This window comes from Rhinatrema bivittatum, chromosome 19 (genome assembly GCF_901001135.1).
Source record: "Rhinatrema bivittatum chromosome 19, aRhiBiv1.1, whole genome shotgun sequence".
NCBI classification, from domain to species: domain Eukaryota; kingdom Metazoa; phylum Chordata; class Amphibia; order Gymnophiona; family Rhinatrematidae; genus Rhinatrema; species Rhinatrema bivittatum.
This window is the reverse complement of record NC_042633.1, coordinates 11,687,705-11,759,793: the sequence shown is the minus strand read 5'-3', so window position 1 is coordinate 11,759,793 and position 72,089 is coordinate 11,687,705. Positions and strand designations below refer to the sequence as shown.

The 72,089-nt window shown below is 46.4% G+C and overlaps 1 protein-coding gene across 1 annotated transcript; it reads right to left on the bottom strand.

Annotated features, from left to right (window-relative positions):
- Positions 1 to 37,587: 37,587 nt before the first annotated feature.
- Positions 37,588 to 64,603, bottom strand: LOC115081148 (extracellular calcium-sensing receptor-like). Its single transcript, XM_029585654.1, has 4 exons — positions 64,556 to 64,603; positions 63,376 to 64,215; positions 51,912 to 52,139; positions 37,588 to 38,561 (listed from the first exon to the last, which is right to left on the bottom strand). Exons 1-4 carry the CDS (start codon positions 64,601 to 64,603, stop codon positions 37,611 to 37,613), a joined length of 2,067 nt encoding a protein of 688 aa, XP_029441514.1. The 3' UTR covers positions 37,588 to 37,610.
- Between the last annotated feature and the right edge of the window lie 7,486 nt (positions 64,604 to 72,089).

Below are 72,089 nucleotides of genomic sequence, written 5' to 3'. Positions count from 1 at the left end.
GTACGATAGGGCGAGTTTCCCTTTCACACGGGGATCACAGACTGTGGCGAGCATGTATGTGCGGTAGGGATGTGAATCGTTTTTTGACGATTTAAAATATCGTCCGATATTTTTTAAATCGTCAAAAATCGTTAGGGCCACGTTAAAAAATCGTAAATCGGGGGAAGGGGGTGGGCAGGAACTTACTTACTTGCCCTAAACCAATGGCAGGAAAACCGGCACACTAAAACCCCCTAAAACCCACTCCCGACCCTTTAAATTAAATCCCCCACCCTCCCGAACCCCCCCCCCCCAAATGCCTTAAATTACCTGGGGGTCTAGCGGCGGTCTGGAACGGGCTCCTGCAATTGAATTGTGTTGTCTTCAGCCGGCGCCATTTTGCAAAATGGCAGCCGCAAAATTGCGGCGGCCATAGACCAACACGATTCGACTGCAGGAGGTCGTTCCGGACCCCGCTGGACTTTTGGCAAGTCTTGTGGGGGTCAGGAGGCTCCCCCAAGCTGGCCAAAAGTCCCTGGGGGTCCAGCGGGGGTCCGGGAGCGATCTCCCGCCGCGAATCGTTTTCCGTACGGAAAATGGCGCCGGCAGGAGATCGACTGCAGAAGGTCGTTCAGCGGGGGTTCCGGACCGCCGCTGAACGACCTCCTGCAGTCGATTTCCTGCCGGCGCCATTTTCCGTACGGAAACATTTTGCAAAATGGCGCCGGCTGAAGACAACACAATTCAATTGCAGGAGCCCTTTCCGGACCGCCGCTGGACCCCCAGGTAATTTAAGGCATTTGGGGTGGGGGATTTAATTTAAAGGGTCGGGGTGGGTTTTAGGGTGCCGGTTTTCCTGCCATTGGTTTAGGGCAAGTAAGTACTTCCCTCCCAAAGTTGATGAAGTATTAAGGCATTTGGGGTGGGGGATTTAATTTAAAGGGTCGAGGGTGGGTTTTAGGGGGTTTTAGTGTGCCGGCTCACGATTTTAACGATTTTCACGATATTTTAAACACCCAAACGGCAACAATACGATTCCCTCCCCCTCCCAGCCGAAATCGATCGTTAAGATGATCGAGGATACGATTCACATCGCTAATGTGCGGTCTTCTGTTAAAGGCCTTAATCTCTCTTTCACCTGCTTCTGCAAAACGTCCAGACAACGCAGCACCTCAACTGTCATTCCCTCTTCCTGTTTAAAGGCATCCAAATGTTTATCCAGGAGATTAATTATAGGGATGATGTCAGCCAAGGTGGCACTTCTGGAACTCAGCTCCTCCGTAACATCCTTGAAGGGCAGGAGGATTTTTACCAGCTGACTCATGACTAACCAATCATGATGCCCTAGGGGATTCTGGACACCTATGTCCATTGTACCAGAAAGTTCATGAAGGGGTGTCACAGCTCCACTAACCTCTCCAGCATCATAAAGGTGGAATTCCACTGAGCGGCAATGTATTGAATGAGACGCTTGTGAGGCATCTCCAAATCAGTCTGCTTTTGTCAGAGAACCTGCTCCGCCTTCACACTTCTGTGGAAGTGTGCTGTTCTGTTCCTGCACTTCTGTATTAACCTATGCAGGTATTCATTCGCTTTGTCATTGGAATCCAACCCCAGAGCTGACCACTACCAGGTGCGGTGTGTTCAAAACATCGGATTTCTTAAAGCACCTGTCGTTTATTGCCTTAACATGTTTGCACCATTGTCTGTGACAAAGAACCCTGCCTGAGGATTCCTGTCTCGCTGGTGTAGTTGCCAGCCCTCCAGCATCTGTTTGATGCATGCTAGAATACTGGCTGTGGTATAGGCCTGGTCTGTCAGGTGGGTGTGCAGTAAAGCCCACCTCCACCCTGATACTTGTTCAGTAATAGAGCTGCTGGCTGCCCCTGCCTCAGCCAGGTCCCACCAGTGTGTTGTCAGGGAGAGGTAAGAGTGTGCCAGCATTCATGGCGGTCTAGATATCGCAGGTGAAATGCACTCTCCCCTCTGCCTTAGCTAGCAGTGCTTGCATGCCACTGTGACACTGCTTGTACAGGCTGGGGATGACTTTTCTGCTAAATGTGATTCTGGAGGGGACTTTGTAATTTGGAACTACGACCTTCAGAAAATGCTTGAAACCCACATTCTCCACTAACTGCAAGGGCTGGTCATCAAGGGCAATCATTTTCCCAATGCTCCTGGTTACAACTTTTGAGGGAGCCTGCCTCCTACCCCGGAATAGCGTTACCACACTCCACCCCATTTCCTCCATGGTGGGTTGTCGATTCTGCCACATGTCAGGGGGTTGCTGGCCTGCCACCTGACTGCTAGAAGGGGAAGAGGGCATGGGCTGACTTTGCTGCTTTTGAACCACTTTATGCTGCTTGGAAGGGATCCCCTGACTGATTGACTGATACTGCCACCATCCCTAGATGGCAGTAATCTTGTTGGGTGTTACCTCTTCATATGATGCGTCATGCCAAAATTAGATACATGTCCCATTTGCTTGCCTCTGCTAATATCCCTGGCACAGTAATTACACCGAGCAAAACACGGGTCATCCATCACTTTAAAGTGGCTCCAGGTCGCAGATGTCTTTTGTGATCCTCCCTTCTCTAAAGCCTTGGGGGTGGATGTTGGCACTGGAGCTGAGGTAGTGGGTGCACCCTGAGAAGCAATGCCAGGGGCCTCAGTCACCTTGTGTGCCTGCGCTGACTGCTCTTCCTCCTCCTCATCAGTTTCATCTCTCCCCTGCTGCACTGAAGTGGAGCCTAAGACAGGACTAACTGATCCTCCCAAAGATTCGTCACCTATTACTTCTTCCGTTTCAGATGAGAATCCCACACAAGATGATTCTTCATCTGAATCAGAAGCAAACAGTGACTGCGCTACATTGTCAACGCTAAGGGGCAGATTTTAAAAGCCCTGCTCACGTAAATCCGCCCGGATTTACGCGAGCAGGGCCTTGTGTGCCGGCGTGCCTATTTTCCATAGGCCTGCCGGCGCGCACAGAGGCCCGGGACTCGCGTAAGTCCCGGGGTTTTTTGTCGGGGGCGTGTCGGGGGCGGGGCCGATCGACGTGGCGTTTTGGGGGCGGGACGCGGCGTTTCGGGGGCGGGCCTGGGGGCGTGGTTTCGGCCCGGGGTGGTCCGGGGGCGTGGCCGTGCCATCCGGAACCGCCCCCGGGTCGCATCTCGGCGCGCCAGCGGCCCGCTGGTGTGCGTGGATTTACGCCTCCCTCCGGGAGGCGTAAATCCGTGGACAAAGGTGGGGGGGGGGTTTAGATAGGGCCGGGGGGGTGGGTTAGGTAGAGGAAGGGAGGGGAAGATGAGGGGATGGCGAAAGAGAGTTCCCTCCGAGGCCGCTCCGATTTCAGAGCGGCCTCGGAGGGAACGGAGGCAGGCTGCGCGGGTTGGCGCGCGCCGGCTGCCCAAAATCGGCAGCCTTGCGCGCACCAATGCAGGATTTTATAAGCTACGCGCGGCTACGCGCGTAGCTTATAAAATCCTGCGTACTTTTGTTTGCGCCTGGTGCGCCAACAAAAGTACGCGAACGCGCATTTTTCAAAAATCTATCCCTAAATGTTAGTCGAGACTTCTGTCCCCCTGCTGCTTTTGGGTATCGACATTTTGTCTGGCATGACTCAGCCTCCCCTTCCCTCACCTCCAAAACTACAGGGCCAGAAACTGGTGGTGGCGATGGCAATGCATCATGCTCAGATTTCATTTTTTTCGGGATGGAACTGCCTGCCCCTACAAAGAGTTTATATTGCGACAGGTGCCTTTTTAACTTTAATGGGGGAGTGGCACTAGTGTCTTTTGTAGTACCTCCTCTGCCAGTCCCAATCACTCGACTATATCTAGCTTTCCCTGACATTATGGATTTAATGTCTCTGCCTAGTGCCTACCTACTGCCCACTGACACAGTGCTTTGCTGTGCACTAATGTAACGCGTGTGGTGTGCCCACACATGCAGCTTGCTTGTAAGCACAAAAGAGGCAGACTGGGGATTTCACTGCACAGACCATCCCAATAATAAAGTTCAGTCTGTTTAACTACCCACTGCCCACTAAAGCCCAGTGCACAGAGAGACTAAGTGAGTTAAATTAAACAAACTCAGTTTAAAAAAGTTGGAATTGTTGGCACAGCTCGAAAATCGATGAAATATATTTTCCAATTCAACATAAGAACATAAGAAAATGCCATACTGGGTCAGACCAAGGGTCCATCAAGCCCAGCATCCTGTTTCCAACAGTGGCCAATCCAGGCCATAAGAACCTGGCAAGTACCCAAAAACTAAGTCTATTCCATGTAACCATTGCTAATGGCAGTGGCTATTCTCTAAGTGAACTTAATAGCAGGTAATGGACTTCTCCTCCAAGAACTTATCCAATCCTTTTTTAAACACACCTATACTAACTGCACGAACCACATTCTCTGGCAACAAATTCCAGAGTTTAATTGTGCGTTGAGTAAAAAAGAACTTTCTCCGATTAGTTTTAAATGTGCCCCATGCTAACTTCATGGAGTGCCCCCTAGTCTTTCTACTATCCGAAAGAGTAAATAACCGATTCACATCTACCCGTTCTAGACCTCTCATGATTTTAAACACCTCTATCATATCCCCCCTCAGTCGTCTCTTTTCCAAGCTGAAAAGTCCTAACCTCTTTAGTCTTTCCTCATAGGGGAGTTGTTCCATTCCCCTTATCATTTTGGTAGCCCTTCTCTGTACCTTCTCCATCGCAATTATATCTTTTTTGAGATGTGGCGACCAGAATTGTACACAGTATTCAAGGTGCGGTCTCACCATGGAGTGATACAGAGGCATTATGACATTTTCCGTTTTATTCATCATTCCTTTTCTAATAATTCCCAACATTCTGTTTGCTTTTTTGACTGCCGCAGCACATTGCAGCACTGTGTGCAGCACACTGCAGCATTCTAGCAAAATTGAATATATCTCTCCCAGCCACAACACCCAACTCGTGCTTGCTTGCAGCCTACCCCAGAGGTTGAATGAAAAATAAAAATGGCACTGCTAGCAACTTCTCTCTCTGGCACATAGAGACCGTCTCAGATCACCTAAATAATAAACTGCTTACAACACAAACAGGGCTAGCTGGCACTGCAGGAAAATAAAGAATAAACAGCTTTTTTTTTTCTCTTTACTAACTAGCCTATCTCTCAGTGCAGCCTCATTCCACAAAGCCCACTTCCCCACACCACCCCTGCAAAGAAAGTACTTGGCATGCCTCGTGCTGAAGAATATATAGTGCTGGGTCATCAGTAAAATGGTCACCGAGCACTGAATGACAGTGTGATTGGCTGCATTCAGTGCATTTCACAGAATGTAAGTGCTGATATGCATTTCGGTATCCGTGCCAACCTGTCTGACCCTTTCCTGTGAGTCACTGATGACTCACAGGAAAGGGCTGGTTTTTGGCTCTGAATACTGCGAAATGGCATCCTTTGGGGTGGATTTTAAAAGGGTTATGCACATAGGTTACGTGCGTAACCCTTAAACCCCCCCCCCCATGTGCGCCGAGCCTATTTTGCATAGGCTCGGCGGCGAGCACAAGCCCCGGGATGCGCGTATGTCCTGGGGCTTGCAAAAATTGGCTGTCCGGGGGTGGGGCCATGGGCGGGGCCGTAGTCCGGGGGCAGTTGCCCCGGGACACGTGTATGTCCTGGGGCTTGCAAAGATTCGCGTCTGGGGGCGTGGCCGTTGGTGGGGCCGCGGTCCGGGTGAAGTAGCCCCAGGACGTGCGTATGTCCCGGTGCTACCGAATATTTGGTGGTCCAGGGGCGGGGCCATGGGCGGGGTTGCAGTCCAGGGGCGGTACCCCCAGGACATGCATATGTCCCGGGGCTTGCAAAAATTGGCGGTCCGGGGGCGGGGCCGTGGTCCAGGGGTGGTCCTGGGGTGTGGCCGAGTACCCCGACACAGCTGCCTGTGTCGGGCCTACAACAAAGGTATGGGGGAGGGGACAATTTAATTAGGGCTGGGGGGTGGGTTAGATAGGGGAAGGGAGAAGAAGGTGGTGGGGGGCAAAAAAAAAGTTCCTTCTGAGGCCGCTCTGATTTCGTAGTGGCCTTGGAGGGAATGGGGAAAGCCATAGGGGCTCCCCTCGGGCTCAGCGTGGGCAAGGGTGTGCACATGTGTGCACACCCTTCTGTGCGCCGACCGCGGATTTTATAGGAATAAAAATTTAAATCGGCCCCTTCAAAACGGTGGCCAACGAATGCAACGGTTGATAAGTTATATTCGTGGGGAGGCGCAATACGTTTCACCTCCCCACGAATATAACGAATAGGTACATATACATTGCGGATTGCCGATACGGCAAAAACGAATGCACGCCCCTATGGATTGGCCATTGATGGAAACAGGATACTGGGCTTGATGGACCCTTGGTCTGACCCAGTTCGGCATTTCTTATGTTCTAAGATAGGAAACAAACAGCAGGACTAATGGACAGTTTTCCCAATAAAAAAAGGAAACTAGTGGAGCGCCGCAGTGATCTGTACTGGGACCAGCATTATTTAACTTAATTCAGTAATGATCTGGAAAAGGGAACGATGAATGAGGTGATCAAATGAGACAAAAATAATCAGTGTAGTTAACAGAAGCAGACTGTTAGGATATACAGAAGGATCTTGCCAGACTCAAGAACTGGACATCTACATGGAGATAAAATTGAATGCAAAATGAAGCACTTAGGGGAAAAGAATTCTATCTACAGACACACAGTGCTGGGTTCTGTGTTAGGAATCACCACCAGGAAAAGGATCTTGCTCTGCCATTGTCAACATTATGTTCAAATTCTCAGCTTACTGCATGGTGGTATTCAAAAAAGAAAATCTAATGTTGGGAATTTATTGTAAAGGAATGAGGAATAAAATGAGAACATCATAATGCCACCACATAGATCTATGGTGCAACCACACCAGGATTTCAGCAGCTTTTGATACTATCAATAAGAACATAAGAACATAAGAAAATGCCATACTGGGTCAGACCAAGGGTCCATCAAGCCCAGCATCCTGTTTCCAACAGTGGCCAATCCAGGCCATAAGAACCTGGCAAGTACCCAAAAACTAAGTCTATTTCATGTAACCATTACTAATGGCAGTGGTTATTCTCTAATTGAACTTAATAGCAGGTAATGGACTTCTCCTCCAAGAACTTATCCAATCCTTTTTTAAACACAGCTATACTAACTGCACTAACCACATTCTCTGGCAACAAATTCCAGAGTTTAATTGTGCGTTGAGTAAAAAATAACTTTCTCCGATTAGTTTTAAATGTGCCCCATGCTAACTTCATGGAGTGCCCCCTAGTCTTTCTACTATCCGAAAGAGTAAATAACCGATTCACATCTACCCGTTCTAGACCTCTCATGATTTTAAACACCTCTATCATATCCCCCCTCAGTCGTCTCTTCTCCAAGCTGAAAAGTCCTAACCTCTTTAGTCTTTCCTCATAGGTGAGTTGTTCCATTCCCCTCCTCCTCACCCGTTTGTCAGAAATTGGCATTACTGGCCTAGCTCTACTTTGGTTCAAATCCTATTTATCCAACAGAAAGTTTTCTGTTAAAATCAGCAATGCAGAATCCATACTTTACTCATTGTCTAAAGGTGGCCCACAGGGCTCATCCCTCTCCTCCACCCTTTTTAACATTTATCTCACACCCCTCTGTCATCTTCTATCAGATCTTGGACTTAAATTCTTCCTCTACGCCGTCGACGTCCACATCATCATCCCTATCCAAGATTCACTATCTGTAGCTTTGAAACGCTGGGACTCCTGCCTTGAATCCATCAATCACTTGCTTACAAACCCTCACCCGGCCTTAAACCCCAACAAAACTGAACTGCTCCTTATCTCCCAACACCAAACACCTAAACCTGCGCTCACCACTGATCCCGCCATATCTTTCCAGCCTTTCGCGAGAGACCTCAGTGTCCTTCTCAACCAACAACTGAATCTAAAGAAGCAAATCAGTTCTATCCTCAAGGAGGACTTCTACAAGCTGAATGTCCTAAAAAAACTAAAACCCCTACTCCATTCTCATGACTTCCGCACTGTCCTTCAGGCCACCCTGTCCTCCAAATTGGATTATTGCAACTCCCTTTTGCTTGGGCTTCCCTACGCCACAACAAAACCCCTCCAAACGCTCCAGAACGCATTTGCCAGGGCCATCACAAACGCCAGGAAAGCCGCCCACATTACTCCTATCCTTAAAGACCTATATTGGCTCCCCATTCCATCACCTATCCTCTATAAATCTCTCTCCATCATTCATAAATCTATCTATTGTCACAATTCCAACCGACCCACCAGAGCAATCATTAAAGGCACCCTCCTGGTACCCTCTCTAAAGAAGGCACACCTCTCCTCAACAAGAGATCGTGCCATCTCCATTGCTGGTCCCTCGCGCTGGAATTCACTTCCCACCTTTCTTCGACTTGTGCCCTGTTCTACCAAATTCAAAAAGAAACTAAAGACTTGGCTCTTTAAGCAAGCATACCCTGATTAGTCCCCTTCCATCTCCCTTGTTTTCCCCCCCATTCGAACTGAGCCTGTATAAAGTTTTACTGCTCTTACCTGTTCCAATCTTGTTACACAATGTATTATTTATTCCATATTCCTTGTTGCTATTTCTCCGGCCCCCTTGGCCTCTTTTTCTGTTCCTCTCTCCCATCCCCTTACCTGTTTATGGTAATTTCCACTCGTTTAGTTCTTATGTAAACCGGTATGGTGTTCCACACTAATGTCGGTATATAAAAATTTTAAATAAAATAAATAAATAATACTTCCCCTGCACAATTAAGCTGTGGCAGTACTTGTGAGAGGACTGGTCTAGGCAGAGCATAGCTGATTTTAAAAAGGGGTTGGAAAAGTTCCTAGTATTAGCAATTATTAGCCAGGTAGACTTGAGAATAGTCAGTGGTTACCCCTGGGGGTGAGCAACAAGAAATGGTTCTATTCTATGGGATCTGCTGGGTACTTCCTAGAGGTCTGGCTTGGCCTTTGTTGGGGAACAGCCATTCTGGGCTCGATGCACCTTTGGTCTGAACTAGCTCGGCTGTTCTTATGTTCTAGAGGACTTTCCTCAAAATCAGCAAGTAGTAGATTTAAATTACATTTTAATAGGTATTTCTTGTTTCTTTCAATGAACAATTAGGCTGTGGAATTTCTTACCAAAAAATCAAGAGGACAGATCCTTAAAAAAAAACATTAGCCAGATAGACTTGGGGGTCTCCACTTTATTCTTCTGGGAATAAGCAACAATGGCGCTTCCTATTAGGATCTGTTGGGTTTTTCCAGGTGACCTGGACTGGCCACTGTTGAAGGCAGGATGCTGGGCTTGATGGACCATTGGTCTGCCTCTGCATGGCATGTCTTATATTCTTATGAATAAGGGAGTAGAAATATAGAGAGGTAACTTTGCAATGATGCTATAATGAAATTATATAGAACAGCATGGAAATGAGAAATAAAGAGCACAGGGGAAATAATCTGTCACTTACGTGTCGCAATGCTGGATGCTGGGGGCCTCAATGTAAGGAATCGGGGGGTAGGTTTTAGCACTGTGAACAGGGATGATCCCCCCTATAATGATGTCTCCCTGCTTTATGTATCCTGTCACATTCACACTGCTCAATCGACACTTGACTTTAGTAGATTTATTAACAGGGACTGACAGTATCAGGAAATAGATTAGTAACATCAGCATAATTTCCTGCATCGAGCTGTGCTGGTCTCAATCTGTCTTTCCTTCAGCTTTTACCTTGGGTGGAGTGAAAAATAAACCAGATTATCACATGTGAATGTAAAGGGCTATGGATAGAGGTTAAAGTTAGCATTAGTCTAGGGATAGGTTAGGATCATAATCAGGGTTAGGGTTAAAGTTAGATTTTAGGATAGGGCTAGGGAGAAGTTTAGGGTTAGAGTTACTGTTAGGATCCAGGTTAGGATTAAGATAAGGGTAAGCATAAGCGTTAGGGTTAGATTTTGGGATGTGGTTCGAGAAAAGTTTAGGATTAGGTTTAGGGTTAGAGTGAAGGTTAAAGTCAGGATTAGGATTAAGATATGGAACAGTGTGAGGGATAGGGTCAGGGTGTGGGACAGGGCTAGGATTAGGGTTAGGGTTTGTCACTGTTACTGTGAAGAATTCTTTTACTGAAGGGCCTGATTTATAAAGCTTTTCTCTGATTAAAAATCAGGAGTGAAATTTCTTAAAAGCTGCATGCAACATCTAATAAATGAACAAACTCCATTCCCACAGCTGCTTTTCAAAAACCATCCATCCAAAATTATAAACCCGGGAAGGTCAGGGTTCAAAGCAATTTATATGGGTAATTAGAGATTTTTCCAGGTAAACTGGCCCTCAGGAAACTGCCCTCCCTCAGTCCAGCTAAAAGTAAATCTGTTCATCTGCTGGCATTTACAGGAGAAGATCCTGGGGTTTGTCTCAGGCAGGATCAGAAAATAAGTCACAAAAAGCCAGTGCAAACGTCCCCAGGAGCAGTGACCCAGGGCAAGGTTCAGCATGAAAGCACAGACACATCCTTCCTCTTTGAGAGCCGGGGTAAAGTCCATGGGTGAACAGAATGCAAGGACTTTGTCCTAAGGTGGAGAGTTTTACATCTGCCCCTCACCAAGAGAGGAGGTTTCAAAGGGAAGTGCCCGGTAACAAAGGAGAGAGGAGCAGTGAGAGAAAAGACAGGGGCAATAACCAGAGATACAGGAACTACTGAGGGGGGAGAGGGGCAGGGAGAGGAAAAGCAGGGGCAATAACCAGAGATACAGGAACTACTGAGGGGAGAGAGAGGCAGGGAGAGGAAAAGCAGGGACAACAACCAGAGATACAGGAACTACTGAGGGGAGAGAGAGGGGCAGGGAGAGGAAAAGCAGGGGCAATAACCAGAGATACAGGAACTACTGAGGGGAGAGAGAGGCAGGGAGAGGAAAAGCAGGGGCAATAACCAGAGATACAGGAACTACTGAGGGTGGAGAGAGGAGCAGGGAGGGGAAAAGCAGGGGTAATATCCAGAGATACAGGAACTACTGAGGGGAGAGAGAGGGGCAGGGAGAGGAAAAGCAGGGCAATAACCAGAGAAACAGGAACTGCAGAGGGGTGAGAGAGGGGCAGGGAGAGGAAAAGCAGGGACAATAACCAGAGATACAGGAACAACTGAGGGGAGAGAGAGGGGCAGGGAGAGGGAAAGCAGGGGCAATAACCAGAGATACAGGAACTACTGAGGGGAGAGAGAGGGGCAGGGAGAGGAAAAGCAGGGGCAATAACCAGAGATACAGGGGCAGGAGAGGGAAAGCAGGGGCAATAACCAGAGATACAGGAACTACTGAGGGGAGAGTGGGGCAGGGAGAGGAAAAGCAGGGGCAATAACCAGAGATACAGGAACTGCTGAGGGGAGAGAGGGGCAGGGAGAGGAAAAGCAGGGGCAATAACCAGAGATACCGGAACTGGTGATATGAGAGAGAGGGGCAGGGAGAGGGAAAGCAGGGGCAATATCCAGAGATACAGGGACTACTGAGGGGAGAAAGAGAGAGAGGGGCAGGGAGAGGGAAAGCAGGGGCAATAACCAGAGATAAAGGAACTACTGAGGGGAGAGAGAGAGGGTCAGGGAGAGGGAAAGCAGGGGCAATATCCAGAGATACAGGAACAACTAAGGGGAGAAAGAGAGAGAGGGTCAGGGAGAGGGAAAGCAGGGGCAATATGCAGAGATACAGGAACAACTGAGGAGAGAGAGAGGGGTAGGGAGAGGAAAAGCAGGGGCAATAACCAGAGATACAGAAACTACTGATGGGAGAGAGAGAGAGGGGCAGGGAGAGGATAAGGAGGGGCAATAACCAGAGATACAGGAACTGCTGAGGGGAGAGAGAGGGGCAGGGAGAGGAAAAGCAGGGGCAATAACCAGAGATACAGGAACTACTGAGGGGGGAGAGAGGAGCAGGGAGGGGAAAAGCAGGGGTAATAGCCAGAGATACAGGAACTACTGAGGGGAGAGAGAGGGGCAGGGAGAGGAAAAGCAGGGGCAATAACCAGAGAAACAGGAACTGCAGAGGGGTGAGAGAGGGGCAGGGAGAGGAAAAGCAGGGACAATAACCAGAGATACAGGAACTACTGAGGGGAGAGAGAGTGGCAGGGAGAGTGAAAGCAGGGGCAATAACCAGAGATACAGGAACTACTGAGGGGAGAGAGAGGGGCAGGGAGAGGAAAAGCAGGGGCAATAACCAGAGATACAGGGGCAGGAGAGGGAAAGCAGGGGCAATAACCAGAGATACAGGAACTACTGAGGGGAGAGTGGGGCAGGGAGAGGAAAAGCAGGGGCAATAACCAGAGATACAGGAACTGCTGAGGGGAGAGAGGGGCAGGGAGAGGAAAAGCAGGGGCAATAACCAGAGATACAGGAACTGCTGATATGAGAGAGAGGGGCAGGGAGAGGGAAAGCAGGGGCAATATCCAGAGATACAGGGACTACTGAGGGGAGAAAGAGAGAGAGGGGCAGGGAGAGGGAAAGCAGGGGCAATAACCAGAGATACAGGAACTACTGAGGGGAGAGAGAGAGAGAGAGGGTCAGGGAGAGGGAAAGCAGGGGCAATATCCAGAGATACAGGAACTACTAAGGGGAGAAAGAGAGAGAGGGTCAGAGAGAGGGAAAGCAGGGGCAATATCCAGAGATACAGGAACTACTAAGGGGAGAAAGAGAGAAAGGGGTAGGGAGAGGAAAAGCAGGGGCAATAACCAGAGATACAGAAACTGCTGATGGGAGAGAGAGAGAGGGGCAGGGAGAGGATAAGCAGGGGCAATAACCAGAGATACAGGAACTACTGAGGGGAGAGAAAGAGGGGGGCAGGGAGAGGGAAAGCAGGGGGAATAACCAGAGGTACAGGAACTACTGTGGGGAGAGAGAGGGGCAGGGAGAGGAAAAGCAGGGGCAATAACCAGAGATACAGGAACTGCTGAGGGGGTGAGAGTGGGGCAGAGAGAGGGAAAGCAGCGGCAATAACCAGAGATACAGGAACTATTGAGGGGAGAGAGAGAGGGGGGCAGGGAGAGGAAAAGCAGGGGCATTAACCAGAGATACGGGAACTACTGAGGGGAGAGAGAGAGGGGGGCAGGGAGAGGGAAAGCAGGGGCAATAACCAGAGGTAACGGAACTACTGAGGGGCTGAGAGTGGGGCAGAGAGAGGGAAAGCAGCGGCAATAACCAGAGATACAGGAACTACTGTGGGGAGAGAGAGGGGCAGGGAGAGGAAAAGCAGGGGCAATAACCAGAGATACAGGAACTACTGAGGGGGTGAGAGTGGGGCATAGAGAGGGAAAGCAGGGGCAATAACCAGAGATATAGGAACTACTGAGGGGAAAGAGAGGGGCAGGAAGGATAAAAGCAGGGGCAATAACCAGAGATACAGGAACTATTGAGGGGAGAGAGAGGGGCAGGAAGAGGAAAAACAGGGGCAATATCTAGACATACAGGAACTACTGAGGGGTGAGGGAGGGGCAAGAAGGATATGAGCAGAGGCAAAATGGATCCATACAGGAAGAGGAAGGATAAAAGCAGGGGTAAAACGCAGCAATTCAGGGGCAGGAGGGGGAAAAGCAGGGGTAATAACCAGAGATACTGGAAGTACTGAGGAAAGAGAGAGTGGCAGCAGGGGAAAAGCAGGGGTAAAATACAGAGATATAGGAGCAGTGAGGGGAGAAAGGGGAAGTGATGGGAATAGCAGGGGTAATAATCAGAGATATAGGAGTAGGAGGGGAATAGCAGGGGCAATTATCAGATATATATGAGCAGAGAGGAGAGAGAGAGGCAGGAAGGTAAATAGCAGGGGCAATAACTAGAGAGAAAGGAGCAGCGAGGTGCATGGATGGGGCAGGAAGAGATAAGCAGAGGTAATACCTGGAGATACAGGAGCTGCTGCTGGGGGAAAGAGGGGCAGCAAGTAGAATAGACACTGAAATCTGATTTTCCAAGAAAACCTCTAATACAATTCAAATCTCTGGTAAAGAGGAATGTTCTTCCCATCCCCTGAAAGCCTATGGAGCAAATTTTAGTGCCAGGCAAAAAAAAAAAGCCAGGAAAATGTCAGTTTCCTTTGCTCTGCTCTTGACTGCAGCGTCTGTAAGGAAAACAAATCTACAAAATTAAGTTTGTAGAATCTTCTGGTGCTTCTGCCTGCAGTGGTTTCCTTTTACCGCCCGTGTTTTGCTGGTGCCTTTTGTTTGCAATCCCGATACTTAAATCCCATCCTGCAGTTTTCTGTTCTGTGCTATCTTTCAGCTTAGTGACAGAGTCTCATACTTTATCTTAAAACAATATTTTAAAATCTTACTCACTGCCTTCTGACGTCCTTCAGAACAAAGCTGGAGCTCTCACACTCCGGGTCTGATGCAGCTGCTGCTGACTACCCTCTTATAACTTTCATTTATTCCCCATCACAATGAACAATTTCCATGATGGGATAATAGCTAATTGCTTTATGATTGTCACAGGCCCTGGGGGGAGAAGATGTGATTGATAAACAAAGGAACAAAACTTTGAAAAGTAGATTGAAGGGACATTACTGTTTCATGAGTGTGCAGTGTTAAAAGGAGACCTGCCAGTGTCCATAGTCTGGGATCAGCATGAGTGGGGTGCAAAGGAGACCTGCACCTTCTCCTCAGGTTAAGGAATTAGGAGATAAGAAATGTCATGTTGGGACAGAACCAGGGTCCATCAAGCCCAGCATCCTGTTTCCAACAGTGGCCAATCCAGGCCATAAGAACCTAGCAAGTACCCAAAAACTAAGTCTATTCCATGTTACCATTGCTAATGGCAGTAGCTATTCTCTAAGTGAACTTAATAGCAGGTAATGGACTTCTCCTCCATTAGTGTATCCAATCCTTTTTTAAACACAGCTATACTAACTGCACTAACCACATCCTCTGGCAACAAATTCCAGAGTTTAATTGTGCGTTGAGTAAAAAAGAACTTTCTCAGATTAGTTGTAAATGTGCCCTATGCTAACTTCATGGAGTGCCCCCTAGTCTTTCTACTATCCGAAAGAGTAAATAACTGATTCACATCTACCCGTTCTAGACCTCTCATGATTTTAAAGACCTCTATCATATCCCCCCCCCAGCCGTCTCTTCTCCATGCTGAAAAGTCCTAATCTCTTTACTCTTTCCTCATAGGAGAGTTGTTCCATTCCCCTTATCATTTTGGTAGCCCTTCTCTGTACCTTCTCCATCGCAATTATATCTTTTTTGAGATGCGGCGACCAGAATTGTACACAGTATTCAAGGTGCGGTCTCACCATGGAGCGATACAGAGACATTATGACATTTTCCGTTTTATTCACCATTCCCTTTCTAATAATTGCCAACATTCTGTTTGCTTTTTTTGACTGCCGCAGCACATTGAACAGACGATTTCAATGTGTTATCCACTATGACACCTAGATCTCTTTCTTGGGTTGTAGCACCTAATATGGAACCCAACATTGTGTAATTATAGCATGGGTTATTTTTCCCTATATGCATCACCTTGCACATATCCACATTAAATTTCATCTGCCATTTGGATGCCCAATTTTCCAGTCTCACAAGGTCTTCCTGCAATTTATCACAATCTGCTTGTGATTTAACTACTCTGAACAATTTTGTGTCATCTGCAAATTTGATTATCTCACTCGTCCTATTTCTTTCCAGATCATTTATAAATATATTGAAAAGTAAGGGTCCCGATACAGATCCATGAGGCACTCCACTGTCCACTCCCTTCCACTGAGAAAATTGTCCATTTAATCCTACTCTCTGTTTCCTGTCTTTTAGCCAGTTTGCAATCCACGAAAGGACATCGCCACCTATCCCATGACTTTTTACTTTTCCTAGAAGCCTCTCATGAGGAACTTTGTCAAATGCCTTCTGAAAATCCAAGTATACTACATCTACCTGTTCACCTTTATCCACATGTTTATTAACTCCTTCAAAAAAGTGAAGCAGATTTGTGAGGCAAGACTTGCCCTGGGTAAAGCCATGCTGACTTTGTTACATTAAACCATGTCTTTCTATATGTTCTGTGATTTTGATGTTTAGAACACTTTCCACTATTTTTCCTGGCACTGAAGTCAGGCTAACTGGTCTGTAGTTTCCCGGTTGCCCTTGAGCCCTTTTTAAATACTGGGGTTACATTTGCTATCCTCCAGTCTTCAGGTACAATGGATGATTTTAATGATAGGTTACAAATTTTTACTAATAGGTCTGAAATTTCATTTTTTAGTTCCTTCAGACTCTAGGGTGTATACCATCTGGTCCAGGTGATTTACTACTCTTCAGTTTGTCAATCAGGCCTACCACATCTTCTAGGTTCACCGTGATTTGATTCAGTCCATCTGAATCATTACCCATGAAAACCTTCTCCATTACGGGTACCTCCCCAACATCCTCTTCAGTAAACACCGAAGCAAAGAAATCATTTAATCTTTCCACGATGGCCTTATCTTCTCTAAGTGCCCCTTTACCTTTCGATCATCTAACGGTCCAACTGACTCCCTCACAGACTTTGTGCTTCGGATACATTTAAAAAACTTTTTACTATGAGTTTTTGCCTCTACAGGCAACTTCTTTTCTAATTCTCTCTTAGCCTATCTTATCAATGTCTTACATTTAACTTGCCAACGTTTATGCTTTATCCTATTTTCTTCTGTTGGATCCTTCTTCCAATTTTTGAATGAAGATCTTTTGGCTAAAATAGCTTCTTTCACCTCCCCTTTTAACCATGCCGGTAATCGTTTTGCCTTCTTTCCACCTTTCTTAATGTGTGGAATACATCTGGACTGTGCTTCTAGAATGGTATTTTTTAACAATGACCCCGCCTCTTGGACGTTTTTTACTTTTGTAACTGCTGCTTTCAGTTTTTTTCTAACAATTTTTCTCATTTTATCAAAGTTTTCCTTTTGAAATTTTAGCACGAAAGCCTTGGATTTGCACACTGTTCCTCTTCCAGTCATTAAGTCAAATTTGATCATATTATGATCACTATTGCCAAGCGGCCCCACCACCGTTACTCTCTCACCAAGTCCTGTGCTGCACTGAGAATTAGATCTAAAATTGCTCCCTCTCTCATTGGTTCCTGAACCAATTGCTCCATAAAGTTATCATTTATTCCATCCAGGAACGTTATCTCTCTAGCATGTCCCATTGTTACATGTACCCATTCAATATTGGGGTAATTGAAGTCTCCTATTATTACTGCACTACCAATTTGGTTAGCTTCCCTAATTTCTCTTAGCATTTCACTGTCCATCTCACCATCTTGACCAGGTGGACGATAGTATACCCCTATCACTATAGTCTTCCCCGACACACAAGGGATTTCTACCCATATTCAATTTTGTATTTAGTCTCATGCAGGATGTTTATCCTGTTGGACTCTATGCTATCCCGGACATAAAGCGCCACACCTCCTCCCGGGTGCCCCTCTCTTTCATTGCAATATAATTTGTACCCTGGTATAGCACTGTCCCATTGGTTATCCACTTTCTACCATGTCTCTGAGATGCTAATTAAGGGGCGGATTTAAAGATCCCTGCTCGCGTAAATCCGCCCGGATTTACGCAAGCAGGCCCTTGCGCGCCGGTGCGCCTATGTTCCATAGGCCTGCCGGCACGCGCAGAGCCCCGGGACTCGCGTAAGTCCCGGGGTTTTTCGAGGGGGGCGTGTCGGGGGCATGTCGGGGGCGGGGCCGATCGGCGCAGCGTTTTGGGGGCGGGATGCGGCGTTTCAGGGGCGGGCCCGGGGGCGTGGTTTTGGCTTGGGGCGGCCCAGGGGCGTGGCCGCGCCCTCTGGAACCGCCCCCAGGTCGTGTCTCGCCGCGCTAGCGGCCCGCTGGCGCGCGGGGATTTACTTCTCCCTCCGGGAGGCGTAAATCCCCCGACAAAGGTTGGGGGGGGTTTAGATAGGGCCGGGGGGGTGGGTTAGATAGAGGAAGGGAGGGGAAGGTGAGGGGAGGGCGAAAACGAGTTGCTGGCTACACGAAATCGGCAGCCTTGCGCGCGCCGATCCTGAATTTTAGCAGATACGCGCGGCTACGCGCGTACCTACTAAAATCCAGCGTACTTTTGTTTGCGCCTGGTGCGCCAACAAAAGTACGCGAAGGCGCACTTTTTTAAAATCTACCCCCAAGTCTATGTCATCATTCACTGCTATATATTCTAATTCTCCCATCTTACTTAGACTTCTGGCATTAGCATACAAACATTTCAAAGTTTGTTTTTTGTTTGTATTTTCATTCTGCTTTTTAATTGATAGGGATAAGTTAGAATTTTTTAGCTCAGGTGAGTTTTTAGATACAGGCACTTGGACTATTTTTCTAATTATTGGAACCTCACTGTCGGGATGCCCTAATTCTAATGCATCATTAGTATCCTTTGAAGATACCTCTCTCCGAACCATACGCTGCTGAGCGACTGTTGGCTTTCTCCTTTGTTCTAGTTTAAAAGCTGCTCTATCTCCTTTTTAAAGGTTAGCACCAGCAGTCTGGTTCCACCCTGGTTAAGGTGGAGCCCATCCCTTCGGAAGAGACTCCCCCTTCCCCAAAAGGTTCCCCAAGTCCTAACAAAACTGAATCCCTCTTCCTTGCACCATTGTCTCATCCACGCATTGAGACTCCGGAGCTCTGCCTGCCTCTGGTGACCTGCGCGTGGAACAGGGAGCATTTCAGAGAATGCTACCCTGGAGGTTCTGGATTTAAGCTTTCTACCTAAGAGCCTAAATTTGGCTTCCAGAACCTCCCTCCCACATTTTCCTATGTCGTTGGTGCTCACATGTACCACGACAGCCGGCTCCTCCCCTGCACTGTCTAAAATCCTATCTAGGTGACGCGTGAGGTCCGCCACCTTCGCACCAGGTAGGCATGTTACCAGGCGATCCTCACGCCCACCAGCCACCCAGCTATCTACATTCCTAATAATCAAATCACCAACTATGACAGCCGACCTAACCCTTCCCTCCTGGGCAGTAGGCCTTGGGGAGATATCCTCAGTGTGAAAGGACAATGTATCACCTGGAGAGCAGGTCCTTGCTACAGGATCCTTTCCTGCTGCACCTGATTGGTGCTCTCCCATCATGAGATCTTCTTCCTCCAAGGCAGCAACAGGGCTATCAGTCTGAAGTTCGGACTTTACTATGTCCCTGAAGGTCTCATCTATATACCTCTCTGTCTGCCTCAGCTCCTCCAGGTCTGCCACTCTAGCCTCCAGAGATTGGACTCGTTTTCTGAGAGCCAGGAGCCCTTTGCATCACATGCACATGTACAACTTCTCACCGGTGGGTAAAAAATCATACATGTGACACTCTATGCAAAAGACTGGGAAGCCCCCCTCTTGCTGCTGGATTGCTGCCTTCATCTCAATTTTGATCAGTTCCTAGTTAAGTTTTAGGTTGCTATGGGAGTAGAAATGTGTCTAATGTCCTTTAAATGTATTAGTGAATTCACTATGTGTCTGGTAGTGGCCTATCGGGGTCTGATCGAATTCTCAATAAAGTTTTTGTTGATGTTTTTTTTTTTTAATGAAAGTGGCACCTGCCTATAAATTAAGGGATGAGCTAGGAGTGGGTGGGCGAGGGGTGGGAGGGTTGGGAAATACAGTCTAACTTCAGTTAGTCAGCCAGAGTAACTCACTGCTCTCTTAATTAACAAATGTTGGTCCCTATTCAAACCCAATCACACTACCTCAACAACACCTTTCCAAGGTGAGTAACTGAGCTGAACTATTCAACTTTTTTACTTAGGTATACACTGCTCCTAGCTTATTTCTAGCTTCTGGCTACTTTTTGGGTTTTGGGTTTTTTGTGGTTTTTTTCACTACAAACACTCAGTTTGTATTAAATACAAACACTCTGTTGGATTCGTGGACCCTTGGGCCAATCGGAGCCAGAAGAGGAGCTGCTGTAGATGTTTGTAGCAGCGACCCCGACCGGGAGGCGGAGCTGACAGACTAGTGGCTGGTCGAAGGTGGAATCCTGGGAGCTCTATGCGACCAAGAGCTCTGGCGAGGAAGGCGGTGATGAAGGCGCTGGCACTGTGCTGAGAGAACCTTCGCCCTGGAAGCCGATCCTCCCCCGAGAGGAGCTCGTAGGAGTTTGGCCGCTGGGACTTAGGAGATTCACCCTGGAAGCCGGAGTCCCCCCAGGAGGAGCCCGTAGGAACCCGGCCGCTGGGACTTAGGAGGGCCCACGGGGGCCTGGTCCGCTGCAGTCCAAGGTTGAGTGTCGAAGGGTCTTTGCTCGCCAATCCGGAGTCAGGAACCGATGGATCACCGTCAGCCAGTCCGAGGTCAGAAGCCAGAGAATCCACGTAAGCCGGTCTGGGGTCGGAAGCCAGGGGGTCAACGGAAGCCGGTCCGAGGTCAGAAGCCAGAAGAATCCAATTACCAGTCCGGGGTCAGAAGCCAAGAAGAAACGTATGCCAATCCGAGTCAGGAACCAAGTGGAAGCCGAGACAGCAGGAACGCAGCAACTGGAGACAGGAGCAAGCCTGGGAACCTCGTTGCAAGGCGACGATTAGGCCTGGCTGCAGGGTTTAAGTACCCTGGAGGCGTCTGACATCATCAGGGGCGTCCCCAAGGCTTTCCCGCGCTGGCCCCTTTAAATAATCAAAAGAGACGCGCGCGTGCGTCTAGGGGGCGGGGCTTAGCGCCGCGAGGCGCCGGCTGCTCCGGCGAGGCAGGGGAGCGGCAGCAGAAGCGGCTGTAGGCCCGGGCGAACTGGGGGAACGCCGGGCCTGCGGTCAGCGGCGTCCCCGGGGCCCTGGGGAGCGCGGGATCCGCGCCAACCCGCGAGCCGGTGAGTGGTGATTCCGGGGGTGGCCCGGAATCGCAACACACTCAGTTCTTTAAAAGTCTGCAGAACACTCAGTTCTGCAGACTTTTAAAAATAAACACACTACCTACTGCTTACTAGCTACCTTATTGACTGACTATTTAAAAATACAGTCTAACTTGTTTATTCACTGCCTTTCTGACTGTTAAAGGCACAAACACACGAACACACTAAATAATATTCCCAAATAGTTAACTTTGCCCCAATACTTTTAAAAAAGACAATGTCCTAAGCAAAAAAATTTACTTGGGACATTGATTCCTTTCAGCCACCAGCAAGGTGATCCTCTCCTCTCAGTGTTCCCACTGGAATAGTTGAATAAAGTGATGCCCTCCCCAGAGGTTCTCTTTCTCTCTCTCTCTGTCTCACCCTCTGTCTCTCTCTCTCTCTCAAGCCCTGAATGTTGCATTGGAAGTAGACCCTTGGCCTGGCGCAGAATTGGTATGGCCCCCTGAGGGTTCACAGAGGGCATCTGCCACCAGGAGGCGGAGCACATGAGGAGACATAGGCTAGCTGGATCTTCACCAATAACAGTCCGGGGTTTCCACGGGTGAAGCCCTTGGGTACCTGGACCACCTGGGCTTAGGTGGGCCTCGGAGGATCTCCCGGAGAGGTAGCGGAGAGGTGTGCCCACAAAGAGAAAGGGTGCACGGCTACTGGAGAACAGATGAGCTAGACTGGAAAAGAGGTTACCGGAGACCATTGGAACGGAGCAAGAACTGAAGGTCCTCCGGTCTGGATAGGCAGGGCCTAGTGGTCTAGCTGGTAGAAGGCCACGGGTGACATCAGAGCAGGCAGGCCTGGTGGTCACAGGAGAAGCAATGAGAGTGTCCATGTGGAGCGCAAGGGTCAAAGCCAGGGTATCCGTATGAGGGTGGTCAGCCAAAGCAAAGTTCAGTCCAGGTTTCAGTCCGAGCGTGGTCAGTACGAAGCAGAGGTCAGTTCCAGGCAGCGGTCCAAACGTGGTCAGAGGCAAGCAGAAGTCAGTACTGAGTATCAGTCCAAAGGGTACAACCTAGGAAGTGGAACAGGAACAGGAACAGACACTGGTGCACAGGTGGAACCACGGGAACACAGGAATGCAGGAGCACTGGAAGACACAGGAACAAAGGATGCAGGAAATCAGGAACAAGTACTGGAACAGGAACAGTGGAACAGGCAAGGAAGAGGAATGCAAGAACACAGGACGGCAACTAGCTTCTCAATGGAGAGATGACCCGCTTGTCAAGGCAAGGAACTGGAGCCTGAGCCCTGCCTTATAAACATATAGAAACATAGAAACATAGAAATGACAGCAGAAGAAGACCAAATGGCCCATCCAGTCTGTCTAGCAAGCTTTCACACTTATTTTTTTCATACTTATCTGTTACTCTGACTGCTGAGGTCAGGGCCCTTATTGGTAACTTTTTGATTCTAATATCCTTCCACTCCTGCCACTGATGTAGAGAGCAGTGCTGGAGCTGCATAAAAGTGAAGTATCAAGCCTAATTGGTTAGGGGTACCGTGATAAGCAAGCTACTCCCACGCTTATTTGTTTACCCAGACTATGCAATTCAGTCCTTGTTGGTAGTTGTCTGAATTTAAATCTTCATTCCCCCCTGCCGTTGAAGCAGTGAGCTGCACTATATATGTATTCAAAGTGAAGTATGAGACTTAACTGGTTTGGGGTAGTAACCGCCGCAACAAGCAAGCTACTCCCACGCTTATTTGTGAATGCAAATCCTTTGTCCCACATTTCCTCTTGACTTTGAAGCATAGAGCAATGTTGGAGTCACATTAATCGTGTGTATGTTTATTGAATAAGGGTATTAATCACCAGGTAGTACCCGTCATTCCCGCAAGCCACCCCCATGCCTCTTCTCTTCATTCACATCCTCAAGACTTTATGGATCAACAGTGTTTATCCCACACCCCTTTGAAATCCTTCAGAGTTTTAGTCTTCACCACTTCCTTCGGAAGGGCATTCCAGGCATTGGTTCTGAGTCTTCCTCCCTGGAGTTTTAAATCGTGACCTCTGGTTCTGCTGATTTTTTTGCAGTGGAAAAGATTTGTCGTTGACTTTGGATCATTAAAACCTTTCAAGTATATGAAGGTCTGTATCATATCATCCCTGCTCCTACTTTCCTCCAGGGTATACATATTTAGATTCTTCAATCTCTCCTCATAAGGCTTTCAATGAAGACCATACATCTTTTTGGTCCCTCTTCTCTGGACCGCCTCTATCCTGTCTCTGTCCCTTTGGAGATACGGTCTCTAGAACTGAGCACAGTACTCCAGATGAGGCCTCACCAAGGACCTGTACAAGGGGATAATCCCTTTTCTTACTTGATATTCCTCTCTCTATGCAGCCTGGCATTCTTCTGGCTTTAGCTGTAGCATTGTCACATTGTTTCGCTGACTTCAGATCGTTAGACACTATCAGCCCAAGGTCTCTCTCCTGCTCCGTGCACATCAGCCCTTCACCCCCCATCGAATACATTTCTTTTGGATTTCCACACTCCATATGCATGACTCTGCACTTCTTGGCATTGAATCTCAGCTGTCATATCTTCGACCAGTCTTCCAGCTTCCTTATATCCTGTCTCATTCTCTCCACTCCTTCCGGCATGTCCACTCTGTTGCAGATTTTAGTATCTTCCACAAATAGACAAACCTTACCTTCTATCCCATCCGCATGTCGCTCACGAAGATATTGAACAGGACCGGTCCCAACACCGACCCTTGTGGCACTCCACTCATCACCACTCTCTCTTCCGAGTAAGTTCCATTTACGATCACACATTGTTTTCTGTCCTTCAACCAGTTTGCTATCCAGGCCACCACCTTGGCACTCACTCCCAAGCTTCTCAATTTATTCACTAGCCTCCTGTGCGGGACCGTATCAAAAGCTTTGTTAAAATCCAAGTAAATGACTTTGAGCGCTCTTCCTCAATCCAATTCCTTAGTCACCCAATCAAAAAATATCAGATTCGTCTGACAGGACCATCCCTTGGTGAAACCATGCTGCCTCTGGTCCAGCAATCTGCTACTTGTAGATAGGTCACTATTCTTTCCTTCAGCAGCGACTCCAATACCTTTCTCATCACCGAAATGAAGCTAACCGGCCTGTAGTTTCCAGCCTCCTCTCTGCTCCCAGTCTTGTGAAGATGGACCACCGCCACTCTTCTCCAATCACTCAGCACCACGCTCGTTTCCAGGGATCTGTTGAACAGGTCACTCAGCAGAGCTGCCAGCACATCTCTGAGCTCTTTCAGTATCCTGGGATGAACCTCATCAGGCCCCATGGCTTTGTCCACTTTCAGTTTTCCTAGCTCTTCCCATACATTCTCAGGCATTATGGCTTTGTCCACGTTCTGTTTTCCTAGTTCTTCCCATACTTTCTCTTCCATAAACGGAGTTTCATCCATTCCACTCCCCTCCAGTTTCTTGTTAACTAGTGTCGGTCCTTCTCCGGGGTCTTCTTTAGTGAACACCGAACTGAAGTAATCATTTAATATTTCTGCCATTTTGTCATCTGTTTCTACCCATTGATCCTTTTCACCTTTCAATTTCACTATACCACTTTGGACTTTTCTCCTTTCACTGATGTATCTGAAAAATGTTTTGTCACCTCACTTTACCTCTTTGGCAATCCTTTCTTCCGCTTGACTTTTCACTTTCTTGATTGCTTTCTTCGTCTCCCTCAGTTTTACCAGATATTCTTCCTTGTGATCCTCCCTGTTATGCTCAGGCTTGTGAACCCTTGGGCCGACAGGGGGATGGAATACCTTAGGAGGAAGGTCCGTAGGTTCCCCCGTTGGGTGGTGGGGCAGGAACAGAAGACGTGACCAGCTAACCCTCAGCACTGGAGACAGAGGCGACTGTGGAGGCAGACGAAGAGTCATGATGTTGAAGAAAGGAGGTGTGTCTTCGCCACTGGAAGTCCGCGGTCCCCCCAGGAGGCGCCCATAGGGACCCGGACCACTGTGACTTAGGTGGATCTTTGAGAGGTCAAGAAGTTCAGTGCAAGGGCCAACTGGAGCTTCACCCCTGGAAGCCCGCAGTCCCCCCAGGAGGAGCCCGAAGGGACCCAGGCCGCTGGGACTTAGGCAGGCCCTTGGAGATGATGGTCAAGAAGAGGTCTGAGGTCAAGTGCCAGAGGGTCGTAGCTTAACAGTCCGAGGTCACACACCGAGGGGTCACCACTTGCCAGTCCGAAGTCACACACCAGAGAATCACCGCTTGCCAGTCCGAAGTCAATACCAAGAATCACCGCTAGCCGATCCGAAGTCAATACCAGGAATCACCGCTAGCCGATCCGAAGTCAGGAACCAGGAACACCAAGGCGAAACAGGGACAAGGATCCAAAGCACAAGGAACTCGCCAGAGCAAGCAGACTTAAACAGCGCTACAAGAGACGTTGCCAAGTCAAGGAATGAGCAGAGGAAGCCGCCCTTTATACTTCCCCTGCTCTGGCTGATAGAGACTCAAAATGGCGCCAATCTTCTTTGCCCTCACTATGTGTGACATAGTGAGGGCAAAGACGATCGGCGCCATTTTGAGTATTGGCATTGGATGGCCGGCTTGCAGGAGGTCGCTCCCGGACCCCCGCTGGACATTTGGCAAGTCTTGTGGGGGTCAGGAGACCCCCCCAAGCTAGCCAAAAGTCCCTGTGGGTCCAACAGGGGTCCCGGAGCGACCTCCTGCACGCTGGCCGTCCGATGCCAGGACTCAAAATGGCACCGATAGCCTTAGCCCATACTATGTCACAGGGGCTACCGGTGCCATTGGTCAGCCCCTGTCACATGGTAGGAGCACAAGATGGCGCCGGTGACCATGTGACAGGGGCTGACCAATGGCACCGGTAGCCCCTGTGACACAGGCTATCGGCGCCATGATGAAACCGGCAAACGAGGGTGTGAGAATGCAAGGATGGCTTCTGGAGTCCTCGCTGGACCACCAGGGAGTTTTGGTAAGTCTTGGGGGGGTCAGGAGGGTGGGGGGTTTAAATTTTTATTTAGGAGGCCGAATAAAACAGAAATCTGTAAAATACGTGGGGAGTCACGATGCGTTTCGCCTCCCCACGTATTTAACAGATAGGACAAAATAAGTTGCGGATTACAAATACGCGGAAAACGGATGCACACCCCTAATAGGTCTCAGAATCTTCTGTCATCCATTGCGATCTCCATGTTGGTTGTTATGTGTGGTTGGCCTCTCTGACTTCTGGGGGGCACCCAGCTCATCAGATATATAGGCAAACTTTCATTTATTATCCAGTATCAGTCCTACTGCGCTCAATATTACCACCATCCACATGTGCAGTTATTTGGGTGCGTCTCCACACCTCGATGAAGTATTGTATCAGCCTGCCAATGTCCTTATCTTTTAGGTATCTGAAACAATTAAACTCAGGTGTAATACATACTCCCCCCCCCCCAGTGGTGCAAAAAACAAAATCAATAGCAACAAAAAATCCCTGTTTCAAAAATCTACTCTAGTTCTTTCTACAAAACACACACACACAAAAATTACTATCTGGGTGTAAAATTGGCATACAGATAGCCATTCTGCTGAGCCATTAATACAGAGAACAACAACTATGGAGCAATACAATCAACCCATGGTGTCCTGCATTATAACGTCCTAGTTTATAAGGTTAATTCTGATATTTATTTACTTCCATAGTATGTGCTTTTATTTCCCCCCCCCCCCTAGTCTTACCTGCTTTTTTGTTTCATCTTTACATGTATTCTCTCCTGGGCCTCTCCCTTGTGGAATGGTTTAACTTTTCTTGTATTAATGTGTTCGCTTGCCTGCTCAATATTTTGTTTACTTTTTGCATTATAGTTTTACAGAAGTCTTGGTCCCCTGACAAAGCCCTGATGTGAAACACGGCTGGGTCGGGTCCTTTGTTTTCATACCATATTTGATTCTGTATTTACAAACATGAACCGCTTAGGTGACTTTATTTACAATTAAAACATTTTTATGCTGTTAAGATATATTGATCAGTGTATATTGTTTGCCACACATTTCTTTCTGCTGTATTGATTTATTAATCACAAGGATCCATGAATGTTTAGCGCTATACCACTTTTATTTTTGGTTATTACTTCTTAGTATACCGCTCATGATTTCCAATCTATTGTTTGCTATTGTTTCCTATTTTGCTGTGGCTGCCTTCCTTGGGAGCATACAATGAGCTTTCTGTTTTATGGCTTAGGCCATGTCGTCTTGCATGTGGGAAATGCACCTAGTTGGAATAGCCAATGACAGTTTAGCATGCAAGGTCATGTGGGTCCCAAATCTTTTACCTAGTGAACCTTTCAGACAAAAAAACACACAATGAAAAGACGCAACCAGAAAGTGAAGTTTCAAAGTACGTGACCACTTTATTCAACAATTAGGCCGATACAGTAAAGTGCGCCTGCACTAGCTCGCCATTTTACATGATTTTGACGTGCGTTCACGACCCCCTTATACAATTTTACGAGCGTCCATATTCCTCACCCATGGCTGTCAGCTCATAAAATTGAACGTCCATTTTTGAAACCCGCTGACAGCCACCTCTCCTGGGCCAAGGATAGGCGCACATAAATGCCCCTAGCGCCTCCTTTTAGCATGACCGCTCATTTGCATTATGTATCACACGCACAGGAGAGGGGCCTGGGAGGGCATTCAAAAAGCATGACTTAAAAACTGACAACGCCCGACTCAGGCCGAGTTTCGCCCTATATCAAAAGGGCTGCATCATGAGTTGTTCCGCGATTACACTGTGAAGACACGCGTACGTTTTGCCTAATAAATGAATGGTATGCAGCTTTATGTGATTATAAAGAACAACAGTGATTCCAACACATTGTTCAAAATACATTTCTACATGAAGACCATTTTGATGCAATTCATCACACTCCATCTGTACCAATATAAATATGATTTGATATTACAAAGCCCCTGATGCAGCCCTTTTGATATAGGGCGAAACTCGGCCTGAGTCGGGCGTTGTCAGTTTTTAAGTCTTCAATAAAGGATCATATTTTGGACATATTGGCATCTAATCCACATTTTGTTGCCTCCACAGCTTTGTTAGATAGCCTTCCTTGTTGCTTTCTCAATTCAAAAAGCAGGGGCTGAAGCAGACGCACTTTTTTTAGTGCATCTATATTGTATTGGCCTGAACATTTGTAGTCACCAGAATCAAAGCAAGTCAAAATCTTTGGTAATCACATTCTGCAAAGATAAGGTATTGATTAGCAATTGATATTGTAAATGAAATAAGTTGCACATTTAGTCGATAGATGTTCATGCATTGCTACAAATAGTCAACATGATACATACAGTATTATGATTTTATCCAAATGCAAAATCATGATTATTGCAAAGAACCTAGAAAATGGAAGTGGCAACGCAATAGCTACAGTACAGCTCTAATGTTTTAGCTGATACCAGCACGATTATGTGATGGCAAGTGAAGGCCAAGTCAGTGCGTGTTAAAAGAGTGCACTCAAAGTGGACAACCTAAGGGCTACAGCAGCAAAGTTCAAGTTGCAGGCATCAGGATGAGGACCGGACAGCACAGCATAAAGGCAGCAGGATCAGGACTGGAGAAGACTGAATGGAGGAAGCAGGACCAGAACTGGAAAACACAGCATGAAGGCAGAAGCCCCAGGAGATGAGACAGCAGCATGATGAGATGAGAAGAGACATCAGCATTGAGATAGAAGCAGGATGAAATGAGAAGAGACACTAGTAGGGATGTGCAGCAGGGATGGATTCGTACGATGCGGGATTCATATTCGTTGGGACCCAAATCTGTTGCATCCGTTTTCGGGGAACCCCAATTCGTCCATTAGTTACATATGGCATTCGTTTCCCATTAAAGTTGAAAAAAACCCCATCCCAACCCTTTACATTTAATTAACTACAACCCCCCACCCTCCTGACCCGCCCGCAAGACTTACCAAAAGTCCCTGGTGGTCCAGCGGGGGTCCTGGAGTGATCTCCTGCACTCGGGCCATCGGCTGCTAGTATTTAAAATGGCGCCGATAGCCTTTGCCCTTACTATGTCACAGGGGCTACCGGTGCCATTGGTCGGCCCCTGTCACATGGTAGGAGCAATGGATGGCTGGTGCCCATGCCTCCTCTCTGTGCATGCAAGTGTGTACTGGACTGCTCGATCTGTTGCTTCTGTTGGTGTGTGTGCTACAGGTACTGTGGCTGGTAGTGGTTCTAGTGCTGGCATGTCATGAATGGTGGGCTGAGCAGGCTGGGTGTCTGGTGCATCCCGCTGGTGATGTGAGGTGCTGGAGGTAGGTGGGGACTGGTCACCTTTGTCCCATGGCATCAAGCTGGAGAGGTTTAGGCTGGTGTCGAGTTGTGGGATGAGTCATGGTTAAGCCATAGCTGCTGCTGTTCTGGTGGCTGCTGCTGCTGCTGTTGCTCCTCCTTCTCTTCCTCACTCCATGTGGTCTGAGCATCAAGTTGCAAGCTAACAGCTGGGGCTGTGCTGCTGGCCCCTGGGGCTTCATGGATGGGTCCATTGGGTTCCTGGGCGAAAGCTGTGGAAGCAAAGAAGAAGACATAAGTATGAATTCTAACAAGTTTTCATCTAAAGATAACAGCTTATGAAAATGTTTCTACACCTGAATGTAATCTTCAGAAGCTTTCCATTTATAATTTAGAATATCAATTCTTTCTATCAACATCAAACCAATCATTTTTGATTGCCACAAAGAGATAGCTGGGGGTGATACATCAATCCATGTATGTAAAATACATTTGCATGCCAGCTGCACTGATAGCTCCTGTCACATGGTAAGGGCAAAGGGCCACTGGCGCCATTTTGATTACTGGCAGCCGACGGCCTGAGAGTGGGAGATTGCTCCCGGGACCCCCGCTGGACCACCAGGGACTTTTGGAAAGATTTTGGGGGGTTGGGAGGGTGGGGGAGTTGTAGTTAATTGAATTTGGTTGGGGTGGGTATGTTTATTTTTTTTATTTCGGGACAGCCGAAAACAATTGGCCCAAACCGCGGGAAAATGAAATTTCCTGCGGCGGGCCGATAACGAAGGCCGAACCGAAAGGTTCGGCCGAATCACATCTCTAGTTATTATTACACACTGACCCAGACAGAGCACCTGTGAGTAAAAGAAAATAGACATGACACCAGCTAGAACCACTCTTCTGGGCTGTCTTCCACGAAAGGGAAAGGACTATATGGCAAATAACAAGCAAATTAGTATTATATAATGCTTTGCCAAAGCTTGCTGCCTATCTGTGCGGTCTCCCCGGCTTTTGCTGGGGGACACATGGGATCCGCAGGTAGAACCAGAATGATGTCTATTGGGATGACATACCATAGAGCCAAATTATTTATTACACAGAAGACGAGTACTATCTTAGCTTCTCTTGGGTAGGGCATCCATTAAAACTGCCCCCATTTTGTCCAAACAGTGAAATCTATTTTTTTGATCTCCAAGGTTGCATTCTATGACACAGTAGTTAGAACATAAGGCCTCGTTGTACCTCATCTCTTCTATCATGTTTGGAAGATTGAACGGTGTGAGAATATAGGTCCTGCAACCATAGCCAGAACCTCTTGTGTGCCAAAGAGAGAATATCAGATATACTTTCACCCTCGTGACTTAGTTATCTCACTGCCAACCCAGAGCATGCTATAAGACACTAGAAAGGAAGCTCTATCTTGACATGTGGCATAAAATCTATTTCCAAGGCCTTAGTCCATGTCACCTTTTACTGTATCACTACATGTACACTTAGCCCTTTGTTATGCTTCTCTGATTTTCAAGAAAATAAACATGCATCTGGGGTGCATGCAAAATGTGTACAGGTTACTCAAAAGTAAGCAATCTCTACCTAGTTCTAGCAATCCTGTAACACTGAAGCTGTACATCTCAGCTGCCACACAAGTCATTGCAGAAAGTCATCAACTTCGTGGCTTGATTGTTCATGTCCCTGGATATTCAGCAGCATGTCCTCCAGGAGTACACATTTGTTATACATGACACACTGAATAGTATTGTCCCAAAAGGCTACTACCAGAGCTTCTATTGAAACCGTTTACCCCTGTGATGGTGAAGACAAACTGTAGCTGACATCCTGGCTGCCAGAGCTGAAGCACTGCAGACAGGATATGGATATGGGCATGGTTAGCAGAGGGCGAATTAAGCACTGAAAGGGCACACCTGACCTGGTAGTTCCTGCACTATGTGACCAAAAAGGATTGGGTAGACAAGTGAATTTTCCACAGCTCCAAGAGAGAGGATTTGAACTGCCATTGTTTTAAGTCGATCAGTTGAAAGTCTGTAGTGTTCAGTCTCACTCTGGCCTTAGTGGAAAGGGCTTTGTAGTGACACATAATATTAGTAATTAGGGATGTGCAGAGCAAAATTTTATGTTCATATTTTTTATGTCCGAAAGGGGGGTCCCACTTGCGGCCAATATGGACATAAAAAAAATCCAATGAGTTGGGTATATGTACATATGTGCAAAAAAAAAATTTAAACCCCCTCACCCTCCTTAATCCCCCCCCCAGACTTACCACAACTCCCTGGTGATTGAGCGAGGAGTGAGGACGTCATTTCTGCAATCCTTGGCGAGAAGCATGTGACGTCGGTGGCACGTCGAGTGACGCGGCGTCACGTGATTCCCGGCTCGTTCGCGCCGGACGGCTCGTTCGGCCCAAAAAGAACTTTTGGCCAGCTTGGGGGGGCCTCCTGACCCCCCCAAGCTGGCCAAAAGTTCTTTTTGGGCCGAACGAGCCGTCCGGCGCGAACTCGCCGGGAATCACGTGGCGCCGCGTCACTCAGACGCGTCGTCACGTGATTCCCGGCAAGTTCGCGCCGGACGGCTCGTTCGGCCCAAAAAGAACTTTTGGCCAGCTTGGGGGGGCCTCCTGAACCCCTCAAGCTGGCCAAAAGTTCTTTTTGGGCCGAACGAGCCGTCCGGCGCGAACGAGCCGGGAATCACGTGACGCCGGCGTCACTTGACGTGCCGCCGACGTCACATGCTTCTCGCCAAGGATTGCAGAAATGGCGTCCTCACTCCTCGCTCCATCACCAGGGAGTTGTGGTAAGTCGGGGGGGGGGGATTAAGGAGGGTGAGGGGGTTTATATTTTTATTTTGGCTCAACAATCGCGATTTCCCACATATCGAACATATCTATGTTCGATATGTGGGAAATCCGATCGTTTATGTCGAATCAATTTTTTAAGTAAAAAAAAAATATGAGTTGCGTTTTACTAATGCGGTCAATCCGAATGCACACCCCTATTAGTAATACTCTACAGGATGGAGAGAGAAATCTTGGCCCTGGCACAATGGCTTATTGACCAAACTGTGCAAGCCACTTGTCATATAACTGATGTAATCACATCTCCGAGAGTCCCCTGTGTCACTGATTTTTGCTGTAAACTTATAGCCAGAGAGGAATCATAGAAAGTGTTATGACCTGGCTTAGAGCATGGGAAAAAGATGTTTGGGACATTCTCTCAACAATCCTGACTGTTGTTTGAAATGAGCCAGATGTCATAAAATGCAGGGTGCATACTAGTTTGGTGAGGCCTTGCCATGGGATCTTTCTAGGACTGGATCCATATCCTATCTGAGTTCTTGATATAATTCCAATGTAACATGAGAGCTGAGGCAATACCTTATAACCAAAGTGGTCCTCTGGTACCCCTTGCAATATGGTGCAGGGATGAAATATTCACTCCTTGTATGACCAGTGTTCCCTCCTGTGTAGTAAACCCTCACTTGGCCAGCGCACTCCGTTGGCAAGGATTGCAGCTCTGATTTGTTTGGTACGTCCCTAGGAGTCGTTTGAACTTCCTTTGCCCGTAGTGTTCTTATTGTTGGTTGTTGTTGAGCAGCCTGAAGCAGCCAGAATTCCACTACTAGTACACTTCCCCCTAACTCTGTAGCTTTCATAAGATAGGGCAGATAAGAAAAGCTGCTATTATTGGCCCACCAGGGCTGTATAGGTGTGTCTGAGAGAAGGCTTCATTTCACCATGTGTTATAAAGCCTCGATAGGCAATAATGGCCGCTATAGTGTGATAAAATAATTTTCTCCACTCTACAAGAAATCAAAAAGGTGTTGTTTCCCATGTTAAAACCCACTTTATTGTGCTTTATTTTTCAGCAAAATGCGGTAGGAGTCCCTCTTTTGCATAGTCATCCAGCTTTTGCATTCTCATTATAATATTTACATACTAACAAGTGATGCAATAAGCATCACATGGCTATCATGCATTAGCCAACTTTTAATTTTCTATGAGGCCCTAACATTTTGATGAATGATCCTATTAGATTGTAAGTCCCTTTGGGAATAGGGCAATATCCTCAGTAACTGAAAACAATTTGCTTTGAAGTACCAAAAAGCGTAATATAAAAAAATGTTATCCTAATTATGTGGAGTATTCAGTAGAAAGGTGCACACTCCTTTTGCTATGTATACAGCATTTCAACAGGACACATCCCATGTCAATAGTTATCAATCCATTGCAGTTATTTTTTGCAGGGTTTTAGATGCAACTCTACTACATTCTTGTTAATAACCATGTTTAAAATGAGTCATTGACATCAGACATAGGCGTTGGTACCTGTGAGATGTCAGCAGATAACAACCATTTAGGCATCCAGGCTGTCCTGTGCTTCTGTCAATGCTACTTTTGTTATGGTTATCACTCTTGCTCCTCTGATCTAAGGAAATATCCAAATTTCCTGCTCTAGTAGCTTGACTGCTGCAGGAGGTCACTTCTCCTTGATTTTTGCCATTAACTGGGAAGTAAAGCCACATCATCCCTTTTCCTATTCTAGGCTGTAGTGCCATTCTGTGCTGGCTGATTTCCTTTTCCTCACTTTGTGTCATAGAAATGATGGCAGAAGAAGAGCAATAGGCCCATCCAGTCTGCCCAGCAAGCTTTCACACTTATTTTCTCATACTTATCTGTTACTCCGACCGCTGAGTTCAGGGCCCTTATTGGTAGCTTTTTTATTCTAATCTCCTTCCACCCCCACCATTGATGCAGAGAGCAGTGTTGGAGCTGCATCAAAGTGAAGTATAAGGCTTAATGTTTGAGGGTAGTAACTGTTGTATCGAGCAAGTTACCCTGATGTTTGTATATTCATACTGCTAAGATCAATGCCTTGTTAGATGTTGTCTGGATGTAAATCCTACTTCTTCATTTCCCCCTGCAGTTGAAGCAGAAATCTACGCTGGATATGCATTGAGAGTGAAGTATCAGGATTAATTGGTTTGGGGTAGTCACCGCTGAAACAAGCAAGCTACTCCCACACTTATTTGTTTACCCAGACTGTGCTACCTTGTTGGTTGTTGCCTGAATGCAAATCCTCTTTTCCACATTTCCTCTTGCCGTTGAAGCATAGAGCAATGTTGGAGTCGCATTAACCGTGTGAACGTTATTGAATAAGGGTATTAATCACCAGGTAGTAGCCATCATTCCTGCAAGCCACCCCCATACCTCTTCTCTTAATTCCCATCCTCCAGGCTTTATGGATCCACAGTGTTTATATCCTTTGAAATCCTTCACAGTTTTGGTCTTCACCACTTCCTCTGGAAGGGAGTTCCAGGCATCCACCACCCTCTCCACCATTCCAGGTATTGGTCATATGAATTTCCGTAGATAAACTGAACCCAATTCCCTCCATTTCTTTATTCTGCCCCTCTCTCTCCTCTATTTGCTGAATCTGTCTCAAGCTTCTGATTGGTTGAGGGATGCAATCTGTGGGCATGTATGTATGTGTGGCATGTGAATTCTGGATTTTCATGTTGATTATGTTCATGCTGCCTAAACCTTTTCATTTACCTACCAGGGACAGACAAGGGTTGGAAGAAAAGATTTATCATGTCTTGGTGAACCCACAGCCAATCATAATTAAAATCAATTCAGTTTAAAATAAAAACATACCCATAAAACTTATAATATATTCAACATACAAATAAAAAACCTATCGCCTAGATTTATCAAACTGCACTAAATATCACTATTTATCACAATGTACTTTGATGGACTCTCTACCTGGGTAACAACAAGCTAGGTTGAGAGAACATTGCACAAATCTCGTCTTTGTGTGAGTTTCCTCACTCCGAAGGACATCACATCTTCACAAGAGTGCACTGTTCTGTTCGTACGTCTCACTCTGCATGTAAAAGTGGCCCCTAAGCCCGACACTACTACCTAAACCTCACCTCGCCTTACTAGGTGGGCCTCCTATAGTAGCATAAATAGCTTCTTACTATGATGCTATCCCCAGAGGCTTTCTCTCCCTCCCTGTCCCTCCCTCTCTTCTCACCCAAGGTCCTTCCCCAGCCTAAAAATACCCAAAACAGAATTTGCAAATAAAATCACAAATTGCATTATGGTCATATCATATAACATTGCACAGTTAACACAATTACAAAAGGTGGTTATTTTCAGCATTAAAACTGTGCTATATCATGCATTATGGCTTTGCAAAGCAAGCCCACTTTTACAGAATTCCCACCTTGACTCCTCCCCAATTCCTCCCCTTTTAAAAATTTGCATTGCACCATGCATTGTGGTGGTTTTTGCATGCATTAAGGCATTTTGATAAATGACCCTGTATGAAAGTTTAGGGGTGAATTTTAAAAATCCTGCACTTACATCAATTGGAGGTGCGAGCTGACTGAATTTTGAAAGCTCCTAGATATGCGTGTATCTCGCACTGTGCATACTTGTCAAACTTCTATAAAAGAGGCAGGAATTGGTAATGGGCTGGGTGAGGTGTGATGTTTCAGGGTGTGGCCTTGAGATGTGTACATAAATAGTTATGCGCCTGAGTGCATGCCTAGATCCAGAATTGTGTAAGGGATGAGGTGTAAGTTAAAAAATAAACAGAAAGAGTCATTTCTCATGAGTATAAAGGGGGTGCAGACCATGGGGTTGGAGGACCTAACAGCTGAGTGAGCTGGTGGATGAACTGGTGAAACTGGCAATGGCGTGGATGTGCGCCCCTTTTAAATTTACACGGTTTAATTGCTAGAATGGAGATTTATGTGCATAGGTTCGTGCCCAGTTAAAATTGGGTCACATATGCAGGCAGTGAGGCTGTTTTATTACATTCACTCATATACATTGTGATGAAGTGCAGGCTATCTCCGGGGAGGAAAACCCGGTCCGGATCACCTCTGGGAGGGAACAGAGTAGAGCCAGAGAGTAGAAGCTGCCTGCGAGCCAAACAAAAACCGCCCTTCTCAAGTTCTTTGAGCTGCAGCTGAACCAATGGGGACAGGAGGAGCTTGATTATGCAACTGAGCAGGGCACCAGGGAAAGGCACACACCTGTCCCAGTGATTACGGACGAGGGGGAGCTGGAAGAGAAGCTCAGCTCTTCAGATGAGGAGGAGGCCATGGAGTTGGAGGTCTCTGCAGAGGAAGCTCGGGACACAGACATGGAGACAGAGCAAGTGAAGGATTCCTCTGGAGTTTTTGACTTTTTTGTTTAAGCTGTGCTCAGTGGTGGTTTTGTGTTTAAGGACTGGAAAGACCATGACCTGCAGCACAGCAGAGAGGAGTTGGAGAGAGTTGTGCTACTGCCGGGCAGGGCAGTGTTTTGCTGGGTGAGGAAGCCAGGCAGAGGTGTTTTCCCCTATGAACTGCGAGTTGGGAACTTATGGTGGAGTTCCAGTTGGAGTTATTAAAAGGACTGTTTGGTGACACAAACTGTGCTTTGTGTTTATTTTTGCTAAGAGCTGGTATGGACCTGCTGCAGGGGACTTTGAAGCACTCGTGCAAGCCCTGTAAAAGTAGTGGTGGCCCATGTTGGGGTCGGAGGAGCTAATTGCTGCTGAGTTTTCAGAAGGGATCCATTGGGAAAAGAAGCATTGGTGTCCGTAGCAGCTGTGGATCTTCCTGGGAGTAGAGAACCTTCACAACATGTACAAGATATAAAATGGAGGCGTATCTAGTGCATGATGATGCACACACCCCAAGGAGAGCCCACATGTCAGTTTGAAAGTTACCTTCTTATTATTGAGAAACACAGGTCCAAATCACCTAATGATTTCAGTAAATGATAGAAAAGACAAGCCCTAACATTCTTCCTGACTTTTAAATAATCTAACTAAAGATTAAAGTCAAAGGTAAGTGAGCTATACTACAGTGATGCTTGATGACTAAAAGTGGTTTGTTGAGTGGTCTCTAAAGAAATCTTAATAAGTGAAAATTGATTTAAACCCTGTTTGGAAGAAGAATAATGCATTATCAGATCAGAAAGATATGTTGGCTGACCTGTGTACAAAACTAACAAGGAATGTAAATTTACATACTTTGCAGACCCAGCATATATAAATTTGTCTCATGCATATTCATTGTGGATATCTTGAAACCCCAAAGGGCTGTAGGGTCACCATGACAGGCTTGGTAAACTCTGGTTTACAGGATCAGAGAGAGAACTGGCTGTGAAGATGGATCAAATGAACTTCAGGATCTAATCCAGCACACACAGGGTTTGGATAAGTTTTATCTTTCAGAGATGCCATCATGCTTATAAATTTTCAGTGAAGTGTTTGTAATCTCTGGCAGCACTAGATTGGAAGAGATATTAATTGTAAGTTCTAATGCTCAACTTTACGAGGGGTGATTTGTTTAGATCTGCTGTCAACCAAGCTATTTTCTTATTTTCTAGGGTTACTGTTCAAGCAAAATTATTTTCAGAAAACAGGATTACATCATTTAAATTCTGATATTTATTAACCAATATGTTACAAGGCAATTACTTTGTTTTCTTGAGGCTCCCTGTGGCTTTCCCCATTAGGAATTCCTTGGTGTTCATGTCTGGTCTGATTAGGATGATATAACATTTGGGGAAGAATATACAACCCAACAACCCAGCACTGGAGGACAAAATTGCAAATATTTCTACAGCCACTGTGTATTTCCCTGTTGTGCTAAGATAAGCAGGAATGAAAGAGAGCCAGACAGCAATGAATATAAGCATGCTGAAGGTGATGAACTTAGCCTCATTAAAGCTATCAGGCAACTTTCTAGCTAAAAACGCTACAATGAAGCTGATAGTAGACAACACGCCCATGTATCCCAGCATGAGGCAGAATGCAACCAATGACCCTTCATTGCATTCAAGGACTATCTTTCCCATTTGGGATTTCATGCTCATGTGGTAAAATGGGGGAGCTACGACCTGCCAAGAAACACAGATGAGGACCTGGACCAGACTGCAAGCTAATACTAGAACATTGGGCAGTCGTGGCCCCACCAATAACTTTAGGTTGCTGGTTGGCTTGGTAGCCTTGAAGGCTATGACCACCATGATGGTCTTGGCCAGCAGGCAAGAGATGCAGATGGCGAATACAATGCCAAATGTCATGTGTTGCACCATGCAGGTCAGAGTTGTGGGATGGCCTATGAACACTAATGAGCACCCAAAGGACAGAATGAGGGCTAATAACAGGAGGTAGCTGAGTTCACGGTTGTTTGCTTTCACAACTGGGGTGTGGCGGTTCTGAATGAAAACAACAAGGATAGCAGATGGCATCAGGGCACCAAGCACAGAGGTAACAGCCAGAACCATACCCAAGGGTTCTTGATAGGACAGAAATTCGATGGACTTCTTCTGGCATCCATCTTGTCTCTTAGTGGGCCATTGGTCATCGGGGCACTTCATGCACTCTGTGGCATCTGCAGGAAGAAGAAATGCCAGATGTGGCTTTGAGGGAAATCAGAATGGGAGTATCATTCACCTTAGATATTCTTTATCTTTTGCCATTTTCTATGTATCTATCATCTTGTTGAAATGCAAGATATATCGATGTACCCTGACTTTAGAGTCATTATTGTTTTCTGTATAATTTTTTATGATTGTACTGATGCTGTAGTGTTTTCAATATAACTTGCTTGTGGAGGCTTTGCTATTTTGAATCCTTCCTTCTGTAGTCATTTAGAAATTGAAAAGGAGTTTGTAAATCAAAAAATTAAATTAAACCTTGGCAAATAAAAAAGACTTATTTTCCAGCCTGGTGACATCCATACGATAAAGTCTAAATGAACACATTATCCCTTGAATATGAGACTTTTTACCATAGCGTTTCATATAAATATGGCTTGCAATATTTCTTCCCTCACCAGTCTCATGAAAGGCAGAATACTTTCAAAATTGTGTTATGTTCTGTTCAACCATTTAAAAAAATTGTTATAGTTACCTGCTGACACCCATTGAAAATTCAACAGATAATTACGATTGAACCCAGCACATATTTGCAAGTCTGCTGACCTACCCTCTCATGTACCCTTCCAGCCCCTTTACTCTATTGGTCAATGTCACTGTGTTTCCTAGGGATGTGCTGTTTTGCATCGTATGTGCGTCAGATGATAGATATTGCTCCCTGGTGGCTACCAGTGTATCCATGTACACCAGTCAGCCCCCCCTCCAACAGAAAGATAACCCCATGCATATGTTAGATATAGATTGTTAGCTTCCAGGTCATCATAGGTCTCTTCTTGAAGATGTTACACCATGAATTACGTAAGATCTACAAACCACTGAGGGACTTCAACTCAGGAAAACATCACAGGGGATATAAGTATGTTTTAATGCTTTCAAATTACAGAAAGATAGTGTAAACCTTATTCTTCAGGCAAGCTTTTGGTGATAAAGAGGGATTAATTTCCAGTTAGTAATTAAGGAATAACACCTTCAGTCTTCCATTTAACATCAGGGTTTTTATACATGAATTCTTTTGATAATGTTGTCTATGCTTCTACTAAGTTGGTGCTTTAACTAAGTTTGAGTAAGGCCAATGTTTGTATGTGATATAATCTATTGACTTATTGATATCAATTGGAAGATATCTTTGTGTTTATTATGTATGTTTCTTGTACCCAGCCATAAATGTTGGTTTGCAAATATAATTTTTTTTTTCAAATAAATAAAACAGAAGGCAAATTCTTCACTAGGAAATCTACTTTTTAAGATTTTAATATATATGCTGGAACATGTTTGTCTATAAACATTTGCTCAGAACTAACTGTATACCCTGTAATGCTTTTGTCCATTAAACTGACCTAGACAGAACCATTGTATCCTCTAATACCAACCTTCCATCCTTCTAAATATGCTCACTACTGAGTGGACTTCATAGCACTCACCGGTTTGGTTACTAAACTCTTCTTTGGAGCAGGGGATGCAGTCAAAGCAGCAGGCAGGTTGCCCTTCCAGAATGGCCTTCCGGAACCCAGGACCACAGCTCTCACTGCAGATAGAGACGGGAGCCTTAACAGAGAGAAATGTGGAGGGGGACAGAGCAAATTTATCTATTAATAATGTACCAAGAGTGTCTCTATTTCAGATAAGAGTGGTGTATAAGATCAGACACACACACTAGAAAGGGTGAAAATAAAAAGACTGGAAAAGAGATCTGAGGGGATGGAAGCAGCAGAGAAAAGGACTACTAAAATGATAAACTCTACAAAGAGGGGCTTAAGACAGGCAAAATGAATAAGCTGGAGGAAAGAGGGCTTATGCTAGAAACATCAAATATTTGTCAGGCTTCAATAGTACAGGATGGTGAAATGTTGCATAGAAAAAGAGCTTCAAGATTAATCTCCCTCCTTTGTGTGTGGCAACCCTCCCGCTTTCATTGGCTGAGTATTGCAATCTGATGTTTATACTCGGGTACCATGGAGTGTTTCACACAAGGGGGGGGGGGGGGGGGCCAGTAAAGAGGAACACCCTCCTTCCAGTTGGGGCACCTAAGCAGGACTAAAAGGGATTAAAACCTACCCGAACATCCCTCAGGGGTAGAGGGGGAAGGTAGAGGTTTAATAAGAAGTAATCATAAGATAACACAAGTATTGTAGGGTAGATTTTCAAAGACGAGCGCGTGTATCTATCTGCGTGTGGTTCTCGGCACATAAATGCGGCGATTTTATAATATGCACGCACATGTGCAGGCGGGATCTGACTCACATGTCCATGGAGGGATTTTAGTTATAAACACATGGCGACAAGATCAGGCCTACACCTTTCCTAACCCCCTACCTTACCTTCCTCTCTTTTCCCCTCACCTCCTCAATCCCTAAACCCACCCTAACTAACCTCTTTTTATTTGCAAACTTACCTGCTCCTTCAAGCAGCAGTAAGTTCCGCATGCCAGACGGAGTGTGCTTCTCTGGACAGGGCCTCATGGCCCCGGTCCCGGTCCCAGGTGGTCTCCGCCCCACCCTGCCTCCAGCCCACCCCTATCACAAAGCCCGACACTTCTCTGCGTATTGGGAGATACACTCGTGGCTGGACTGTTGCGAAAATGCATTCTGTGCTCGCACACGGCCCGGCCACGCAAGTACCTCCCGGTATTTGCGTGCACCGGGTTATTAAAATTTGGCCTTTTCTGAATAACATTTAAAATTGAATGTGTTAGAGTCAATTATTAATTCATTTATCATATAAATCATGTATTTTAAACAAGTACTTCTGTTTTTTCAGCAAACAATAATTTTTTCTAATCAAATTCAATGCCCACATTATAATAAATTCTATAACTTTCTCCTTTTTATCCTAGATCCTACTATTCCAAGAACATAGAGCAAAGAAATCCAGAGTTCCTGTATTCTAAAAAGTAACACAGTCAGATAAGTATTTGTCTGTGCAATTGTAACTATTGATTCTTTTATGTCAGTTTCATAAATGAAACCATAACAATTGATTCTATGTATTTTTATTTCCTTTTATGCTTCCCTAGATCACGTGTGAGAATGTACTCCTCCTTCAGAAGTGTTGTGTTCAGAGGACCACAGGCCCATCCCGCAGCCCTCCACCCTTATCTGATAGCTGGGCCCGGCTGCATGGCCTCCCGACACCACATCTCCCTGCTGTTCCCAGCAGTCCCTGCACAGCGTCCTCTTCTGAGTGTGGCAGAAAGCCAAGCCGCACCACTCCAGCTGGCCTCTCTTTGTGCAGTACGACACCGCTGGAACATTGGGCCCTGGATCGCCTTTAGGGACCCCTCCTCTCCTGCCTCCCTAGGCACACGCGTGGCCGATTCCCCCACATTTAAATGGCAGTGGTGGGAATGGGCAGGAGGCGCACTCGGATGGCATCACAGGCTGGTCCATATATAAGTTTGCTTCAGATGCTGCTTCAGTGCTTGGCAATAGGTTGACTCCTCCTGGAGAAGTTCTTTGCCAGTGTTCCTGAATCCTGCTCCTGTCTCTGCTGTTGCTTGTGTCCCTGTGACTCCATCCTTGTTCCTGCAGTCTGGTTTGTCTCTTGATCTCCTCTTCTGTGGACATTCTTCCTTCTGTCTTCTGCATCTCCTCCTGTTCCTGTGGCCCCTCACCTTCCTCCTCTTCATCTTCTCCCTCAGTTTGATCTTCTGGCTTTGACTTTGGACTGGACCCCAACACTACTTGACCTCCACCTACCACTGACCACAGCCTGTACCTCATCTTCGATTGAACTCTGCCTGCCCCCGACCTATGCCTTGTCCAGACTCCGCTGCCTATCACCAGTCCTGAATGTGGCTTGACCTGACTGCAAGGCCTGCTATGCTGGCCTGCCTCATCTACCAAGCTTTGCATCTTCATCTCCACAGATGCCCGTGCCTAAGTCCAGCCTGCCTCAGCTACCAAGGGCTCAACCTAAGGGAAATGAGGGCTGGTATTGGTGAAGCTCCAGTTGGGCTTCTGCTCCGACCAGGTCCACCTACCATGGTGGGGACCTGCAAGTCTCCTCTCTGCAGGTTGTGCCAACCCCGCCTCAGTCTACGTAACCCCTTCCACAACAAGAAGACATCCTGGGTGAATATTTTTTCTCTTTAGGTATTTTCTTTTTCTGTTCATTCTGATGTGTTGTCTCTAATAAACAGGCCTGTCTTTTTTTTAGGCTGGTATGTACACACATAACTTTATTTTTCCTTTTTGGACTCCCATCTCAGCCAATCAATGTTTACTTCTGGGTTAAGCTCACCCCTTTCTTCTCCCTAGCCCCAGTCCTTTGACATCCATCTTATCCCTGGCCACGCTCTTCCCCTTTTGCTCCCTTATTTATTACCTCACTTCCAAATGCACCCTATGTCTGGCATTTGTGGATGACTCAGATTGGAACCAGTTATACATTTTTCAAGTTGGCAGAGAGTGCTTGTTGGAAACAGGATGCTGGGCTTGATGGACCCTTGGTCTGACCCAGTATGGCATTTTCTTATGTTCTTATGTTCTTAAATAATGTGCCTTCAAGATGGCAGCTGTTGAGGAGGTTCCAGAAATGACATCATGACTGTGCATGCACAGTAAAAATAAAACAAAGTGCATTTCAATCATAACGCTGTGAACCATGCTGCAGGCAGCCATCTTGGAATGACATCACAGGCCATGACATCATCCCTGCACATGCTCAGACCTTTTTGTTTACTAGGTGAGAGCACGGAGGGCAGCCATGTTGGAAGGAATGAGCATGCTCAGTAAGCAGCCATGGGATTTGAAAGGATAGTCTATATCAATAATCAATTTCCTTCTGTTTTCTGTCATTAAAATAATAAAAAAGAAAATCCTTTTGTTTTCTTTTTGCAACAAGCCATACATTTTTATGCCAGTGTTTTCTTTTTGTGTTTACTAATTTCCACGCCTTCCTTTGAACTCAGACTGCTTGAGAAAAGAGAAGAGACCATTTTTTAAAAAAGAAAACATCTCATCTAAGGTTATAATTTCATCTCAGCAGAGAATTTGTGTAGCAGAGAGAAAAGCGACTACTCCCACCCACCCCTCATGTGCCTTCCTCTGTGCTACCTGCAGTTAGCACAGAACAGAGAAAAAGGAAAATGCATTTCATCACTCTCCCTTATTTATTTTTAAAATGTTTAAAATCGATAATTCTGTAATAAGTAGAATCCAGACCATACTATTATTTTTGAGAAGTAAGGAAGAAAGAAAGAGCCTGTTTTATTTTGTAAAAGCAAAAGAGGCTGTTTTTATCAGTAAGTTCTAAATTAATTTAGTTTTTGTATTAGACATTCCAGAATCCCCCTCCTCCTTGCACCTTTTCTCCGTCTTCCACTAGGCACCATTGCTTTTATTCAGGGTCAGAGTATTGTTTTGATGGCTGGAGCACAGCACACTGTGCACAAGGATATACAGAAAAGATGTTTTCCTAGCGTTTGTAGCAGATGGATCAGAACCAATGGGTATAGTGTACTCGTGCTAGCAGTTGGAGATGGATCAGATTTCAATCTGACGTCAGCCCCTAGTACATATACCCTGCAGGAAGTGCAGATCCTCAGTATTTTCCGTCTCCATAGCAGTTAGGAGCTATCTGCACGGCTCTCAGAGCGTTGGAACCAAATTTAAAGAAGAAAATTCTACTGAAGACGAGCCCCGCTCTCCTGCGGGTGATACCCTCAGGTCCCTCCCCCAGTCGAGATTCCGAGGTGATTTCCGTGATCCCTCGAGGTGAGCCTCGGTCCGGCGGGCCGAATCGCGGCGGGACCTAGCCCCCAAAGGACTCGGGCGCGGCATAGTGGCAGCCTCGTTCCGGCCGGCCGACGAATCGCAGCGAGGACTTACAGCCCCCGAGCGAGAGGAGTTAGGGCGCGTCGAGAGCAGCGGGTGCACCCTCAAAAGCAGCGGTGAATGGTAGTTGCCCCTCTCCCCCTGCAGCCGGAGCACCGCCCGGGTCGAGAGACCGGGGAAGCGCCGAAGATAAGGTAAGGTAGAAATCTTTTAACTTGTGCCGGCTCCGAGGATGAGGAAGAACGCAGGCAAGGGCCGAAGCCAGCGCCACCGGTTGATTGCCCTAGATGGGCCAGACCCGGCATTTGCAAGGGCCTTCCATGTGGAGACCCCTCTGAGGTAGTCACCATCTTGCCCGCATGGTCGCCGTCGCCATCGCCATCTTGGCCTTAATCTCGCCGTTCACATCGCCACCCAGCCGAGCGCCACACAATTTACCTGTGCGCACCAAACCTACTTCTGCGCGTAAGTTATACGCACAAGAACCCTTGGACGCATAAGCGGCGCGCGCAAGTCCAGTCGCACGGACTACGCGCACTCGACTACCCGCGCGCACATCCCGGGTTAAGCACTCAGATACGCGCACAAACCCCGGCTACTAAGCGCACAGATAGATACGCGCGCATGCGGCCAGGCGCTCCGGTGCGAAAACATGTACGCGCAGGCACCCTCGACACCCTCCAATAACGGAAGTAAAATCCCTAGGCCTCTGCTCAGCATGCCCACTCAGGGCCTCCCAGAGCCAGGAAGCCGATGCCTTATGCACCCAATGCGAGGAGGCCCTGGGAGATCCACCACAGGCTCAGTCTTGCCCAGGGCGGGGACTAGCTCTTCAGGGGGCTCCCTGGAGCTAGCAACCCCCAGCGGGACTCCCTCTCAGCCAGAGGCTCCCAGGGAAGCAGCGCCACTCAATGTGGACCCCTCGTCTATTTCTTGGGTGGAAACTCTTCAAGGGGATTCACGCCTTTGTCCGAATGCAAACGGATTCCTGGGCGGACCAACCACATACGTCGCAGGAGGCCCCTATGCTCCAGGCCCCTCAAGACCTAGGCATAGGCTTTTACCGCCAAGTAGTCCCACCTTTGGGGGTACAGACATCTCAGAAGAAGAAGTCGAACCTCTAGAAGAAGGAGAACTCCCCCCGGGGACAGAACCCCACCGAACCATGAGACGGTTCTTCACAAGGGAGGAGCTCCCGGATCTGGTCTCCCAAAGTCTGGCCAGAACTGGCGATTCCGGATTTCAGAAACCCAGGGGGATCCCGAGGAGAACCCATTTCTGGAAGGCCTTCGACAGACCTCCCGTCATTTCCCGCTCTTGCGAGCCGCTCAACAGCTAACTCTGCCTTTAAAGGGGGGCGGGCCTTGGCCAGCTTGTACCCCTGGATCCAGCAACCAAAGACATGCTCGCTTGCCCTAGAGTGGATGCAATGGTCTGTGCAGTCTCCAAGCGCACCACCATTCGGTAGAGGGAGAGGAGCAGCACTCAAGGATACGCATGACCGGCGGCTAGAAGCCATGCTTAAACAGTCATTTGACGTGGCCGCTATGTCTCTTCAGATTGCGGCCCTGCTGCACCTTGGTGACACGTGCCTGCTTATCCCAGGACAGGAACGGGCACCCCGGGAGATATCCTGGACCCAGCGCTATCCTTTCTAATGGACGCAGCCTCAGACCTCGTATGCACAGCGGCCAGAGGAGTAACATCGGTGGTGGCGGCCAGGAGACAGCTCTGGCTCAGAAGCTGGTCGGCCCGACCCATCTTCCAAAACACGCCTCACAAGGATGCCCTTCAAAGGAACACTTTCTGTTCGGCAGCGATTTTAGAAAAGATGGCGGGCAAATGGGGCGAATCCCCAGTACCGCGCCTTCCAGAAGACAAGTCAAGGAGAGCCCAGCGACAGCCTTCCAGGGCCTCCAGGGGCAGAAGCTCGCAGCGCTTCAACCCATACAGGAGCCAGCTACCAGGCGCCCCGCTCTCCGGGCAGGAACCAGTCCTTTCGGAACAAGCACAACAAGAGGGGAAAACAGCTCGGGCTCAGGGCCCGGCCGTGCTCCTCAATGAGATCAGCCGACCCATCCAAGGAAGCCATAGGGGGCAGACTGGCCCTATTCTACCAAAGATGGGTCGAGATAACTTCGGACAAGTGGGTCCTAGCCATCATCCGGGAAGGGTACTACCTGGACTTCATACGCACCCCCCCGAGCAGGTTTGTGGAGTCACCCTGCCACGACCTCACCAAAAAGGCGGCAGTGGAAGTTACACTGGCCAGGCTACTGAACCTCGAGGCCATAACTCCGGTACCTCCTCAGGAGATAAACTCTGGTCATTATTCCATATATTTTCTCGTTCCAAGAAAGAGGGAACGTTCCGACCAATCCTGGACCTCAAATCCATAAACCGATACCTGAAGGTCCCCCGCTTCCGCATGGAAACCGTGAGATCCGTAATAAAGGCAATACAGCCGGGAGAGTTCCTCACCTCCCTGGACCTGTCAGAGGCGTACCTGCACATCCCAATTCATCAGGAACACCAGCGTTACCTACGTTTCAAGATCCTGGGCCATCACTACCAGTTCCGGGCCCTACCCTTCGGGCTAGCCACAGCACCACGGACGTTCACCAAGGTGATAGTGGTAGTAGCGGCAATACTGCAGAAGGAAGGAGTCCTCGTACATACTTACTTGGACGACTGGCTAATCAGGGCAAAGTCACCAGAGGGAAAGCATCCAATCAACCAACAGAGTCAAGTCTCTACTGGAGAGCCTCGGATGGGTGGTCAACATGAACAAGAGTTCCCTGTAGCTCTCACAATCGTTGGAGTACCTGGGGGTCCACTTCGACACCAAGGAAGACAAAGTCAGCCTGACTCCCACAAGGAGATCAAAACTGTGGAACCGGTTGCAATCCTTGATGAGCGACCCTCGCCCCACGGCATGGGATTACCTGCAGGCCCTAGGGCTGATTGCATCCACACTGGAAGTGGTCCCTTGGGCGAGGGCCCACATGAGGCCTCTACAACACTCACTGCTGTCCCGTTGGAACCCACGGTCGCACAACTACACCGTACACTTAGCCCTCCCGGGCACAGTCTGGACCAAACTACACTGGTGGCTGCAGCCCAGCCACATGAGCAGAGGCTCTGATAACTACAGATGCCAGCCTATGGGGATGGGGAGCACACTGCGAGGAATTAACCGCCCAAGGGCAGTGGAACACAGAAGAGGCAGGATGGAACATCAATCGCCTAGAAGCGCGGGCAGTCAGGCTCGCCTGCCTGCGGTTCGCCCAAAGACTCCGAGGCAAAGCGGTCAGGGTGATGTCCGAAAACGCCACAACGGTTGCCTACATCAACAGGCAAGGGGGAACCAGAAGCCAACAGGTGTCACTGGAGATAAACCCACTGATGGCATGGGCGGAAGCAAATCTACAGGAGATCTCCGCCGCCCACATCGCCGGGAAGGACAACATCATGGCGGACTTCCTCAGCAGAGAAAGTCTAGACCCAGGAGAATGGAAGCTGTCTCCCGCAGCCTTCCGGATGATAGTAAACCGGTGGGGAACACCGGAAATGGACCTTCTGGTGAACAGAACCAACGCCCAAGTACCCAGATATTTCAGCCGCAAGCGGATCTACAATCCCAAGGGATCAATGCCCTGATGCAGGCCTGGCCACGGGGGACCCTACTATACGCCTTCCCGCCGTGGCCCCTCTTGGGCGCAATCATTCACAAGATACAGCTACACAAGGGACTAGTTCTTCTGGTGGCCCCGGATTGGCCAAGAAGACCGTGGTATGCAGACATGAGAAGACTGCTGGCAGGGAACCCTCTACCCCTGCCCCCTCTCAGGGACCTGCTACAACAGGATCCGATCTTCCACGAGGACCCAGCTCAATTCTTTCTTACGGTCTGGCCATTGAGAGGGCTCGCCTGAAGAAGAGCGGATACTCGGGGGCGGTAATAGACACCCTCCTCTGAGCACGCAAGTTCTCCACATCGTTAACATACATAAGGATCTGGAGAATATTTGAAGCCTGGTGCGAAGATCACGACATCAAGACACATTCACTTAAAGTTCCCGTGATGCTGGAGTTCCTACAGAGTGGACTCCAGAAAGGATTGTCCCTCAACTCCATCAAGGTACAGGTGGCAGCACTTGCATGCTTCGGCACCAGGGGCGAGAGCGATAGCCTAGCCTCTCACCTGGATGTGTCACGTTTCCTGAAAGGAGTCAAACACATTCGTCCACCTCTGAAATGGCCGGTACCTCTGTGGAATCTCAACCTCGTCTTGAACTTTCTATCTGGAACCACCTTCAGACCTCTTCGAGGGCTATCACTCCATCAGCTGACCCTGAAGATTGTCTTCCTACTGGCAGTTTGTTCAGCGCGACGCATCTCTGAACTACAAGCGCTGTCTTGCCGTGGACCCTTTCTTAGGTTCACTCCGGGATCCATCCAGCTGCGCACGGTACCGTCATTCCTTCCCAAAGTGGTCTCCCACTTCCATCTGAACCAGACCATCTCGCTCCCGTAGGCGTGAGCCCTGAAGAATTCGGAAGAGGCCCATAGTCTGCGTCACCTCAACGTTGGCAGAATCCTCTCCAGATACCTGGAAATGTCAGAACCCGTATGGAAGATGGACCACCTTTTCGTCCTTCACAGCGGGAAAAGACTAGGGGAAGCAGCCTCGCGGGCAACCATAGCCCGATGGATCAAGGAAGTCATCAAGGTGGCTTACGTAGAAGCAGGGAAACCTCCGTTTCTACAGATCAAGGCCCATTCGACCAGAGCCCAGGCAGCATCCTGGGCAGAAACAAGAATGATGTCACCCGCCGAGATTTGCAGGGCGGCGACATGGTCCTCCATCCATACCTTCTCCAGATTCTATCGTCTAGATGTTCAGGCCCGGGAGGACACGGCGTTTGCAAGGGCAATACTGAGTGGGTCACAGGCAGCCTCCCACCCGTTTTGGAAGTAGCTTTTATACATCCCATTGGTTCTGAGTCCATCTGCTACACGCTAGGAAATGGAGAAATTACTTACCTGAAAATTTTGTTTTCCTTAGTGTAGACAGATGGACTCAGCAGCCCGCCCTTGGCTGCCGTCACGCATGGAATTGCAAATGATTCAAGGGTAAGCCTCCTTTTCGTTTACCTAGGTCTCCACCCGGCTGGGTGTCGACACTTTCCGGTTGAGCTCCCTGGCGGTCTCCAGCTATACTCAATCGACCAGTTCAAATTAATCCAGTTAATCAAGTTATATTGTTTATATAGTTACGAAGTTATACAAGTTAATCAAATTAACCAATCGGTCAGTCAAACATATATCCACAATGCTTTGCAAGGAAGAATACTGAGCATCTGCACTTCCTGCAGGGGTATATGTACTAGGGACTGACGTCAGATTGAAATCTGATCCATCTCCAACTGCTAGCACGAGTACACTATACCCATTGGTTCTGAGTCCATCTGTCTACACTAAGGAAAACGAAATTATCAGGTAATTTCTCCATTTCTTTACAGAGTATGATTTGAGTTCAGTAATAAAAAAGTTATTTTAGGAACTCCAATGATTTGTTTATGGGTCAAAAAGTTAGAAGATGACTCAGGAAAGATGAAAGGGATTCTTGGCTTTGCGCCAAGAAATCCAAGGAATAAGTGCCGCCTTTCTTCTTAGGTATCCTTGCAAATACATTGTGAAATATATTAAAGATTGTTTTGTTTTTTATGTTCCTGAACAGTTAAAAGCCTTTGTTGATTCCAGGAAACTGTTAAATCCGACTGAAATTTCTAATTTGTCATCTCTATAATTATGGTACGGGATATTTCAGGCAATGCCATTTCCTAATGTGATATAATATTTTCTGATATAATTTCTCCAATATTTCCTTCTTTCCCCTCACCCCCCCCCCCCCCCCCCATGTTTTCTTATTTGGGGACTAATGCAGATGTTTTTGTTTCTTTTGAAATTATTGCTAATGTGTTTGGGTTTTTTTTCCACATCTATGTTACTTTTACAAAGTGGAAGCTTTGTTATAATTTAAAGAATTAAAAAAGAAAATCAAGACTATAAGTACCTGTGTGCAGGGGAGTAAAACCAGGACTGGATGAACCTGTCCTGAAAATACGGAGCCGGTTCGCAACCCTGTTCAGTATTATGAAATTCACTTGATAGGGGCAGCCCGGACTATTTTGAAAAACGTCTACTGCCGGGCCCAGAGCTTAGGAGGCACTCTGGACACCTAATACACCATCAGTACTTCTATCATAGTCCAGGAAAGATCCAGATGATGGGCTTGGATGGAGAGCCGGCATCCAAGGGGGAGGAGAGGGGATGATTTTTAAGTAAAATTGTTAGGGTTAGGCAGGGCCTGTACCCAGAGGATTAAACCTTTAAATATGTTTTTAATTACTTATTGGCTGCCTTCATGGGCAACAGGAGGTGTATAGAGATCCCAGAGGCTTTTACACATCTGGGAGGGTGTTAGTATGAGCTGATCTGTCCCTTTCAGACATGCCAGCTCCCAAATTCCTGGGGACACCTTTGTGTGACATTTTGGGGTCAAGTAATGCAAAAGTATTTTTCCCAACAGTATTTTACTGCCGGGGAAAATACTGCAGGATTTACAAAGCAGCAGGAAGTTGCTTAGTAAATGACTTCCTTAGGGGTACGCATGTAAGATTCGCGCATAACCCCCGAAAACCTACCCCTGTGCGCCGCCGAGCCTATTTTGCATAGGCTCGGCGGCGCGCGCAAGCCCCGGGTCGCGCGCATGTCTCGGGGCTTTAAAGAATGGGCGGCCCAGGGCGTGGCAGCGGTTCGGGGCCGGGCCGGGGAGTGATGGCGATTCGGGGGCGGGCCAGAATCCTCCTGCACAGCGGCCTGTGCTGGGGGGATGGCGAGCTGGTGCGTGCAAGTTACGCCTGCCAGAGGCGAAATAAGGTGGGGGGGGGATTTAGGTATGGCTGGGGTGGGTTAGATAGGGGAAGGGAGGGAAAGGTGGGGGGACTAAAAAAAAAGTTCCCTCCAAGGCCTCGGAGTGGCCTTGGAGGGAACGGGAAAAGGCATCGGGCCTCCCCTAGGGCTCGGCGCACGCAAGGTGCACAAGTGTGCACCCCCTTGTGCACGCCGACCCTGGATTTTATAACATACGCGCGGTAGCGCGCACATGTTATAAATTCGGGTGTACATTTGTGCGCGCCGGGTACCACTCTACAGTGTAATGCAAGGAGGAACATAAATAAATAAAATTTACTTCTGACTGTTGCAATGTTTCTTCCCACAGAAGCCTTTCCATGATACAGACTTGCAACTTTGGATTTTGGGGTGGTGACTCTACTACTGAGCTAAAGGTCCCAGACAGCTTCTAATTAATTAAAAATAAATCAGAGTCAGATTCAAAGCAATCTGAAGCTGAATTTGATTGACTGAAAAGATCAAATAAAATGTTAATGTGACTGAAATTGTACTTCATTCAATCAAAGAAGGTTCCTCCCATCATTACTACTGAGCACCTTGTCAATCAGTTTTGTATGAAGACAGGGGGTCATCTAACCTGTGCATAATCTTCACTCCACGTGATGGCGCTGGTGTTGATTATGATGTCCCGGCCACGGGCGGCTCCTGAGTCATAGTGACCAATCTTTACATTGGAAAAGGAGCCACTTGAAGTCAGGTACCAGTTAAGAATGTCATAAGCAGCCGGAGGGTTTCCCTTTTGGTCAAAGAAAATCTCCCGGCCCATGGTGTTCTGGAATCGCACCTTCCATACATAATGCAGGAGCTGTGTGGAGAAAAGGAGACATGCTTGCATTGATTTTACACAGTGACGGCCTGATTTCATGGGTGTACAGTGTTTTCAGCCTTGACAGCCTTGACAGCTTTATCCAGAATTTGTAATGCATTTCTAGCTGAGAAACAGACATACTACTCAAATATAGAGTATGACATAGTGAGGGCAAAGGTAGCGCCGGCGCCATTTTGAAAATTGGCAATACGGCCCGCGAGCAGGAGGTCGCTCCTGGACCCCCGCTGACTTTTGGCAAGTCTTGTGGGGGTCAGGAGGCCCCCCCAAGCTGGCCAAAAGTCCCTGGGGGTCCAGCGGGGGTCCAGGAGCGATCTCCTGCACGCGTGACGTCGGGAGCCAGGAACCAAAATGGCGCCAGCGCTACCTTTGCCCTGTCACATGATAAGGGCCACCGGCGCCATTTATCAACGCAGCCGTGGCCAGAGAGCTGGAGATCGCGCCAGGACCCCCCCCCCCCCACTGGACCCCAGATAATTTAAAACATTTTGGGGGGTTCGGGAGGTTGGGGGATTTGTTTTAAAGGTTCGGGGTGGGTTTTAGGATTGTTTTGGTGTGCCGGTTTTCCCGCCCTCCCCCGATTTATGATTTTTAATGATTTAAAAAAAAACAAAAAAACACGATGATCAAATTTCCCTCCCCCCCCCAACCAAAATCGATCGTTAAGAAGATCGATCACATGATTCACACCCCTAATAATGAACACAAAAACCATTTAAGCACAATGACAATGCTGGAAAGTATAAAAAATGAGTAGCCAGTCTATTATCCAAAAATTGCTTGCAATAAATCAGAAAACAAATAGGTAAGGGGTTCCTCCTGGGTATGGTTCAATTGCCCCGACAAGGGTCTTATAACAACAAAAGCGGCTGCTTCAGGGGGAATCCCTGGTATAAAGAACACCCGATGATCTTTGGTAGGCTTCTCATCTAACGGGAGAGAAACCAAGAGTATATGGGCTAAAACGCCAATTGATTTGTTAATTACAGATGAATTGGACTTATACCTGTAAAAGTAACTGTCAGGTATACACGGTCAAGACTTACCTCACCCAACAAATAAGATTTATTATGACATGATGTAACCGAACCTTATTGCACTTGTTAGAATGCACACATTTAACTACTTTAATTATCGTGCCTGTATGTAAACCGTTGTGATGGTATATAACGTAACGACGGTAAAGATTTTAAATAAATAAATAAATAAATAAACAATTAATTAAAAAAATAATTAGATGAATAAATATACTAGACTGGTGTGGGAGTTTCAAACATAATGAAAGTAGAAAGGTCACTCAACATCAGGAGAGAAAACAGAAGCAAATTTAACTCAAAACTCAATACATTGAAGGAATGTGAAAGTCAAGCAAGGAGAAATGCACATCTCAATAAAAATCCACTGTGTCTGAAAACGCGGGCAGACCCCCTCTTCAGATTGCCTCTCGGTAGGGATCACATTTGAAAATGTATTTCCCGTGGCTAAGCCTTCCTCCCGCTGTGCATTCTCACCAGCAGGAACCAATAATGAAGTCTCTCTCTCTCTCTCTCTTTCTCTCTCTGTATATATACATCTCCTCCATCAAATCGCTCCAAATGCTACAAAATGCCGTGGCTAGAATTTTTACCAGCACCCACAAAACAGACTATATTACCCCTGTCCTTAAAGAACATTGGCTTCCTATTTCCTCTTGTATCCTTTATAAGACCTTATCTATTATTCACAAAACGTTTCCTCATCTCCAACCGACCCACTAGATCAGCCTACAAAGGTAGACTACACATATCCTCTCCTAAGACCACTCATCTCATTTCCATGAAAGAACGAGCCCTATCTATTGCAGGACCTGCCCTCTGGAACTCCATGCCCCCGGACCTCCGCTTAGAGCCAAGCCATGCACCCAGAAATTAAAGAAAAAACTAAAGACCTGGCTTTTTAAACAGGTATACCCTGAATAGTGCCCTATCCTCCACCTTTCATCCTTCCCTCCCTCCCTCGCCCCTTTAGTTACCTTTCTCCCCTCCCCTGCCCCCCTTTAGAACTCCCTATTCAGGTTTGTTCCCTCCCCCCTATCTCTCCTATCCTCCTAGGCCCCCTCGCCCATTTTCTTCTCTCTTATACCTCCCCGGCTCCTCAAACTCTGCATACTGCACTCTCCCGTGCTCTTACTTACATAGTGTTTTTCCCCTTATGTTACCCAGCCCTTGATATCTCATTACTTTTCATCCAAGTTCTATTCTCCCTATTATATGTATTGCATTATGTTCTCTGTAAATATGATGTACCCACGAATACCAGTATAGAAAAGCATTTAAATAAATATATATATATATATATTTGTATATACATACTTTGTTTGCCGTAATAATATTTTGTGCACTGCAAATAAGGTTTTCAATTTTTTCTCTTATTGCCAGTTAAGATGGTCCAGTCCTGATCTTACTGGTATCTGGGTTTTTCCAGGAGAAATAAGAATAGGTCTTCACATGTAATGTTGTAAAACCAGAACTTGATCAGCAGATATGGGACCGACCAGGAAGCCTATCTTTAGAAACAATGACTTCAACCATCCAAGGTAAAGCACTCCATGAATGGGGCAGCTAATATCATTCCAAGGGAGGTGTGACTTACATTCTTGGCCAAATATGTGGTTCACAAGACAAATAGGCTCATCTTGGGGGAAGGGGCAAGGGCATGGTTGGAATTTAAGCCTACAGAAGGCAAGAAGATGGCTCCTATGACTGGAGGGACTCCAACAATACTGTGGTTATAAGCAATGGGAGATGGTAAAGGAGGAGATTTGCAATGGTGTTTCTCATTGATTGTTCTCTTTAATTGATTTTGTTTCCTTGAAGCACACCATAGACCATTATAATTTTGTTGCGAGTGGACTCAAGGCCCGATCATTGGAGAGAGCATGAGCCCTTGGACCACGGTACAACCCTAGGGCAAGGATCCAAGGTACACTCTGTGGGTAGGTGAGCACATCCAGGCATGGACTGGACAGAAGCTTAGAAGCTCTAGGAGACTTGGAACACTCGGAGACTCTACTTATCTGCATGCACAGGAGTGAGATTCAGCAACGCAATTCTGGTCTCTGGGGTAGCCCTCAAGCTACTTGAAAGCACTTTTGGACCTGATGCTTGGGAATGGCTTGTGTATCAGGACAGACAGAGGTTGAGGACAGAAGATGACTCTGAAGACATGGAGCTCAGACAAAGGCACTAAAGATATGGAACTCAGACTCAGTTTGATCCCTATGCTGCAGCATGCCCTACACAGCCCATGGGTTGGTCGCAGACCATGCCGAATACGGAGCAGACTCTGGGCTTGAAACATGATGAATACTTGGCACAGGAAACATGATGAAGACTCTGGAAGAAACATGCACCACTGTGCACCCTACACAACCTGTGGGCTGGTCATGGACCATGCCTGAAGTGAAGCAAACTCTGGACTTTAGACTTGGACATGGATGGAAGCTGAGCAAGGGGCTCCAATGACCGGGAACAGGATTCATGAACTCAGGTTGCAGGAGTTTATTATTTATTTATGTATTTATTTAAAACTTTTCTATACCATCGTTTAGTAGTGCACCATCACCATCAGAACCAGGGACAGGGCCATGGCATTTAAAAACAAGGGACTTCCAGAGATTTCATCAGCGAAGAAGACTGGCCTTGTGCCATTAGGCACCCTACACAACTCATGGGATGGTTGCATACATGACACTGGCATGCCTGGAAAAGTGGACGAGAGAAGACCTGGAAGGCAGGACTTGGAGACAAGGACTGGAACATCAGGGACTTGACATCAAGAACAAGCAGAAGATACAGGGACCATCAATAGACCAGGAACATGGAACAAAGAACATGGAGCTCCCACAAAGAACAAGGAACAGGTAAACCTGAAGGAACGAAGAACTTAAACTCTGAAGACTCCTAGAGCGAAGAGGTGGGACAGGTTCTCCAGGACAAAGCAACTCCTTCTGAGGGTGAGGAACAGCAGATTGAAGAGCCCTTTTATAGGGCTGACTAGATGAGGAGGCAAAGATGTCATTAGGGAGGGCCACATAGCGTTTCCCATCACAAGCCCTTTAAATGTTCAAGAGGGCTGAGCATGCACATGCCTAACAGAACCCTGGCAGGAAATGGAGTCAGCATCATCGAGGGAGCTCAATCCATGCTCCAATGCATCAGGGCAGTGGCAGCTTAGGCCGCAAGAAGCCGGGCTGAGACAGCGGTGCCCCAGGGCCACATGGAGACAGCAGGGGTGACCCGGGGGAAAAGGCAACACTGGAGATCATGGCATTCCAAGGCTGCACTGGGAAACAGGAGCAGGAAGTGGCAGCAGTGGGGGTGAATAAGCCACTTGCAGACCTGACTGAGGGCAGCAAATGCAACAATTTTCAGTAGAAATCTGTAAACAGCTCTAGAGTAGGATTCTCCTGTGGCTTCTTTGCAGACATCTTTGCATAGAGTCTCAGTCATCTCATATGTCCTGGACAAACTGGGTTCAATGCAGGTTGTGATGCCTTTTGTCAGATTGACTGGAAAAGGCTCTTGTATCTCTAAAGCTGGTGTATAGTAAATTATTTGGATAAACTTTATATTTATGCAATAAAATTTATCATAACATGCAAAGAAAGAGAGAAGCCTAGAATTTTCCTAAAAATCAGGGCATTATTTCATCAAAAAGAAGGAAAGGTTTTGGAAAACATAATTGGGGGCATTTTCAAAGAGCTGGTCAGATCTCTGCACAGAACTTGTGATGGATTTGCTGAGTCTGCATAAGTGGATTTTTATTTACCCGAAAGCTCGTACAAATTTTTCACCATATTTATCTTTTTAGCCGCATAGTAAAGAGCTTATCCACAAAGCATTTTGGAAGTGTGTTTGGGAATTCTACAGGTATATTTTTTATTTTAAAAAATGTACAGGCATAGCAGACAAGCTGCCAATGTGCTCACTTTATAGAAATCAGGTGATTCTATATGCTCCTGATGAAACTCTCCATTCATCATCCCATCCATTGCCCAGGCCACGCTAACCAAACCTAATAACAGGGACTTCTATTGTCTGGTCCCTAAACTGTGCGAAACTATGGCAAAGGGCATGAGAGCCAGAGAAGACTACCTAGGATAGAGAAAAAAACTGCAAGGATTGACTTTTCTGATTAGCTTTCCCATTATTTAATAATTGAGTGATTCCTCCCTTCCACATTACCACACATGGTAGAACCATACCTGGGGCTTCTGATTTCAATTAATCCTGAGATCACTGTGAATTAGAAAGGGGGGGTGCATGCGGGTGCTGCAGTAGTTTGTGCATTTTCTTTCATACATACACACACTAACACGCACATATATTCTCTCTCATTCCCTCTTTCACAGACACAAATGATCATTCTCACACACACTCACTCCTCATTTTCACACTCACAGCTTCTCACACATGCTCACTCACTCATTTCACTCTCTTATCCAAACACAAACATTCTCTCTCTCATTCACACACATGCTCAGTCATTCTCTCTCCTCATCCCGAACCCACCAGAGAAAAAGCTTCCTCCTCCAGGCTCACAGATCTCCTCCTGCTTCTTCTGCATCTGCGAGAGGTAGGGAATAGATCACAATCTGCTCCCCCCCCCCCCAACAGGTGCCAACAATCCTATTTGAATTTCCTTCCCCCTCATTGGGCCCAGGCTGGTAGGGATGTGCAGAGGGACGCCATATGTTGCATTCGGGATTCATATTCGTCGGGGCAGATACGTTGCATTCGGCAAGGGGAGCCCCCATACGTTAATGCGTTAATGGGTATTCGTTCCCCGGCTAAAATTGAATTAACTACAACCCCACACCCTTCTGACCCCCCCAAGACTTACCAAAACTCCCTGGTGGTCCAGCGGGGGGACTGGGAGCCATCTCGTGCACTCACACCCTCGGCTGCCAGTATTCAAAATGGCACCGATAGCCTTTGACCTACTATGTCACAGGGGTTACTGGTGCCATTGGTCAGCCCCTGTCACATGGTAGGAGCAATGGATGGCCGGCGCCATTTTGTGCTCCTACTATGTGACAGGGGCTGACCAATAGCACCGGTAGCCCCTGTGACATAGTAAGAGGAAAGGCTATCGGCACCATTTTGATTACTGGCAGCTGACGGCCCGAGTGCAGGAGATTGCTCCTGGATCCCCGCTGGACCACCAGGGACTTTTGGCAAATCTTGGGGGACCCTCCTGACCCTCACAAGACTTGTCAAAAGTCCCTGGTGGTCCAGCAGGGGTCCGGGAGCGACCTCCTGCACTCGGGCCATCGGCTGCCAGTATTCAAAATCGCACCGATAGCCTTTGCCCTCACTATGTCATAGGGGCCGACCACCAGGGAGTTTTGGTAAGTCTTGGGGGGGTCAGGAGGGTGGGGGGGTTTGTTTAAATTCGCTCCTTTAGACGGCTGAATAATTCGGTGAAGATTTGTTGTATTCGTGGGGAATCGCGATACATTTCACTTCCCCACGAATACAACGAATATGGCACTATACGTTGCAGATTGCCAATTCATAGGGAACGAATGCACATCCCTAATGGCTGGTACTGTGTAGGGGTCGATTGTTCTTTTACACTTTCCACCTCCTGCTTAGGGACCTGGCTGATCAGCTTTCTCCTTATTCTGCTTGAGGGTTGATGCTATTCCTTTTTTCAGCCATTTGATCTGAGTCCCACACTCCTCCTCTTCTCTTCCTGCATGGACCAGGTAACTTTCAATTCTGGGGCCTGGAGTCTCCAGGCCAAATCCAGAGAGTTCCCAGGAATAGACAGAACACCTGCCATATGCACTTAGCTCTTAACTATTCTTGTGTTGATATTTACTGCTTATTGCCTACCTATTTATGGAGGCAGCATATTTATTTGATATATACCTGATTGATTTACTTATCTACTCTGTTTCAACCAATATGTGACTACTGTTATGTCTGACTATATATATATATATATATATATATATATATATATATATATATATATATATATATATATATATATATATATATATTAATGTATACACTGCCTATGTATTACAAGATATGGTGCTATGCTTCATCATTAGGAACCTTCCAACAATGGTAGGTGTGAAGGAGATTGTGAGTGAAAGGTGGGTTCTTTCACCAGAGATGATAGGTTTTAGAAGTGCTGTATAATATTGTACCATAGGGGGAGTTATTAAGATAATTTCTGAAGTTTTAGAACCTGAATCTGTTTCTGAAGAGATAAGAGATATTGTGTGGAGATATTAGTTCAGCTGGACAGAGTACAAGTGTCTCTCCCTGGTATGAGCTAAAGAGTAAAGACTAGAGATGTGAATCGTGTGCCAGATCGTCTTAATGATCAGGTTCGGCTGGGGGGGGGGGGGGCGGGAAATCTGATCGTTAAGATATGTGAATTGGAATCGTTTCCGATTCCAATTCACATTGCTAATTTCTTTTTTAGGGAGGCCCGTGCCGCTAAAAAAAAACCCCACCTGACCCTTTAAATCGACCCCCCTTAGTCTCCCCCACCTTCCCGACCCCCCCAAAACCTTTTAACATTACCTGGTTGTCCAGGGGGGCCTCGGGGGATGATTTCCCGTTCCCAGGCATCAGCTGCGCTAAAATAAAATGGCGCCGATGCCCCTTTGCCCTTACCATGTGACAGGATATCCGTGCCATTGGCCAACCTCTGTCACATGGTAGGAGCACTGGATGGCCGGCGCCATCTTTAAAGATGGCGCCGGCCATCTTTACTCATCAGCCCCTATTATAGAGTATAGTGACAGGGGCCGGCCAATGGCACGGAAACCCTGTCACATGGTAACGAATCTGCCACTTGGGCCGTCAGCTGCCGTCACGGAGAGGGTGGTGGATGCCTGGAATGCCCTTCCGGAGGATGTGGTGAAGACCAGAACTGTGAAGGACTTCAAAGAGGTGTGGGATAAACACTGTGGATCCATAAAGCCAAGAGGCCACCAATGAAGAGTGGGTGACTCGCCAGAATGATGGCTACTGCCTGGAGACAATACCCTTATTCAATAAACATATACATGCTTACTGTGACTCCAACATCGCTCTAAGCTTCAACAGCAAGAGGAAACGTGGAAAAAAGGATTTGCACTCACAAAGAGGGGAGTAGCTGGCTTGTTACGGCGGTTACTACCCCAAACCAAATAAGCCTGATACTTCACTTTCAATGCATATACAGCATAGTTCTCTGCTCCAACGGCAGGGGAGAAGAAAAAAGGGTTCGCACTCACAAAGCGGGGAGTAGCTGGCTTGTTACGGCGGTTACTACCCCAAACCAAATGTGCCTGATACTTCACTTTCGATGCATTTCCAGCATGGCTCCCTGCTTCAACGGCAGGGGAGAAGAAAAACAACCAATAAGGGCTGTATAACATAGTCTGGGTAAAACAAGCATGGGTGTAGCTTGCTTATTGCGGTGGTTACTACCCCTACTACCCCTAACTAATCAAGCTAGATATTTCACTTGGATGCAGCTCCATCACTGCTCTCTACGTTAATGGTGGGGGTGGAAGGGAAATAGAACCAAGAGCTAAGAGAAACAGATAAGTATGAGAGAAAAAATGTGTGAAGCTTGCTGGTCAGACTGGATGGGCCATTTGGTCTTCTTCTGCCGTCATTTCTATGTTTCTATGTTTCTATAAGGGCAAAGGGGCATCGGTGCTATTTTAATTAGTGGCAGCCAAAATGGTGCCGATGGCCTGAGAGCGGGAGATCGCGCCGGGACCCCCCCATTGGACCACCAGGTAATTTAACATTTTGGGGGGGTTTGGGAGGGTGGGGGAGGGTAAGGAATTGGTTTTAAAGGGTCGGGGTGGGTTTAGGGGTTGTTTTGGTGTGCTGGTTTTCCCACCCTCCCCCAAATAATTCCCGTGCCCTATTTAACAATTTATGACGATAAATCGGGGGCATTTGTATTGTATCATGCACTCTGACGATTTTGGACGATTTTAAAATTATCTGACGATAATTTTAATCGTTCAAAAACGATTCACATCCCTAGTAAAGACCAATCGGAAGGAGAGGAACTCCTAATACATCATCCATCTCAGTGAGTTGTGTGATGAAGGAGGAGAAGTTTCCTGTTCTTCAGTGGGGCCTAAGGGATGGATAAGGTCTTAATGAGGACCTGAGAGGGAAAACTTAATTTGTACCGTACCCAAGTGACGGGAGAAACTGAGTAACTGTTTTGTGCTTTTGGACTATCTCATGAACTGTGAACTCTGCATTGCTTACATGTTCAATATTTTGTCCTTTTGCAATTCGTTTTTTTTTCTGTGGAATACCAAGTTGTGGGGACTACATTTATAAATTACTTGGGCCCCCAAGGTAATCCTGCTCCCCACAGCATGAATTCATGCATTTTTCCAGAGGCTGCAGCAGTCGGGGGGAATAGGGGAGTTTAAATATATTTCTTATAGAATTTTATAAATGCAGCCAATTGCACAGAGCACACGCGAATCATTTTATATATGCTATAAAGGGGCGGATTTTCAGAGCCCTGCTCGCGTAAATCCGCCCAAAACCGGGCGGATTTACGCGAGCAGGGCCCTGCGCGCCGGGAAGCCTATTTTACATAGGCCTCCCGGCGCGCGCAGAGCCCCGGGACTCGCGTAAGTCCCGGGGTTCTCGGAGGGGGGCGTGTCGGGGGCGTGTCGGGGGGCGGGCCCGGTCGTCGCGGCGTTCCGGGGGCGTGTCGGCAGCGTTTTGGGGGCGGGTACGGGGGCGTGGCTACGGCCCGGGGGCATGGCCGCGCCCTCCGTACCCGCCCCCAGGTCGCGGCCCGGCGCGTAGCAGGCCCGCTGGCGCGCGGGGATTTACGTCTCCCTCCGGGAGGCGTAAATCCCCCGACAAAGGTAAGGGGGGGGTGTAGACAGGGCCGGGTGGGTGGGTTAGGTAGGGGAAGGGAGGGTAAGGTGAGGGGAGGGCAAAGGAAAGTTCCCTCCGAGGCCGCTCCGATTTCGGAGCGGCCTTGGAGGGAACGGGGGGAGGCAGCGCGGCTCGGCGCGCGCAGGCTATACAAAATCGATAGCCTTGCGCGCGCCGATCCAGGATTTTAGTGGATACGCGCGGCTCCGCGCGTATCTACTAAAATCCAGCGTACTTTTGCTTGAGTCTGATGCGCAAGCAAAAGTAGGCTGATCGCGCTTCTTTTAAAATCTACCCCAAACTGCACAGAGCACCAATTTGACATGGCAGTATATAAAAACATTAAATATTATTAATAATGGGGTCAATTTTCAAAGTAGCGGCCATGCGTCCATGTGTGAACAGTTCCTGGTGCTTGTGCATGGGAGCGACTATTTTATAACATGTGCATACACAAGTAACATGAAATGGGGGAAGAATTTTTAATTAATTAAGGATCAGATTGGGAGGGAAGTTCCCTACTTCCCTACCTAACCTTCCTCCCTCTTCCCCTCTCCTTCCCTCTCCTCCCTGACCTCTAACCCCTTCCTAGCTACTTACTTTTTTTGTTTCATTACTTACTGCTCCTCTGGTGCAGAAGTATTCGGTACACGCAGGCCGGCTGCCGGTGGGTGCTTCCCCAAGGCAGCGTAGAATGGCGCTGTGCTGGCCTGGCCCCCTCCCCACCCCTCCCCACCCAGACCCCACCTCCAGCCCGCCCCTTTGAAGAGGCCTGGCACTTGTGCACATACTGGGATTTACACACATAGCCGGGCCCGTTTTAATATGTGTGCGGTGCATGCAAGGCCAGGCCATGCGTGTAATACCCACTTTTTACAGTGCGGGCCTTTGAAAATTGACCCAAATCATTTTTTAATTCAACTTAAGAATCCGCACAACTTTCAGCCTCTTTGATAATCAAAAAGAAATGTTTTATAAATAGTTTCTTTAATCGCTATGAATTGTATTATATTGTTTTATGATTTATAATTGTGTACATCTCCTTGGGCAGTCGAGAATGGATCTGTAAAGTGATTAATAAATTTTAATAAATAATTATTCATTTATGTATACAAGTAGCTGGTGATTTAAGACAAGTCAAGGCTGTCTAGGCTGAAAAGTCTATAGTACACATTCTTCTGCAGTTAAATGCCCTTTTAAAAATTTACTTCACACTGCCTGCAATTGAATTTTAGTGAACTCTACAGGTCATGCATACTTATAATCACATATCACATGCAAAAATTGGCCCATACTTGCCAAGGCTCAAAGTGCTTGATGTCACCACATGTCCCATTGAAGAAAGGTCCTTTTCCAGGTTCACAGGTATACATGGCATGTAGGGCACGGGCCACAATGTACACAGCATTATAGTTGTTATAAGTGGACCTTAGGTTTGTCATATCAAAGAAATAATTATCAATAGTCCTCAAGTCTTCCTTCCCTGTGCAGAGTTTCCTTTCTCTGCTTAGTTCTTGAAGAGTGGCCTGGTCCATGTTGGGGTCAGCCCACCTGCAGCCAAAGGCTTCTTCCCAAAATTGCCCAACAAAGATGTCTTCTGTAGCTCTTAAAGGATGAAGGTTATAGAGGTATTCTTTGAACATTGGAATGTTGCCTGTAGGAACAGTGATTCCAATAGTTCCTTTCAGAATTTTAAAAAAATCCTTTTCATTAAATAATGGAAAAGGACCCCAGCCATCTGAAGCAATCCAGACTTTCCCAGATATGTCACTCTTTGCAATTGCCAGCATCATCAGATAGAGATTCTCGGCAGTGGAAAAGACCACAATGACCCTTGCTGTCATCTTCTTCACCACCTCCACAATGCGCTGCATCTTCTCTTGAGAGTAAAACAGGGGGATGATTTCATAGAAAGCAACACACACCCCAGCCTTGACCAGCTCTTCTTTTAGCATCTGACTCCCAATCAGTCCATAATCATTGTTCTCAACGAGGATTCCAACCCATGTCCAACCAAAGAAATTTATCAACCGGGCGATGCCCAGAGACTGCAAATCATCACTTGGAACAGTGCGGAGGAAAGAGGGAAATTGACTTTTATCACTAAGAGTGGCTACAGTTGAGGCATAGCTGATCTAGAATAATTTCACCAACAGCATTAATTAGTTTTTATTACGCTTCATCAGCATTTATAAGAGTGATAACAAATTATTTTTTACTTTTCTTACAGGGTATCTCAGGACACACTAAATATTTTCGGCCTTAACCATGTCCATTAGAACACAGGTGATCAATCTCTTCAAGTACATCCATCCATTCTCATTCTTAACAATAAGTAATAGCAACCATAATGACTTCCCATACAACCACATTTTTAGTCTGGCTTTTTAAGGGTAGCAAGCAATGCATTGAAATTGTCTTTACAACTTGCCAGAGCAGCAGGATATATCATAATTTATTATAATTGATCCATACCTGTGCCTGTTTATAGACTCCCAGTAGTTGAGCTATGGTTATGGACATCTTAGACTGGTTATCTCCAATCACTGCAGCTAATGGAGATGACCCCCTGCATGCATAATTCGGAATGGGATCATTGTTTCCGGTGAGTTGCCACATTGTACCTTGCAAGGACCTGGATGGGGCATTGCAGGAGTCGTATATCCAGAGCCCCAAGGTGATGTTGGGCAGTAGGGAGATGTTTTTGTTAATTTCATTCAAGGCAAAGGCCATGACATTCACATGTTGGTAAAAACTTAACTGTAGTCTAAAAAATATCAGAAAATATCCATGGAAGATAAGCAAATGTACAGCAAGGAGTGTATTTTTTAAAGGAGTTAAATAAGTAAAAATAGCATATATAAAAGAATTTAGTGTGTGAAACCTTTTGAAAATTCAGTGCTATGGAGTGAATTTTCAAAGGAGTTACAAGCATAAAAGTAGCAATTTACAATAGTTTTTTACGTGCGTAAATCCTTTTGAAAATGTTCTTCATAGGTTACATTTTCAATACGTCACTCCATTGGCAATGCACAAACCCAGCTGATTTACAAACACAAGATATTCACATGCACTGAATTTAAATATCAACTTATTCTATGGATAAAACTATGCACATTCACTTAAATGATTAGAAAATTCAGTGCATGCATACAGCTTTGGAACATGCCGCTAAATCTCACCCTGAGTGCCTCTTTTCTATAAATGTACATACATTATCCAACTAAGGGCATATTCTCTGGAGGTTATTGGTGATTTATGTTTAACCATGTAAAAGAAGCCAATGTCTTTGAAAACTTTCCCCATGTTGTACGTAGAAAAAAGTATGATGGATGGTAAGTATCATAACGTCCATCCAATCTTACTTCTTGATGCAATGCCCCAGTTGATCTCTGGTTTCCCCTTGTTTATTTACAGTGAGGGATACTTTGGGCTTATCCCAGGATTTTATGAAATGTTTTTACCTCACTCACCTTAACTGGAAGGCAATTCTATGTAAATGGTGTCCTCACACAAAATGGAAAATTAATCCTGATTAAAATTTAAGATCCTGACGGTCATTAATGGGTCATTGGCAGAGCAAACAAAAAGTAACCAAATACATCTAAGGAATTAAAATTTGCATAACAAATTTAAGGGAAAACTAGGCAGATAGAAATCCAGCAGCTGGATGGCAGCGCCTTTGATTCTCAGACAGAGCATGGTCACCAGAAAGAATATCATCACCTTGTTGTGGCAGGAATTTATCCTTTAGCTAAGATCTACTCTCTTTGTGATGAGATATTCTCTGACATTGAGGATGTGCCTTTATGGGTGATTGCATAGGTAGGAAGGTTTGGGACTGCCATTATTATTGCAGAATTGACCATTAGGAATGTAGATAGATGGGTGATGTGTAAACATGAAGATCACTTGGTAACTTACTTGCCTGGTGTTAAGGTAGCAGAACTCATGTGTCATCAAGAAAGGATTTTCAGGTGTGATGGGTAGGAGCCAGCTGTCATAAAATGTGTGGATATCAAAGACATAGGAAGGTGCAGATAAGAGGTTCTGAAAGCTAAATTAATACTTTAAGGTATGGTATTAAAATCCAGAACCTCCAGGGAAATATTCAGAGATGTTCCAATTACCCACAAGGACCCCATAGGCAGGCTGAGCTACAACTCTCAAAGTGTGGATGAGTCAATGGTACAAGGAACAGAGTTTTAAATTTGTTATTCCTGTATTTCTGAATCCTCTCTGAGACTGACAGTTTGGGAGTTATTTTTAAGCATTAACAACTCATCTATCATGTGAGTCAAATTATTTTTATTGCAGACAGATGAAGGCACTTCAGTGGTTAAAAAGAATAATAATCATTGTGTATTATTGTGACTAAACTGCAAGTTGTTAGATTTGTTATATTTGTATTTAATTTACATAAGAACATAAGACATGCCATTCTGAGTCCACTAAGCCCAGTATTACTTAAATGTATTAACTTGTTAATCACTATTTCTTACTGTGTAAATGAGTGTTTTACCATAATGCATAAAAAATATGGCAATAATAAAATAAAGTTAAATGAAAACAGAACACATTGCAAATTAAATAAATGTAAAGCAAACACTAACAATAAAACAAAAATATTATCATTAAGTGGCAAATTCATTGGCTGGATCCCACGAGGTAGAACAATTCCATTTTGCTTTTCCCAGAGACAAGCAGTGGATTTCTGCAACTCCACATTAATAATGGTTAATAAGTTGCCATACTGGGTCAGAATGAAAGTCCATCAATCCCAGCATCCTGTTTCCAGCAGTGGCCAATCCAAGATTCAAGTACCTGGCAAGTACCCGAACAGTAAATAGATCCCATGATACAAATAGCAGTAATAAGTAATAGAGATGTGAATCATGTGCCCGATCGTCTTAACGATCGGGTTCGGCTAGAGGGGGAAAAAAATCTGATCGTGGGTGATGTGAGTCGGAATTGGTTCCGATTCACATCGGTTTTTTTTTTTTTGTAGTGAGGCCTGACCCTTTAAAATTAACCCCTTACCTTCCCCCACCCTCCCGAACCCCCCCAAAACTTTTTACGATTACCTGGTGGTCCAGTGGGGGCCGGCTCCTGTCACATGGTAGGAGCACTGGATGGCCGGCGTCATCTATAAAGATGGCAGCGGCCATCTTTACGACGGCGGTGGCCATCTTTAAATACGGCGGCAGCCATCTTTAAAGATGGCGGTGGCCATATTTAAAGATGGTGCCGGCCAGCCAGTGCTCCTACCATGTGACAGGGGCTGGCCAATGGCACGGATACCCTGTCATATGGTAAGGGTAAAGTGCCATCGGCGCCATCTTTATGGGTGGCAGCCGACGGCCTGAGAATGGGAGATCGCTCCCGGGACCACCACTAGACCACCAGGTATGTTTTGGGGGGATCAGGAGGGTGGGGGAAGCTAAGGGGTCATTTTTAAAGGGTCAGGTGGGTTTTTTTTATCGGGCCATCAGCGCCATTTTTGTGTGGCAGCCAAAATGGCGCCGATGGACCGAGAGCGGGAGATCGGTCCCCGCGCCCACACTGGACCACCAGGTACTTATAAAAAGTTTTTGGGGGGTTTGGGAGGAATCGGGGGAATTTCTATTGTATTGCGACTCTAACGATTTTTGACAATTTTAAATATATCTGACGATTGTTTTAAATCGTCAAAAAACGATCACATCCCTAATAAGTAATGGCTATTCCCTAAAAGCAGTTTATGAACTTCTCCTCCAGAAACTTGTCCAAGCCTTTTTTAAAACCTGCTAAGGTAACTGCCTTAACCACATTCTCTGATAATGAATTCCAGAGCTTAATTGTGGAAAATAATTTACTCTGATTGATTTTGAATGTACAACTTGCTAACTTTATGGAATGCCCCCTAGTCCTTCTATTATCTGAAAAAGTAAATAATTGATTCACATTTACTCATTCTAGTCCACTCATGATTTTGAAGACCTCCATCATATCCCCCTCAGCCTTCTCCTCTTCAAGCTGAACAGCCCTAAGCTCATTAGACGTCACTCAAAGGGGAGCTGTTCCATCCCCTTTACCATTATGGTCACCATTCTTTGTTCCTTTTCCAGTGCATCTATAGCTTTTTGGAAATGTAATGACCAGAATTGAACACAACACAAAAGCTGCAGTCACAAAATGGAGTGATACAGAGGCATTATGACATTCTCAGTTTTATTCACCATTACCTAATAATTTCTAACATTCTGTTTGCTTTTTTGATTTTCACAAAACAGTGAGCCAATAATTTTAATGTATTGTCTGCAAGGATGCCTAGATCTTTTTCCTGGGTGGTAACACCTAACTTGAAATATAACATCGTGTGACTACAGCATGGGTTATTTTTCCCTGTATGCATCACCTTACACGTCTCAACATTAAATTAGATCTATCATTTGGATGCCCAATCTTCCAGTCTCTCGAGGTCCTCCAGCAATGTATTATACTATCTGCTTGTGATTTTACTACTCTGAATAATTTTGTGTCATCTGCAAATTTGATCACCTCACTCATCATTTATAAATATAATAAAATGCACCCTTCTCAGTACAGATCCACTGAGAAAACTGACCATTTTATCCTACTCTTGGTTTCCTGTCTCTAACAGTTTGCAATCCATAAAAGTACATTGCCTCCTTGGAAGCCTCTCAAGGGAGACTTTGTCAAATGCCTTCTGAAAATCCAAATACACTGCATCTACTGGCTCACCATAACCACATGTTTATTAATTCCTTCAACAAAATCTAGCAGATTTGTAAGGTAAGACTTATTTTGGGAAAATCCATGCTGTCTGTGTTCCATTAAACCATGTCTATGTTATGTGATAATTGCAGGAGGACCTTGTGAGACTGGAAGATTGGGCTTCAAATCACTGATGAAATTTAACAGTGGACACGTGCAAAGGATGTATCCAGGGAAAAATATCCCTTGCTGTAGTTGCACAATGTTAGATTCTATCTTAGGAGTTATCACCCAGGAAAGAGATCTAGGCGTCATAGTGGATAATACATTGAAATAGTCAGCCCAGTGTGATATAGCGATCAAAAAGCAAACAGAATGTTAGGAATTATTAAGAAGGGAATGGAAAATAAAATGGAGGCTGTCATAATTCCTCTGTGTCGCTCCTGGTGAGACCGCATCTTGAATACTGTGTGCAATTCTGGTCACCGCATCTCAAAAAGGATATGGCTGCACTGGAGAAAGTGCCGAGAAGTGCGACCAAAATGATAAGAGGCCAGGAAAGGCTGCCCTATGAGGAAAGGCTAAAGAAGTTAGGGCTGTTGAGTTTGGAGAAGAGACGACTGAGGGAGGAAATGATAGAAGTCTACAAAATCATGAAAGGACTTGAACAAGTTAATGTAAATCAGTTATTTACTCTCTCAAATAATAGAAGGACCAGGGGGGCACTTCATTAAGTAAGGAAGTAGCTCATTTAAAACAAATCAAACAAAATTCTTTTTCACTCAGCGCATAGTTAAGCTCTGGAACTCATTGCCAGAGGATGAGGTTCCAGCAGTTAGTGTAACTGGGTTTAAAAAAGGTTTGGATAAGTTCCTAGAGGTTAAATCCATAAACTGCTATGATGGTAATTAATAAGCAATAGTAGCTTATGCTCCATCTAATGTTTGGGTGCTTGCCAGGTACTTGTGACTTGGATTCATTGGCCATTGATGGAAACAGGATACTGGGCTTGATGGACCCTTGGTCTGATCCAGTACAGCATTTCTTATGTTCTAAGACAGGAAACAAACAGCAGGACTAATGGACAGTTTCCCAATGAAAAGAGGAAAATAGTGGAGCGCCGCAGGGATATGTACTGCGACCAGCATTATTTAACTTAATTCAGTAATGATCTGGAAAAGGGAGCGATGAACGAGGTGATCAAATGAGACAAAAATAATCAGTGTAGTTAACAGAAGCAGACTGTTAGGATATACAGAAGGATCTTGCCAGACTCAAGAACTGGACATCTACAAGGAGATCAAATTGAATGCAAAATGAAGCACTTAGGGAAAAATAATTATATCTACAGACACACAATTCTGGGTTCCTTGTTAGGAATCACCACCAGGAAAGGGATCTTGCTCTGCCATTGTCAACATTATGTTCAAATTCTCAGCTTACTGCATGGTGGTATTCAAAAAAGAAAATCAAATGTTAGGAATTTATTGTAAAGGAATGAGGAATAAAATGAAATCATAATGCTGCCACATAGATCTATGGTGCAACCACACCAGGATACTTCCCCTGCACAATTAAGCTGTGGATTTTGATATCAGATGGTGTGGTCTAGGCAGAGCTCAGCATAGCCGATTTTAAAAAGGGTTTGCAAAAGTTCCTAGTATTAGCAATTATTAGCCAGGTAGACTTGAGAATAGTCAGTGTTTACCCCTGGGGGTGAGGAACTAGAAATGGTTCTATTCTGTGGGATCTGCTGGATACTTCCTAGAGATCTGGCTTGGCCTTTGTTGGGGAACAGCCATTCTTGGCTCGATGCACCTTTAGTCTGTACCAGCATGGCTGTTCTTATGTTCTAGAGGACATTCCTCAAAATCAGCAACTAGTAGATTTAAATTACATTTTAATAAGTATTTCTTTTTTCTTTCAATGAACAATTAGGCTGTGCATTTCTTACCAATTTTCTAGAAGACAGATCCTTAAAAAAAATATTAGTCAGATAGACCTTGGGGGTCTCCATTTTATTCTTCTGGGACTAAGCAATAATGGCGCTTCCTATTAGGATCTGTTGGGTTTTTCCAGGTGACCTTTATGAGCAACACTGCGGACGGGATAGAAGGTAAGGTTTGTCTTTTTGTGGAAGACACTAAGATCTGCTTGCTTCTGTTTGTGCAACTGCTCTCCAAGCCAGAATCCAGGGCTTGGATTGAGATTTCTCCTGTACCCAGCCCTCCATTGGACCCTCTCCTCCTCCTCCACCTCGTGGCTGTTAACCCCACCCCCATCTGGAAGACGTCCCAGAAACTAAACGAATCCACCTTTAAATCTCCGTCTTACACAGGCGTCGCGCACCTGCGTCGCGCACCTAAGGAGCACAACAAAGGGGCCAGCCCCTTTGTGCGCCCCTTAGTGCACCCTTTGAGCACCCTCCGGCTGTACCGCTGCTCCACAGGACCCGACCGCTGCTTGACCCTTCCTCTACGCTCCACCATCTTGCCAACAGTTATGTGACTCCAGGCACCCATTAAGGTTACCTGGCCCAAGCACCTACTTTCAGCAAAAACTTCACAAGCCTCAGGTGACTTCTATCTTTTGCAGCTTGCTGTTAGTGTATGTACCTTTAATATCTGCTCTTGACTCTTCTGATACCGCTGTATATGCTTCAACCTCTATTAATTCACTGTTACAGTCACCGCTTTACACCGATATACTATTTGTGACCACAACCTCACTGTTTGTTTATTTCCTCCTGCTATCTGCCCCTGCCTACAGCACTGACCGTTCCTCCTTATCCCCCCACCATGGCCGGCATTTCCAGCCTCCCTATCCCACGCATCCATCACCCCTCCCACAGAACACATTACCCCCTATTAACCCACCCAGCCCACCCAGCGCAGATCCTTCCTCCTCCCTATCCTCGTCTCCCCTTTCACTCAGCTCCTAGGTCTCACCACCCTCTTCATCATGCTTATGAATGCTCAGTCCCTATCCAAGAAAACTGTCATACTGTCTGATCTACTAGATGACCATAAGCCAGACATATGCGCCGTCACTGAAACCTGGCTCAAGGACTCTGTTATTGTCCTCCTCAATCAGCTCCCTTCTGACACCTATGACTTTTTCTCATCCCTAGACTGAAGAAACGAGGCGGTGGTCTCCTCCTCGCTGCTAAAAAGCACATGAATCTCAAACCTGTAAAAATCATCACACCACACAAATTAGAGATTGGGCTATTCAAATCTCAGAATCTCCAGGTCTGCCTAGTATATGCCCCCCCTAGCATTCTCGAACACAA

Excerpts from the sequence above, each read along its gene's own strand:
- LOC115081148 (XM_029585654.1), bottom strand. The coding sequence starts at position 64,603 with ATGTCCATAACCATAGCTCAACTACTGGGAGTCTATAAACAGGCACAG. Across the intron at positions 64,216-64,555 it reads GAGTCTATAAACAGGCACAG|ATCAGCTATGCCTCAACTGT; the intron begins GTATGGATCAAT and ends AAATTATTCTAG. Across the intron at positions 38,562-51,911 it reads GGAGTGAAGATTATGCACAG|CCACATCTGGCATTTCTTCT; the intron begins GTTAGATGACCC and ends TTTCCCTCAAAG.